The sequence below is a fragment of the Cupressus sempervirens genome, chromosome 1, assembly GCF_028749045.1.
Source record: "Cupressus sempervirens isolate cs-2001-9-10 chromosome 1, ASM2874904v1, whole genome shotgun sequence".
In the NCBI taxonomy this organism is placed as follows: Eukaryota; Viridiplantae; Streptophyta; class Pinopsida; order Cupressales; family Cupressaceae; genus Cupressus; species Cupressus sempervirens.
The window spans coordinates 58896016-58968104 of NC_143118.1; the positions used below are offsets into that span (position 1 = coordinate 58896016).

The 72089-nt window shown below is 35.2% G+C and overlaps 1 pseudogene; it reads left to right on the forward strand.

Annotated features, from left to right (window-relative positions):
- The first annotated feature begins 7615 nt into the window (after nt 1–7615).
- Nucleotides 7616–56684, forward strand: LOC149576146 (2-isopropylmalate synthase A-like; annotated as a pseudogene).
- Nucleotides 56685–72089: the final 15405 nt, after the last annotated feature.

Genomic DNA, 72089 nt, shown 5'->3' on the forward strand with positions numbered 1-72089 from the left:
TAGGCCCTCTTAGAGATTTGAGTAGTTACATTCATGATTATAGTCCAGAGAATTAATAGAGGCATAGCCAAAAATTAGGATTGTCTAAAATTCATCCATTATAATATACATGAGAGGAGAATTGCAAAAATGGCTACAATAGACAAAGGGATAAAGAGACACTTGTCAAAAATTAGATTGAAGAAGCATGATGAGAAGAAACTGTAATGCATGTGGATGTGTTAGTTCATCTTCTTGGGCATTATATTTTTAGCTTTATGTGCCTTCATGGCATCAAACACTATCTTCAACTCTTTAACACTTGGTATGTAGATGTTGTCAGCTCTAACTACCCAGTAGTCATGGTTTTTTGTTAATTTTTCTATTGTAACTACTTTGGATTGGAGCTTATCTTATGCTTGCTTCAATATGCCATCAATTGCAATGAGCTCTAGAATCTTCAAGTCTTGGAAATTTCTAGTATTGATTATTTCTTCAAAGAATTCTAAGTATTTTGAACTCATCTGCCCAATGTCCACCAACTACTTATTTGGAGCCACCTAGGATTCAGTGTGAAAATATTTTAGGTACACATATACCTTTTCAATCACCTTTGTCACTAATCCGCATATACTTTTCAGTTCTTGCTCTGAATTCTTCAAGCTCTCCTTCTTGAACTCCACTAACTTAGAATGCCATGACTAATGGAAGCATCAGTCTTCATATTGAGAACCTCTTGTAACAAGGCTAATTCTTGTGTTAAATTTTCAACTTCTACTTGCATTAAGACTTGGTGCATAGATATAGCCTCTCTCATCTTATTCACATCTAATACTAGGTTTCCAAGGTTCTCAATTAGAGGACCTTAGGGCCTGAACTCTTTAGTCCATGTGTGATCTATTTGACCAAAATGCTTCTCTTATTGTAGCTTCACTAATAGGTTCTTATTTTCCTCTGCAATAAGGTCAAAGGTGCTCAGTGTAGCACTATTTGTTGGTACAATGGCAAGGGGCCCAAGCATAACTCTCATATAATTAGTCAATTCCTTATTAGAGGCCTTTAAAGTTGTCTTTGTCTACATCAGCTCCTCCAATCTATCCTCAATCTTGACATTGGAGTACTTCAATACATTGAGCATGGTATCATGCATTGGAGGTCCCATATTGTGTGTCTTTACTTGTAAGTCTCTAGGGGCTAGATCCTTAACTCTTCCCTCCTTCTGATGTTCTGCTATCTCCATGATCATATGCCATGTATTGATATCAATAGAAAGAGTTGGTATTGTATTTTTCTTCTTAGCTTTCTGAGATGGGGATTGTGATTGCATAACCTGGGCTATGAGATTCTTTGGTGGGGTGTTGTCCTCCATCCTTCTCTTCTTCCTCTCAATAGTATCATCCAACTAAGAGTTGGTTGTGAGAACATTAAGCGTAGATTGTAGCACCCAGGGATCAAACAACTTCCTCACAACTGGAGGAGTCTCTTTCTTCCTACTAGAGAAAGGAAATGTTAAAACCTTAGTTACAAAGATTAGTAGGTAGATTACCTTGATCAGTTGCTCCTTTTTATTGTTGTTGTGAAGTCTCTTAAACTTTTCGATCTCCATCAAGACCACTGCCTAGCTAGTTCCTATCCCCATCAAGGTTGATCACTAGAATTTCAGAGTCCTTGGCTATATATATATTTTCTCCTTCTCTTTCACTACCTCTGTATCTCCAACATTTCTAATGTCAGGAAGAGAACCCCCTCCACATATAAGAGTGACTTGCATATTTTAATCATCTAGTGACTAGTCACCTCCTCCTCCCACTAATTGTAAAGGTCCCATAGATGCAAAAGTAGTCACTACAGTGGTGGAAGTAGGCATGAACATTATTTGTGCTCCTCCAAATACGCTTGCAAATTAACTCATAGCACCCATTCATTTTCTCCTAGCCCTCATCCACTCTACCCACTTTTCTATCATCTTTATTATTCCATCCATCAAAATCTCGATCCTATCAATTATTGGGCCCTCTAGTGGAGTAGAGAAATAGGGTTTATCTTTGATCTCCCTTTCATAGGTAGAGGATCATAAATTAGAACAATCATCATCAACATCACTAACATACATGTTGACCTTATATAACTTCACTTGCTCAATTGTGAGCCTCGGCCAGATCTTTTCTTGGGTTTGGAGTTCAATGTAGCAATCAACCTAGTAATCTTCAATATCAAGAATATGCTTTAACGTAGAACCCAACTGAAGACTATCCCTTACATAATTCACAGGATCAAACTAAGGCCTTATCATTTTTTAATCCTTCATCTTATATTTTCCCTCAAAAGCCATTAACCAATTCCTTGCATCAAATCTAGATGCAGATGAATATGCTACTATGACAATTGGGAAATTATGGATTCCCATTTTCTTAACTATTGAACACAAGGTATTAACTTTTAGCACTTGTCTACATAACTCAATTAATGTTATCTTATCTTAAGAGTACCTTAGTAACCTCCATGGGAATCCATAAAATCCACCAATTGTGATGTAGGAGAAAGTTGGAAATTGAATGAAACAACATTCTAATTGATTCACCACTAAAATAGCTTTAGGCAAATATCTTCTTTCTAGACACCCTTGAAGCTCTTTGTACAACCTCATGGTAAAGGCACCATTCACCTTTATGTGCTCCTCATAGCTCTTCTTTAGCTACAAATAGGGGTAAAAATCATAGACCTTTGTTGTCTCATCAAAATATTCAACACATGGCAAGCCAAACCACAAATGATGTGTTTCCAAGACATGTATGAGTTAGGAAGACATAAAATTTCTTAAATGGCTTGGCTAAGCCCATCCAACTAGTAAAATCATAAAAAATAATTTGAGCCCAATTGATGAATTAGCCATTCACACAAATTGATTGCACCTTGAAGAAATGGTGCTCCATGAAATTCATAAGTTCTTCATTGCCTTTTATTCTTAGAAGGTAGGCTAGGATATCTACAATTTCCCTCTCTAGACTAGTTTTGAATAGGGTCTTTAGAAGTTTACTCTTTTTTCTCTTTGGTGGTTGAAACCATGTCATCATAATATCTCCTTACCTCTGAGTCTTCTTTTCATTGAACATGGAGGCACTCAACTTGAAATCTATGTCATAGAATTCAGCCCTCTCTAGGATCCCAAATTTATTATTCATTAAACCTCTATTGAATGTGAGAAAGACAAAGTTATCAAACATCAAAATTTGCTTCATTGGTGGGTTATATCTAGTTATGCACTCCTTGATGAGCTTTGGTGTCTGGACGACCATTGGAAAACCAATAACCTCCACTAGATCACTCTCTTTAAGCTTTAGAGTGATAGGATGTACGGGTTGAGCATTGAGTCTTCTATGAAAATTTCTAAGATTGTAAAATTAGAAATACGTGTCTGTATAGCTCTTTAGCTCACTTTCAAGGCTTGGAAATCTATTAGTTCCACCAATTCTGCCTAGCATTTGCTTTAAAGCACAAAGAACAATAGAAATTTGCACTTAACATGAAATTGTGCACGTTGCAAGATGAAGAAGTGAACTTACCAACAATGTGACCTTAATAAATTTGAATTTGAATGTTGGGCATTAGATTTCTTGTGCCACATGAGTGGGAAAATGGCCCCTTAACTCAGACTTCTCTTTTAATGGTGCAATGATCAGATGTGGGTTAATGACTCCATTCCATATCAAATCCATAATTACTAGTGAGTTGTAAAATAGGTTTTATCCATGCTTTTGCATAACAAAAAATGAGCATTTCCAATTCTTTTTCTTTACATTGGGTTTCACAGCACTAGCTTATCATGAGGTAATCTAACTCTTAAGAAAATAAAGTATTTTGGCTTAGTCAGGAAAGAAGCCTCACCTTTGCTTTCCCACAACACACCCTTTTAGTTATTTCCATGGGGTAGCACTTTCACTTCTTCCCCTAAAAGCTTAAATACTTAAAATTTTACTTTTTTCAAGATCATGGCCTTCAAGCACGCTTTCAGCTATGGGAGACTTCATTTTCCACTTTTTTGAAAACCCACATATTCAACCATTTTACTCTCTCAAGAATCCTTCAGAGGCATAATAGTGGGATTTTTGCTTGAATATTCCATTTCCAGATTGGGACACTATCACAAATCACATTCTAACATGGCCCATCAGAGAAGTGGCTTATAAGGCACTCCTCTAATGGAGGAGTAGCTGAAACATGAAACTTCCAACATAGCTCAAACTTAACTAAAATTCATCCATTTGAATGAATTCAAGGCTTGATCTCCATACCTCATGGATTTGATCAAATGTGCTCTTTTGGAAAAAGAGGATCACAAGTACTCTAGTGCTCTAAAGATGACCAAACTCTGAAATTGTTATTCCCATCTCCGAGACACTCAAAAGATTTTTATTTTCTTGCTCAAGATACCTCTACATACCTATAGAAAGTTATGACTCTAGATTAATCCTTTATACACTTCATCAAATGCTTATTTTAGAAAATAAGATTTGTAGGTGCTCCAAGGGCCATGACGCACTAGAAACAACCAATTTTTGACATTGCCAATTTTGGCTCTAAGAAATTTGAAAAATGACTCATTTTTTCTTAGAATGTGTTTAAAAATTATTGGGATAAAAAATCCAACATCCATACTCCATAATACAAGCAAGATCTGCACTTTCAAAAAAGTACCTTTCGAGGTGCTTTACTGCTTGAAATTGCACTTACATGGGTGATTTCCCAATCAAGAAAGAGTTTGTAATTTTTATCTCTAGGGAACTTCCCCAATAGTTCTTCCTTGCTTGAAATTTCTGAAAACATCTTCAAAACATAGAAATTCACCTTCATACTTCATATAATGTGCTTTCAAAAAATGGGAGAGTTAACTTTGCTACACACCCAAAAGGGCTTATTTCCTACTTCACTTCTTCTCCATCTCGAGGAAGCCTTAGGAAATGGAATCCTCATTGAGAAACATAACATGGAGCACTTATACATATATTCTCCATGACCTTTCCATAAATTTTCTTACTCTCACTTTATCAGAAAATTGGTTCACAAACTACTCCTTGAGTGTGGGTGTAGTAACAAAGGTGCTTTTCTGACTTAGTGTTGCAACTAAGTCCTCTTTCATTTTTGGGAATGGTTAGGGAATTTTTTACTTCAAACTTGATACTTTCTATCATTTTAGATTTGGATTCCTTTGAGACCTTGCTTCTAGATGTAATCTATTTTTGTGTATTGAAAAACTCATTGTATGGATTTCGCTTTTGGTGAAGGAGAAAATGAACTGGTGAAATTTCGAAAGGAGAAATCGTCTAAAATTTTTGATGGTCTAGATAATATTTTAGCTTTCTTCTCATCATGGGAAGATTCTCAAAAACACTCCCACCCAATCCTCAATTACATAAGACCAACATGCACATGATTTTCATGAATCCCATAGCAAAGGGTCAGGGAAGAAGGAAGAGTGGTGAAATCCCAAAATCTCATAAGGTGAGGACTGTTGGTGTTTGAAACTACTAAAAAACAAAATATTCAATACCAGAGTGATACTACTCACATAATCTAAGGATTAGCTAATTCCTATTGACAATTACATGTGCTGATCACTTGGGCCCAACTTCAACAAAACCAAGGATGGTTTTCTTCTCTTTAGGTTCTGTTAAACCAAGGTGGGTTTACCTAGGGGATAATTCACCAAGATATTGCTATCTGAAACTTCATTTAGTTTCATTTTGATTCTCATCCTCTATCCCTATCACATATGTAATTTATCCATTTGTTGATATTCTCTTATTCATATGTATCCCTCTTAAGCAGATTTGGCCATTATTCTCCCTGAGTTTACAAATATCCCTAGTAATAGCAGCTACCTATAACTCAAAAATAATGTATAAATGAGTGCTGACCATCAATATAACCTTGACTAAAAATGATTTTGAATTTAAAATTGATTTGGCATGTAGAAGCAAGATATACTCTCAACCATCACTGATTTATGTGACCAGTGTCTTATCCATTGGGAAAAAATCTACTATTGGTGGGAGATCTAATTCAGACAACTTGTGAATGAATTTTATCAATAGCAATCACCCATTCCCATTCTTATAAAATATCCTCTTCATAAACTCATGAATTCTACTGATCTACTGAAGCATTTATATAATTCATTGAATTAAGAGCAATAATAAAACCAATACACAACCAATCCAGGTTGCATTCAATCACATGAAATTTATTCAAATGATCTCAAAATAAACAAGCTCACAAAATAGAGACAGGAAGTGATGACACAGAAAAATAGTGCAAATACCCCTTTGTATAATCCTTCTTAAATGGCTAATATAGTAACCAATAGAGTTTCAACAAAAACCCAGATAATTCAACTAGTTATGTAATATCTCTATATTAGAAAGTACACTTGAAAGTATCTTACTACTACATTAAATAGGACTGACTATACTATTTTTTGACAACTCCAAAAAATACATCAGGATTCAGACAATCACATTGCCCTGAAAACTCATTTATATAGGTATGAGTTGCAACAAGAAAAGGCCAAATGTGATTGGCAGGTGTCCTTTACAAAAAGATACTTACATACACTTAACACAAAAAGACAAAACTGTGAGTAACAAAAAGATTTATACACCAAACATTCTTTTGTGGGTCCCTTTCTATTGCATCATTTGGAAAGACAAGAGTACTATGATCTGATTCTTCAATTATTCTGATTCCTCAAAGTAAGTGGCTATCAAACTTGAAAGTGATGAGTCATCTCCGATTACCTATAAACTTACTTTAACGTGATGATTCTCCTTGTCTTCATCATCAACTGTAAGGGTGACAATTACCCCTGCATCTTCTTCTTCCTCGTCATCTTCTACCATCTGCTCTGTAGACATGAATTTATCTTTCCATTCATTATAGGCAGTGTCATCCAGCCAATCAAAATTCAGGACCTCCCTATGTACAGTTACTAAAGAATTTTCAATTGCTTTTATATCAATAAGATCTTTCCTGATAGTACTATAGAATAATTGTACCTTTACCAGCTCCTCATTGGTCATTGCCCATAACAAGTGACCAGTTTCATTAATGATTTTATTCATCCTTTCACAAAAAAAACTCATCCAACTCCCTCTTCCAGTCTTCCTTTTCCTTCACTTTATCAATAGTCTTTAAAGCACAAGGAAATAAATCAAACTTTTCAGCAATATACTTAGAAAAATAAAGTGTTAACCTCCTCTGAAAAGAATCTTGTTTGTCATCAAAACCTTGCAATTTATTTAACAAATCAAAAATCTTTTCAATTTGATGACAAGACAACTGGATGATAGATATAAACATTGTAGTGATATCATTATTCCTTTCTGTCCACTTCTACACAAGGGGTTTGAACTTAACTTCACCTCTCTTTAATTCACCCCCAATGGCTGCAATCTCTTCCAATAGGTCAAAAAATGATGGCCATTCAATTCTATCCACTAAATACATTACACCCTGCCTCAACTTTTCTTCATATTGATTATTTAATTCTACATGTAGTGCATACAACTTATTCTTATCCTCTTCAAAATCCTCTACAGTGTAGAACTGAGGCCCTTCTGGGCTGCCTAGTATCTCAATAATGGGAGTTGATTTGAAGGGTTCAACAGGTGGCCGTGTGAGGTATGCAATTCTTGGTCTACTAGATTCTCCTACTTTTCTTTTCCCAAGTACTTTCTCCATTTGAGTTACTTTGATTTCTAGTGATTGTATCTGCATACCCCTCTCCTCATATGCTTTCAAAACTTCTTCAAACTTAGCATTGAGTTGGGAAAACCTATCCTCTTCCTGACCAGATATTACACTGCCAAATTTCAGCATTTGTGAAGCCATTCCTATTATTTGCTTGCTGCCAACCTCACCAGCCCTGAATACTATTAGTGCACTAGTATGTTCTATAGTGGAAATTTCTTGCATTTTGGTCTTGTCCCTTTTCTCAATTGACCAAATAACTAGGGCCTAGTGGTCATCACTGAACTTGACTCCTCTATGAGCTTGCAGTACCTCTTCTTTGGTCTTATACTGTACATCTTTTTGCTTCCTTATTGAATCAAAAAGCATGGCATCGGTTATGTCCCACTCTAGCAAAATGAGGACCCTTGACTACTTAACTAATTTTCTCCTAGCCTTAGGTGTAAATTGGGCAAAATCACTCAAAAATTTGGATTTTACCTCCTCTTTGATTAGAGAGTCTGATTTATCAGGTTGCTTTGCCTTTATTTTCTTGCAAGTTTTTTTCAAAATTTCCTATATTTAGTCTCCACAAAAACTATGCAAAAGCTCTAGACTTCACAAAATTTTCATCATTAATAAACCTCTAAGAGGCTTGGGCAACTATAGGATCTATCTCCTTACCTTGGTAGTCAGCAATAGTGAGATCCAAGGAAGGTACAGGAGGTTCTTGTGGTTACCCAATCTCTAAATCTATGGAAGTAACAATTATATCCCCCCTCCACCAATTTTTCTGATCTGCTCCCTTAAAGATGCTTCATCATCTATTTGGATTGGGGACTGGCTTGGGGAGTATTTTTCTACATGAGAGGAGGACCCTTGCTCCAACATTTACCTCTTTGGGGCACTGGCTGCAGATGGACTTTCTGGCCTTGGTCTCTACTGAAGGGGAGCTTGTTGCACATTTTGCACCATTACATAACCTTCCTTTTTCTGCAAAGTGTACTGACCAGGGGCCACTATATTTCTACTGCTTATCCTCCTCTGTACCTCTACAGCCCTATCTGGATAGTTCTTAACATATGTTGCTTTTTTTCTCATTCATGGTTTGTATTATCACAACAAAATTATTCATCAATGCTTGCATCTTGGGTCCCCAATATTTTTTTATCTTTCAGTGGATCATAATTGGAGTCAAAAGCATTGAAGAATTCTAGAGCCTTAGTAAATACTATCCATTTTTCTTCTCTCAATTCCTACTCTTGCAAAGAAAAAACATTTCTAATAACATCCTCAAGAAAATATACCTATTGTACCATATAGACAGCTTTTGTCCTCTCCCTTAGGAGATTATAAAATCCTTCAGGGTCAATAAATTTGGCATGGGACTCTGCCATGTTATATCTATCTAGGAACAAATTGAGGTGCTTCCACCCTTTCCTCACAAAGACAAAATCATGCACCACAGTAATAACTGGAAAGAACATACCCTTCTTTGGCAAATCTCTCTCATCAATAGTGCCTATCTACCATAACAATTTTCCTATCCCTATCTTGAGAGGCACATGAAATGGTAGCACATGAGGCCTTCCCAAGAAGCCATATACTCTTATTACTGTTGAAACATTATAAGGGATTATATCCCCCCAATTATGACTAACTAGTAGCCCTTTTGCATGGTCCTTAGGTTTGACCAATTCTAGCAATTCTTGTAGAATCTTAGGGTTGTCTCCTCTCAAGAGCAATCTAAGCTTTGATGCAAAATATCTATCAAACCTTACATAACTAGCATATGTAGCTTCTAATGTCATATTCACACCTCATAACTGAACTAGATTCCTCTCTCCATCCCTGGTTATTTCCAGCTCCATACCCTTGGCGAAGAAAGTAAATCCCTTGTACAAGCATGCATACATGAGCAATGAATACCAACATAATGGTTTATCTACTTTTCCCCATGCTATCTCCACTAAACCACTGTGAATTTCTTGTGCAAGGAAAGTAGCAAAATCAAGAATAGTGCTCATCCCAAATTGAAGAGTCTGAGCCATAATAAGGATAATTGAGCCTAGGATTTGCTCTGCTTCATTCATTCCAAAAATCTTGCAAAGAGAGAAATATAATGCCTGAGCCCTAAAGTTAAAATGTCTTCTTAGTAATGGCTTTGGGGTGCTAGCAATAATCACAGACAAAGTACCAATTTTAGCAGCATGCTCCCGCAGTGGCCCTATCCTTAATTAGATCCTTTGTGCATAATACCTTGCTTGAAGGTCATCCATATCAATGATTTCATGCACAACATGGTTAGGGTTGAGGTTGAAAACCTCACTAATCAGTTCAGGGCAGACCCTAAAAAGATTCACTCCAGCATGGTTCTTTACCCACCTTGTAATTGGATCATACTTCTTGGCCAAATCCATCAATAAATCACTATCAAAGAAAATTGTGGGGACTATTAATTTCCCAATTTCAAACTCCCAGACATTGCTCATAGGGGTATCAAGTTTTAATTTTGAAAACCATTTCTTGAACAACTCCAAACCTCTAGTGGAAACCTGGGTATCTCTTACCCAATTAGCTTTATCATAGAAACCCTCTACTACAGCTACCTTAGGGTTCTTAGGAATTAGTTCCCTTGCCTTAGTTATTTCATGTACAGATAAAGGGAATTGTTCTAGAAAGTAATCATGCACAAAGCATTTTAGATAATCAGTCTATCCCATAAACTCTTTTTGTGGAGGCATTTTGAGAAAACCCTAGGAATTATATAGCAATAGATGCTTGATTTTGAGAAGTCACAGAGTACTTACCTGCTAAAATTTGCACTTCTTCTCTGTATAATTTTTTTTGCAACTCACTGAATCACTAGATAAAACTTTTGTGCCCTAGCTCCACAAATTCTCTATGCTCTGATATCCTTTTTGCGCTTTGGTGATTCAATAATGATAAAATTGTGAGTTTTATTCATGCAATGAGATCACAAGAATGAACTCTATGCAGAATTAATTTCCATTAGCTATTACTTACATGTTGCATCTAGATTTGAATATCATCAGTCGATTTCCTTAGATCAGACGGTCTTCATTCAAAAAAGCAGATTTGCTTTACACTTTAAAACTTTTGCCATGTGTTAGTCAGATGCTTCCCCACATTTCTTAAGTTTCTTGCATCTTGAAAATGTGGGGATGTGCTAGCCATTAATCTTTCTCTAGATCAACGGTCAAGAGAAACCATACCCTTTTACGGTAGCAAGTAAATAGTGAAATACAATTGGCTCTTTAAATTTTCCAACTTGGCACACAACATCCACTTTAATAATAGCTAGCCCCCTTGTGCAACACATCACATTAGTGCATGCCTGCATTGTTTATCTCTCATGCAACTAAAAAATGTGAGTAAGCACTCACCCTTGATCTTGATTGAATCAATGATCACTGATTATCTTTCTTGGACTATGCTGAGTAAGTTGTACTGACCAATAAAAAATTTCCATATGAGTGCCTTCTGAAAAATTTCCATGTAAGCGGGTCCCATATCATTTTTTTAGCAAGTGAATGCTTGACATCATCTTCACCATGTGTCAAGATGGTGCATCCTTGCTTTCCTTATCCAACATGCATCTTCATAAAGCGAGCTTGTGCTAGTCATTGATCTTGAAAAGATCAATGGTGACACGACTCAAATCTTCTAAAAATTTTGAGATGGGGTTAGTGACATCACCAAGGACACATTTCTGCATGGCACATACCTACTTTACTTAAACTTCCTTCAAGTTCTTAATGCAAGCATGCACCCTTCATCGATCCTATCAAGATTGACGATAGGTATAACTTTGTCTGTTATGGTCACATCATCTACTTGGACCAATGAAATAACTCCTCTTAATCTAGCTCATCTAACAAGTTTGACTGCAATATTAACTATTAATACCTCTACACCTATGACATCATCATTCCAACTTGGCATACACATCATATTTGACCAATGAGCGTGCTTGAATATTGTAGCTTTACAATGTGGCATGACTCAGCAAACTTTCCAAAACCTAGCCCCATTGTGACATGGGGCACTAAGGCACATACCCACATTTCTTAAATCTCAAGCAGTTTCTTAATGTAGGCATGCACGGGCCATTGATCCTACATAGATCAACGATCACAAAGCTTTTAACCCTTTCAACTAACAAATCCTTTCATCATCCCAAATGGCATTACACATCAACTTTTCCTTGTAGCCTAGCACAACATAGCACATGCTTTTCATTTTTGGTCCCACCTTCATATGTGTCATCATAACACTTTCCTGCATTATTTTAAAATTGAGCAACTTCATAATGCGAGCATGCGCTAACTGTGGATCTTGCATAGATCAATGATCATGAAATCATGCATGCTTATAACATCGAGTCAGCTGAAATAACCAATGAGATACTTCTTTTCAATCTGACTCACCTGAAAACTGTCATGAAAGACATAGCACTGTCACCTTCTAACAAGGTGGGTCCATGATGCTACATGTCTTATTTTCACTTCCCCAAATTGGTTATTTCTTGTGCATCTTGAAATTGTGGGAAAGTGCTCGCCTTTGATCTAAAATAGATAAATGGTGTATAAAAATGAAAATACAACAATACATTCATTTAAATGATCAACCAATGACATTGCAGGATTTTTTAGAACGTGCACTAATGGTACTGACAAGTCTACAAGAAAAGCCCTAACCCATTCTAAAAAATCACTATCTTTTGTAGTGCATTGATACTCTAACATAAGCAAAGGTTACGTGGCACAAAGGTGCTTTCCCATAATACTTAAAAATCTTGCACTTCCATGATGCAAGAAATTGCCCTCCTTCGATTAGATCAAGATTAACGGTGGGTCAAAAAGGTGTTGCAGTTAGGATTTTAAATAATATATTTGCACAAACTGCAATAAAAAAGCAAGGATATAAAAGGTCAAACAAAATTATGAAGTCATCCTTACGTAATTTTTGAAACTTAGGGTAAAATGTCTCGCCTAAAGTCAATTTTGACATATTATTATTGAAGTTTTTCAAAACTAGGGTAAAATAAGATAAGGCATTGAGGTTTCTTACACACTTAAGATTTTTCAATGATTTTGCAATGACAAACCTTGAGAATTTAATGGGATTCAAACAACACAGAGACTAGGACATGATTAGGGTAACACAAAACTTAAAAATTATAAGGAAAGAAACCCTAATCTGTAGGATACTGTGACTCAAATGATTTTTTACTAAACAAATTTTAAAACTTCTCTGCACTGTGAAAAATCAGACCAAGAAGGATAAAGATGAAACTAATGAGAAGAAAGCACCTAAGGGGGCAACCTAGACCTAGATATTTGACATATTTATGCATTATATTGACTCTAAGTGAGAAGCTTAAAAATGGGGAGACTGAAAGTCTAGCAACAACTAGGGACTTAGGCATGCAAGTACCTCAGAAAGGGACATAACATCTCTGGTTTCACAAAAGAAAGAACAGAAAACACATAGAAAGGAAACCTAAACTAATCGCACACAATAGAAAGTAAACTATGCTAACAAAGTATGGAAAGCAACTGAAACTAAAGCACACATCAGGAAAGGAAACACCTAACTAACTATGTAAAATGTAAGGGTTACCTTATTTCACTTGCATACTTGATAGGGATTTAGATACTGGCCATTTTAGGAAAATGACAAAACCTCTCTAGATGGATATCCTAATTTGAACACATTGTGTTGATTTTCCTGAACTACCTTGAAAGGGCCCTTCCATAGTGAGTCAAACTTTGAATGCATCCCATTTGACTCTTTTCTTTCATCCCATAACAACACTATATCTTCCCCCATGAACTTCCTCGGCCTTGAACTCTTATATAAAATATTATTCACTTGCATCTAATGTTGAGTGATGTGATCTACCAGTTGTTCATATTCTTTCTCCAAATTCATGAGATAAAGAATCCTCTTCTCCATATCATTTCAAAAAGATCCATCTTTGACTACTTGTTGCAGTCTGCACATCGATAACTCCCAAGGAAGTGGGAGACTTGCTTCCACTCCATTTACTAGCTCAAATGGTGAAATGGTGATGGATATTTTAGGTGTAACCCTATCTATCCATAGAGCTTCATGCAATGTTTTATGCTAGTTCCTTGATTGTCATAAATGAGCTTCTTCATAATGTTGATTGATCTTTTGCTACTCAATTTTTCCTGCCCATTCCCTTGTGGGAAATAGTTTGAAAAATGGCTCTGGTGAAAACTATTGTCATAGAAGAACTCCACAATTTATGCTGAAGAAAAGTATGTGGCATTATCCATCACTAGCTTTAATGACACTCCAAATCTAACTAAAAAATTTTTCTTCTAGAATTTGCAGACTACCTCAAAGGTGGTCTTCTTTGTTGGCTTTGCTTCCACCCACTTTGTGAAGTAATCTATTGCTGTGATGGTGTATGAATGAACAACAATGGAGGAAGGATTTATTGGACCAATAAAATCTAATCCCCACTACTAGAAGGGACCTTCTATCACCATGTTGGTACCCATTATGGACCCAATATTTAAATTTTCAACTTATGGTCTTGATTTCCTTTGAACAATGGTTCAAAGTGGTTCATCTTGCATGATTAGCATGAAATTCTAGTGATTCAAAGATCAAAGGTTCAAAGTTCAAATCTTGGGCTGCAGATTCAAAGTGTCAATTTTTAGATCAAGGTTTAACACAGGGTTGTGGTTCAAATTCAGTGATTCAGAATACAGATTTAATGGTCCAAATTTCAAGTTCAAGACAGCTACCCATGCTCATGATCACATTATTAATGTCAATTAAGTTGCAAGAAATAGAAATGTCAATCTATTTATAACATATAGCTCTATCAGTTTAGCAAGTAATTGTACAAATAGTTTGAATGTTGGCATCGGTGCCAAGATTATGCCTAGTACATTTTGCAACATAGGAAATTTGAAGCTCCATTTCTATCCATTAGTAAGGATGGAGATATAAAAATCAGAACTAATACAATGGTACTTGCTTCATGAGCATCCACATTCCTCGATCACTTTTCAGCATTAAAAAATGAAAATAAAAGGAATTTCTTGGAAAGGTCATTTTCAAATGTTAAATATGTGAACCCATGCTTTAATGGTTAGATAAAGAAGGTCTATGATAGATGTCACTAAGTTTTGAAATGATTTTCAAGATGTCATTGACATCACAAAGTAGGGATGGAGACACTACCATCATCAATCAACATGGGTAAAACCCAAAAATCCAAAGTGTTTCCATCCATAAATCTATGCATGGGACTCTCAAATCAATGGAGATGAATCTAAGGGTCATACATTGTACCTAAATTTGATTACACTATTTTAGTAATCCTATTTAGTTATCTAAAAAGGTAGTATTAATTAAATTTCTATTTAATTAATCCTTTGTCATCCCCTAGTTGATTAATTTAATTAATCATCTATAGTCCTAATTGATAAATCAAATAATCTATTATTTATCAATTAAATCCTATTCTTCTATCTAATTCCAAAAATCCCCATTTATTAAATAAATCTATTTGATAAATGAAATCCTCAAATTCAAAAACCCCTAACCTATTTCTAATCCTCCATTTAGCCTAATCCACCCCATCCACCCATACTAACCAAGCTTAGCCACTAACTCACCCACCCTCATTAATGCCATCCACTTGCACATCTCTAACATCCCTAATCTAATCCTAAACCCAAGCCTAATCCACCCCCTAATGTTGTCATATTCCTTAAACAAGTTTAAGACTTTCCTAATCCAAACCAAAGTCTCCCCTCAAAAAAACCCAACCACTAAGTCATGAGTGCTCTTACAAAACATAAAGACTCTTACAAGCCCACTCATGACTCTTACATCCATCTTACACACTACACTCTTCCCTCTTCCACACTCATTCCTCTTACATCCCTCTTACATACTCAACCCCACTCATCATGACTTTAACCAACCCTTAACCCTACCCTCTCACACTCATCCTCCTTGTGACAAGTGTCACCTTCCCATTGGTGCTAAACAAGCACAATCCATGTGCTCCCCTTTGAGTGCATCTTAGCCCTCCTTAAGCCTTCATCCATCCTTGCATCTAAGCCCTCCATCTCTCTACCCCTTAGCCTATAAATTGAATCCCATCCCAAGCCATTTCATCAAACAATCTTTGAGCTAAAGTTACCATGCTATTTTGAGAACCAAAGCCATCAACCATACCCTTATAATGCCAAATTGAGAGCTCACAAAGCTACCAATTTGCCATTACCCATCTCCATTGAAGCAGCTTTTGAGCATCTTGAGCATACATCCACAGCAAAAGGACACATCTACAGAATCAAGAAAGCATGGAGTGTTTTCTCTTGTGAGGTTTGCACTTCTTATTTTCTTTCTTAGTCTAAGCATATATGTGAATTTAGTTTTTGGTTTGTGAATGTTTACTTCATTTGTTAATGTTCTTTGCATACTGATTCTGGTTCTACAATGAGTAGGATGTTTAATACAATGCTCATAAAAATATTGGGATAATAGTGACGGGTGGAGTAAAAGAGATGTGGAAAGATCACTATTTGACATTTGTCAATCAATTCAATATATTTGTCCAAATCAGATGCAACCACATAAAGATATTGAAACAGTGGTTAATAAACCTTGGATATTTTCTCAAATATGAGGACATTATAAAGTTGAGGGGTCATTGAAATAATTTTCAAAGGTTATTGATAAACATAAACTTGCAATAAATTTTATCTCATAAAGGTAGACTGATGGGGGAAGAATGAGAAACTTCTCAAGAATGTGTAAAGACCCGACATTCAAGAGATAATTTTAGGAATCAGTTGTATAACCGGTAACCATCATCAAGAATATGCTGGAAAAAGGTGTAATTAAGGTTCTAGTTTTTTGATTTTTTTCCAGTTCTTTTGAGGGGAAAGAGATCAGACTATGGGCTGTGGAAGAGTAGAGCTCTTGTCATTTTTTGAATGGTGTGTTAGGAAAAGGTGGAAATTTTGATTTTTAGTGTAATGTAAGGGTGGAATTTCTATTTCTTCTAGGTAGTGATTTTGATGCACATGTGTAATAAGGTCTGTGTAATATTTTATACTTTAGAGAAGGGAGATTGGAAGATAATTGCACATCAAAACTTTGAGTTTGGGCAATTTTCTTTCCACTGATTGTGATCTTTATATCGCTTTCAGTTTTCTCTAAATGCATTTTAATGTCATTATTTTCTGATTACGCTATCATTTCAAGATATCTTTAAAGCTCTAATTCTTTAGTTTCTTAGGAAGATAGAAGACTTATTCCTTATTTTCATTCTTGCTATTCTGTAAAATATGAATAAATGGACTTTGTGTCATTTATTTTCTTTTAACCGCTTAGTCTTTCTGCATCTATCTCATGTTTATTGATAGATGTTTGTAAACCTTTTGTGCTTTCTAGTTAAAAGTATTTGTATTTGTATTTCCATGAATTCATTGTAAATCATGCATGGGGAGCTGTACCCAGATAAATTTAGAGGGTGCTTATGCTTTTCAATAGCAAAGTGACCTAACTGTTAGTGCATATTCAGTCTTCCTACTTGGGATTTTGGGGTTAATTTGTATTTATTTCTTTGAAGGACAATTTTTTCATGAACACACCACTAGTTTTAATGGCAAGGTAGCCAATTGTGTCTTTCTTGAAAACATTTTGCACTTTTCACACTGGACTTCCATTTGTATGCCTCCTTAAACATGCTCAGTCAATAGTAGCACTGCCTCATAATCTTTAAAGTTGTAACTAAGGAGGAGTAGTGCTCACCACAAGCTTCATTATAAAATTCTCTAAGAAAATTCTCCTGCTCAGGCTTATCTATGCATCTTAAGAATGTGCCATCTATTGGCATTTTGTATAATTGATCATCCCATATCACATACTTATCTAATTTGGTTTTTAGATCTCTCATTTACTTGTATGTTAGACCACTGGGGCATTCTCTATATGTTATAAAATAAGAAATATTAGAAAACCATGGACCTTGTAAGCTTACCATTAGCACAATCAAAGTTTCCTCTATCTCACTTACTTCTCGATTTTCTACAAGTGCCTTACATAGGCCATTGCCACATATTAACTTGGTAGGATTTATCTCAATGTCGTACTCGTACAGCTTAGCCACCAAAGTTCCTTGTGTTGAATCTTATTTATTTCTAGGTAAGGATACTTGTCATTGCTAAATATGGGACATAAACTACTAAATGTGATGTAGGGAGGTGTAAGTAACTAAGGCCAATTGGCACACTCAGCTACCCAAACCACCATGCAAGAGTTAACATAATGGAAGAAAACACAAAAGAGAACAACACCATAAAGAGAGAGAATAATATTCTTTATTGATTCATAAAAACATCATCATACATTCCCAACTATAATGCCTTCTAGGTTACAACCAGATACAAAATACATTCAAATCCAAGATCTAGCTTCAAGTTTGAATTTCTAGACACATGCTTTCAATTTCCTATCCTCCTTCTATCATTTATATTTCTCCAAGATGGATCAATGATAATTACAAAAGAATTCACCACAAATCCTACTTATACTAGTCTAAGATAGAAGTTGGCCCAGAATGCTAAGAACTGAATAAACCTAACATTAAATACTTGAAGAGCCACAAGTTGGCCTCCAACAAAAATTAAATGTCCAAAAACTAATACCCAAGCAAAATTGCAATATCTCCTAGCCCTGATTGAATTAGAGCTTGTTCTTAAAACTAAAGGTAGTACTTTAGGTTATCTACAAACCCTTAAGGTAAAAAAAGGCTGATTCATCAAGGATAAGTGTGCATCCATCCCAAAAGTTAAGCATAGAAACTAGTTGCACAAACTACCAGAAATTGATACTCCAAGACAATTGCCATATCTCCAAACTTATAATGAATTAGGACTTGTTCCTTTGAAAAAAGGAATTAATCTAGGCCCTCTTCAATACCTAAAATTTTCATCCTCTAACTCATTTTACAAAATTAGTTACATAGCCCACAACAGGCACCCAAAAACCAAAAAAACACAGCTCCAACAACAAGGTAAAAATGGCTCAAAACTTAACATGATAACTCCAATCTCTTTGCACACATAGGAAAAGGTTCCTCAGTGTATCTCTAATTCTTGACAACTATTTAAAGCTTAGAAATTCAAGACATTGCAACATGAAAAAACTAGGAACATTGAAAAAATGTACGATAGCAGTGCAACCTAGGATGCTCCTGCATCAGACAACCAGGTTTGGAAGAAATGATTCTCTTGAATCATTGAAATGTCTAACTTAGATTAAGAAATCCATGAAACATCTTCCATAGGTCTATTCTTCCACTTCACCAGATATTCATAATAATCTTTTCCCCTTGTGCTCTTACCAACTCTCTGATCCAATATCTATTCAACTTATTTAATCTACTTCTTAGGATAATCCTCTGATACAATAACTTCATCATATGACTCATGATACTTGTATAAACATTAAATATAGGGGATATATCCATGTCATTAGGCAAATCAACTTCATAAGCATTATTGTTGTTAAACTTTTTCAAAATCTTACAAGGTCCAAACTTCTTCATCTTCAACTTACTATATGTTCCAACAGGAAATCTTTCTTTCTTCAGATGAACCATCACCTCATCACCAACTTTAAAATCACTTATGTCTCCTAGACTGATCAACATTCTCTTTACACTTCTTATTACTTTTTTCTATCCTCAACTTCACTTCCTTATGTAAAGATTCCATAAAATCAGCAAATTCTACTCCTGTAGCACTTCTCTTTTCTTCACCAACAATATCTCTCAAATTTGATATACCTCTAGGCTTTATTCTAGTAATAGTCTCAAAAGGTGTCTTCCCTGTACTCCTATTCATAGAATTATTATATGCAAATTTAGCTTGTGCCAATACCATCTCCTAATTACTTGGCTTATTCCCAACTAAACATCTCAGCAAATTACCCAAGCTTCTATTCACAACCTCTATTTGTCCATCTATATGTGAATGGAATGTAGAACTAAACTTCAACTTAGTGCCCATCTTCTTCCACAAAGTCTTCCAAAAATAACCAACAAACTTACTGTCTCTATCAGAAATAGTACTTTTTGGTAGTCCATGCAATCTCACAATCTCTTTAAAGAAAAGTTCAAAAACTTGCTTAGTATCTAATGTCTTCTTACATGGTATGAAATGAACCATTTTAGAAAATTTATCCACTAAAAAAAATATAGAATCATACCCCTTTACCGTCTTACGTAATCCAAGAACAAAATTCACACTGATCTAACTCCAGGGTTTTTTAGGAAAAGTAATAGGTGTAGACAAACCAATATTTGGACTTACTCCTTTTGTAACTTGACAAACTCCACAACTCTTTACAAATTTATGAACATCCTACAACTCTTTACAAATTTATGAACATCCTTATATATTTTTAGCAAATAATACTTATCCTTTAGCAAACTCAATGTATTATCAATTCCAAAATGTCCAACCAATCCACCACTATATTTTTCCTTAATCAAATCCAACTTCATAGAACCTCTAGCAATACACAACCAAATACCTTTGAGCAACATACCTTCTTGAATGAAATACTCATCATACTTACTTATGTGATCTATTAAATTTGGTACTCTACACTCTCTCCATGCCTCAGAAAAATCAAGTTTAGTATCATACAACTCTTTCATTTCATCAAAACCAAGAACTTCAACCTTCATATTGGTCAATAAAGAACATCTTATGCTCAATGGATCAACAAATCTATTAGTAACTCCACTCTTATGCTTGATCACAAATGTAAAACTCTAAAAGTACTCAACCCACTTCATATGTCTCTGATTCAATTTATTTTGACTTCCCAAGCATTGTAAAGCTTTATGATCAATATACAACACAAAATCCTTAGGAATCAAATAATGTCTCCACTTTTTCAATGCTTGGACAATAGCATAAAATTATTGATCATACACAAAATACTTCCTTTTAGCATCATTCAACTTTTCACTAAAGAAAGCAATAGGTTTACCTTCTTGACTTAATACAATAGCTCCTATTACACTACCACTTGCATCACATTCAATTTGAAATACTTTGTTGAAATCAGCTAAAGCCAATATAGGTAACTCAACAACCTTTTGTTTCAATGTCTCAAAACTCTTATTACCTCCATGTGTCCACTTCAATTCCTTGTTATCTCCTCTCATTGTCTTAGTCATAACATTACAAATAGAACTGAAATTTCTTATGAACTTTCTGTAGAAACTAGCCAAACCATGAAATGATCTTACCTCAGCCACATTCTTAGGTGTAGGCCACTCCAAAATTTCTTTAACCTTCTCAAGATCCATCTTCAAACCATTAGGTATATCCTCTACAATAATATCTTTATACTCATTCAAAAAATTTACAATTTCTTCTAGTACTCGACTACCACTATCTATTGTTACTTGATCATTACCAGCTTCTATTGCTTGTTTCATTACTACCAACACTCAGTCCTCTAGGAACTATAGCAAAACAAACTTGATTCTTCTTTACTTCTTTTTCAAATTGTTTTCCATTGACCATGCAAACTTTTATTGTAGCACAACTAACCTCATCTAAACTTTCAATCAAAGGCAACAATATTTGCTTCTTCCCATTTACCCAAAGATTATATTGATTCATTCCTCCATCATGTACAACATATCTATCATATTACCAAGGTCTACCCAACAAAATATGACAACAATCCATAGGCATAATATCACACAACAGTTTATCAAAGTAATGTCCAATCTTGAACTTCACAATACATTGCTCACTTACCAATGTCTTATGCTCATCTTTGGTCCATGAAACATGATAAGGTTTGGGATGTTTTAGCCTCTACAACTGCAACTTTGTAGCTAGCTCTTTTAATGCCAAATTTATTGAACTTCCACTATCAATGATCACTTTACGGCATTTTCCATCCATCTTACATCTTGTCTAGAAAAGACTTCTTCTCAAAACAGGTTCCTCATCACTTCCCTTATTACATAAGGTTCTTCTCACCATTAGATTTTCTCTAGCCTCAGGTCCACTTAGTGAACTCTCAATGTCTCCTTGAATCACAACATTTCTATTATTATGCCCACTTTCAGAAGATCTACATTGAAAAGATCTATGCCCTTCTTTACCACATCTAAAACAATTACCACAAAAACCACCTCTAGAATATGAATTACCTCTTCGTCGGTAAGAACCAGTACCTCCTCAAAAAGAACTACCACCTTTTCATTTAGTCTTGTCTTTTTCATCATTCTTCCATTCAAATTTTCCTTTATCATGCACAAAATTGTTAGATCTACCACCTTCACCATAAGATCTTCCTCTGCCTCTCTGGAATCTACCACCTCTACCTCTTTATCTTTGTTCATGCTTCTTTGTCAAGATCTCCTCAACTTTCAAGGCATATTGATATGCTTCTTCCACACTTTCCAACTTCACAAAACTTATTTCATCTTGAATTCTAGATCTCAATCCATTTATGTACCTTGCAATTCTCTCAACATCATCATCCACATGTATAGTCTATAGAATTCCTTGGTATACTCTTTTACAGTCATGTCCTTTTGTCTCAAATTTTACATCTTTCTTAACAAGCTAACTTGGTAATTAGCAGGAAGGAATTTGTTCTTTACCTTGTTCACCATATTCAACCAAGTTCTAATATTTTCCTTTCCTCTCCTTTTTTTATCAGTTTGCAAATGCTCACACCATAGTGAAGCATGACCTCTCAACCTAGTAACTACAATCTTCACCTTCCTATTATCAGGAGTGTTCTCATACTCAAAGAACTTCTCCATATCCAGGATCTTATCTAACACAACACTGGTATCCAATTTTCCATCATAAGGAACTACTTCTACAATAGGCTTTGAATTTTCCTTAGACAACACTCTCAACAACCTTGCTTCATCTTGATCTTCTTTAGGTTATGGATTAAGGTTTGGTGCTATTGCTTCATCATCGCTTACATCATCAAGATGTGCTCCTCTTCTTTGGGTTATCTCCACAACATCTAATCTAGCTAAAATTTGTCTCAATGTATCTAATATTTCATTATTAGCATTTCCTCTACCATGAACCATCTTTATAGATCAGGTTCCTACAATATCATAACCCTCTACAAGTTATAGGTCAAATCCACAGATCTAAAACCCTACAACCAAATTTGAATCAAGGTTCTACACGATCCAAAGTCTTGGTACAAACTGCCTCATACTTTAGCAATCTTCTTGCACACTCAGGAACAACTGAGCTCTAATACCACCTGACATAGGGAGGTGTGAGTGACTAAGCCAATTGGCACACTCAACTACCCAAACCACCATGCAAGAGTTAACACAACAGAAGTAAACACAAAAGAGAATGACACCATAGAGAGAGAGAGAGAGAGAGAGAGAGAGAGAGAGAGAGAGAGAGAGAGAGAGAGAGAGAGAGAGAGAGAGAGTAGTATTCTTTATTGAGTCATGAAAATATCATCATAAATGTCCAAATGTAAGGCCTTCTAGGTTACAACTAGATACAAAATACATTCAAATCCAAGATCTAGCTTCAAGTTCAGATTTTTAGACACATGCTTTCAATTTCCTATCCTCCTTCTATCATCTCTATTTCTCCAAGATGGATCAATAATAATTACTAAAGACTTCACCACAACTCCTATTTATACCAATCTAAGACACAAATTGGCCTAGAATGCTAAGAACTAAATAAAACTAACATTAACTACTTGAAGAGCCACAAGTTAGCCTCCAACATAAATTAAATGTCAAAAAAAATGACACCTAAGAAAAATCGCGATATTTCCTAGCCTAGGCTCCCAGAAACCAAAAAAATACAGGTTCAATAGCAAGGTAAAAATGGTTCAAACCTTAACATGATAACTCCAATCTCTTTGCACACATAGGACAAGGTTCCTTGGTGTGTCTCCAATGCTCAACAACTACTGAAAGCTCAACAATGCAGGACATTGCAATACTAAAAGAATAGGAAAACTAAAAACATTTGAGATTAATTCAACTCATGATCATCGAGGATAATATTCATAAAAGAAATAGGTTCTTAGATGCTTTCTTCATTCTCTTGCATGAGTATGATAGACAAAGTATGCACTGTTTCATAGTAGTATATGATGAACTCCCTAGTATAGTCTGTGTGAACCACAACATGATATTTTGCAATTGCACTTTTGATATCTTCAAACTCCTTTTTTCCAGAGTCACTCCATTTGAAATTCTAACTCCCTTTCATCATATCAATAATCCATTTGATTATCTTAAATAAATCAAGAACCAACCTTCACAAGAAGTTCACTTGGCAAAAAAATAATTTGACACCAATTTTCCTTGATGGTAGGTTGAGTTGCTAGATAGCTCTAACTCTACCTAAATCAATTCTAATACCTTCCTGATACACAATATGGCCCAACAACTTGCCTTCTATCATAGAAGACATATATCTTGGGGTAAAGTGAGATTCCATGCTCTCTACACCTTTGCAACTCTTTCTCCAAACCTTTTATGTGATCTTCCTCTTCTTGGAGAATACTGTGACGTCATCCAAGTAGACAACTATGATCTTATCTTTCAAATCACCAAAAGAAAAATTCATGGCATGCTAAAAGGTTTTACCTGGATAAATTAACCTAAATGACATCCTATTATATGTAAATGTTCCCCAAGGAGTGGTGAACGTTGTCTTGTACTGGTCCTCTTCATCAACTTCTATCTAATTAAATCTAAAGAATCCATCTAGAATAAACATCATTTTTTTAATCTAGTAATCATTTACAAGAGATGGTCCATGTTAGGATGTGTGTAGTTTTCCTTGAGAGATGTATGGTTAAGGTTCCCGAAGTCTATACATATCCTTATCTCTCTTCTTTTCTTCCTAATAAGCATAATTTTCACAATCCATGTTGAGTGGTGAATTGGATAGATAATCATGGTCTTCAGCATCTTATCTATCTCTTTGAAGATAGCACCTTCAATCGTAGGATTAAAATTCCTTTATTTTTGCTAAAAGGGAACTACATAAGGCTTGAGGGGTGTTTTGTGCTTGAACTTCCCATCCATGAAGTTCTTTAAGTCTTCATAACCCTAGGAAAACACTTATTGATAGCTTATGAGTAATTTTTTCACTTCATCCCTTTCTTCATTGGTACAACACTTTCCTATGCTGATCATCTTTGGGCTCAATTTAGTTCCTATGTTTATCCCATCACACTTTCCTATAGCTCCTCCCTTCATATCCCTTTCTTTTCTCATATATGCATTATGTCTATTGAATAGTTTCTCAAGTGAAACCAAATGGAGAGCGATCATGTTACCTTTTAATTACACTATACCTACCTTGAGCTCCTTCTTATTGTCTGGTGATAGTTCTCGACATGGATTAGTGCTTGTTTCAAAGTATTATTTTGTGAAAGGTTCGAATCCTTCAAGGAAGTGTAGGATCTTCTTATCACCTTCAAAAAAAATTCCATGAATGCATTGTCAAGCACATTGAGTTTGATTAGGACTTAAACTTTATAAAGTTGGTGTTCAGAGTCTAGATTTGGAAGAAGTAATAATGTTGAGGCTGCTAAAGAATTAGCTCTAGTATTCAACTCTCTAGGAACTGCTATAATGGAAAAGGATTTAAAGCCTTCTATCTCATCCCACACCCTATTCCTTTAGTTATGCAATCTATGATTCTTCATTGTATATTGATTGTGAACCTGCATTACTATAAGATCTACATCACTTGGGCTTTATATTCATTCCTTTTTCCTTTATTGCACCTATCCCCAAGAGAAGGGATTCATATTCAAACATTTTATTGGTGTTCTTAAATTCTAACTTGTAAGAAAGGTGTGTCAATTTTCCACTAGGTAACACCAATACCACACTAGCTCCCAATCTTATGAATGTAAAACTTCTATTGAATTCAAGTGTCCACACTTTCTCACCATTAGGTGGCTTTTCTTCTTCTTGCATATCATACATATCTATGAATAACATGTGATTGCCTAATTCTCTTTCTTGATATGAGATTTGGGCTATAGGATCATCAGATTTCATCACTTTGAATTTGGCTTTCTCCTCTGGCCCAAGCTTGACTTTCTTGCTCCCTGTCGGAATGATGTCATGAGACTAATCAAGTTTGATCTCACCTCCCATGTCTTTTTTGAAGCTACAACTTAGGAGTGTGCCATAACTGGTTGGGATGTTTATTAACAAGATAGTTAGCTTCAATCTCTTTACTAGGTAAGCTACTAAGACTAGTTGGGAATCCTTAATTTGTCCTACAAGCGGGACTTTCTTAGAATCCATGCAATAAAAATACCCAAAAATATTAGTGAATGGTATACCTAAGGCTCTATCAATAGTAGTAGGCATGACATATCTAAGGATCCTAAATCTATGATGTAATTACTCAATGTGTAGTTGTTAATGAACAAGAAGACATAAAAGGGGCTAGGCTTCTAACTAGGGGACGTAGCTAGGATAGTATATTCCTCTTCTTGGAATAGTTTAGGTAACATGTGCTCTTCTTTAGAAAGGGAAGTCACACTATCACTAACATTAGCATTTAAGTTCTCCCTATTAACCTGATCTATGTTATCCCCTTTACAATATTCAACAAGCTTTTGCAATTGGGAAGGATTAGACTTGAGATAATCAAGTGGAGATATTTGAATCCTAGAATCTTTGCAATATTGGACTATATAAATTGATTCTTAGGACTTTCTAGTTTTCTCCCTTTCAGAAGTCGATGGCATAGGGTCACTAGCTTTGATTGGCATAGTCGTAGAGGCATTATTTCAAACTAGAATGGATGAGGCAGCTAAAGCCTTGTTCTTCTACCTTTTGGTCATCACCATCATGTGTGATCTATTCAAGGTGGTGAATTAATTAACTCCTCTTTCCAAATCTGACTCATACTCTGGATAAAAGTTTCTAGAGTCACCATTGGGAGTAGAGTAATTTTCACTTTCAGGAAATTCTATGGATAACTCCTTGTCTATGCTCATTTGCATGTATCTATTCATCTTAAGACAAGAGTCACCATAGTTATTTGTGGTCAAATGGAAGACACGCATGTTCCCCTTGTTAGGGGGGCTTCTATAGCTAGCATTTATTAAGAAGGTGGTAATTCCAATACCTTCTCTTCATTGTTCTTCCTTGGTATGTCCTGCTTTGGTTGTTGAAATGAAAGACCAGGCTTTGCAATATGTCTCTTCAAAGAAATCATCTCATTTTCTAGTTTTTGTAACATAACATTTGTATTGGTGGCATTTCTAGAACTATTTCTAGTGGATGCTCCAAATTGAGTTTCACGTTTCCACGTACTAGCAGCTATGAGATCATCTTCAAGTTCAATTGCCATGTTTTATGTTGCTTGAAAATTAGCTACATGCACCCTTCTAATGTTGAATATTATATTAGGCAACATGGAATTTATGAAAAATGTCTATTGATTGCATGTAGTTTGCCTACTAGCTATAGGGATGTGATTAACCATCTTCTTGACTCTAGCAATGAATTCTCTCATTAAAACACTCAGATCCTTCTTGATTTGGGTAAGATGAGATATCAGAGTGTATTCATCCTCCATTCTCTTGAATCGTGCTTCAAATCTTGTTCTTGTGTCATCCCATGTGGTGTTGCATCCAACTAGAAGGTGTTGGAACCAATTAGTCATGCCTTCAACTAAAGTTTCCACAAACATGCAGACAATAACATCTTTGTGTTGTGGGGCCACAATACTATATGTCATAAAGAATGAGGCAATATATTCTTCGGCTAACACTATCCCATCTCCATTGAACTTTGGAAAGCTCTTGGTAATTCATCATTTGCTACTAGAGAAAGAGGGCCGATAGCATTGCCCCAAGGTACTACCATGGCTATTGATAGAGTGATAGGAATGGATTTGAAATTTACACTTGATGGTGTGACAACTCCATGTAATGTTAAAGCATTGCACACTGACAGAGGTTGTGTTCAAAAAACTAGAGGAGATGAGGACATGATTCATCTCTGCCAAGTAGGATTGATAGGTGGGACTAGGGTTCTTCTGATATCCACCGACACAAGATCTCTAGAATGACTCCTTCCACTTCTAAAAGGGTCCTCCAAGATAGGAAAGTTAGCTTTCCTTATCTCTTCATATACTAGATCAACTTGACCATGTCCTTTCACACTCTTAGTGAACTAGTGATCTAGGATGAATCATTTTTTACTCAAGTAGTTGCTTCCAGGATTGCCTCAATCTTTGTTGTTGAAGCAACCTTTCCCAATTATCAACTTTGGCTTCTTCTCATTCTAATACAAAGATTACTCTTATGTATTTGTTCAATGATATTCTATTCTTCCAACCAAGTGTGTTTAAGTGATTTACAAAGTCTTTTTGTTCGTCTTGGAAACCAAGGTTGGGCTGCAAAATGGGGACTAGGCCTTTATGGGATAACACCATCTTTCCTCATGTCCCATGACTTGTGACTCAAAGAAATATAAGGGTGCCAAAACTATTGTGTTCCTTAGGTCACAAAAACTCATGCAAAATTTGTAAACTAGGTAACCTAGATGATTTATACTTTAATAACAATGCCTCTTTTTATATTACTTCCCTATTAGAGTCACCAAAAAATATTGTTGAATAGTTTGTACTTCCTATAGTTGGTTTATACCTTGACTCTTTATGTGCCCAATGTGGTGGAAAAATAAGCTATAATCAATATATGGGTTGGTGTATGGTTAATATCGCAACCCTCTGAATTTTAAGGGTACAACTCCCCTTTACGAATGTTTGCAATGAATTTGATCCTACTTCTAACTTGGGCTATGCTCTTAACCTGACAAAAAGAAAGGAAATTACTAAGTCATCTAAAAGCCTTAAGAAACTAAGATATATTGATGAATATTATAGCCCACGACACCCACAACTATAAATGCATGTAAATTTCTTTTCAATTCTCATACTCTAACTCCTTAGATGCAATCTATTCTATCTTCTATATGCTCAACTACACTAACTAATGTAGACTATAGGGGAGATAGAATTACAAACAATGATAAGACAAAACTTAGATTGCCCAAGTTACTAAACTTATTGCAATACTCAGATTGATTTTGAAACTTAAAAACTTCACATTAACCATATCCCAACTCCTTATACAAGAATGAACATGCAAATTAATCCAACTTCTACCAGAATAGGGAAAATGACAAATAATTGAAAAGGACAACAATGTTCAGATTACCAACTGTTAGGTAGATAACAATACATAGATTATTTTTATTTAATATATTCATCAACAATTGAATTCCATTCCCATGCCCATCTAAACTAACATGAATAGAAAAATCTTAGAGTAAACACAGAGTCTCACTCAGTAGTCACAGCTATAGGAGTTTGTTCACACCAAATTTTTTTGATCTTTTATTCATCAATCAAAATTATATTTATAGACCCTCTTAGAGATTTGGTTAGTTACATTCATGATTATAGTCCAAAGAATTCACAAAGGCATAGCCCAAAATTAGGATTGACTGACAGTCATCAATTACAATATACATGCGAGGAGAATTACCAAAAATGGCTACAATAGTTAGAAAGAGACAAAAAGACACTTGTCAAAAATTAGACTGAAGAAGCATCATGAGAAGAAACTATAACTATTATGGATTTGTTAGTTCTTCTTCTTGGGTGTTATAGTTTTAGCTTTGTGTATTTTTATGGCATACAAAACTATCTTTGGCTCTTTGATACCTAGTATGCAGATGTTATTAGCTCTGACTACCTAGTAGTCATGGTCTTCTATTAATTCCTCTATTATGGCGACCTTATATTGGAGCTTGTCTGATGCTTGCTTCAAAATGCAATCAATTACAGTGAGCTCTAGAATCTTAGAGTCTTAGAAATTGGCAGCATTGATTGTTCTTCAATGAAGTCTAAGTATTTTGAATTCATCTACCCAATGTCCACCAACTTATTATTTGGATCCACTTGGGATTTTGTGCAAATAATGCAGTGCAAGGCAGGAGAATCCCCAAAGGGGATGTTCTAGCCCCAAGAAAATAACCACACAATGGAAACAATACAATAATGCAAGATCTGATACCAATTACAACACTTTATTCATAAAATAACTTTTTACATGCAATGTGCCCAGTTGTAAGGCCTTTCGGGTTTTGGCCAAATACAATAGCGATTACAAAAATAGTTTTGCAAGATCCCTCAAGATCCACCCCAAACCCTAGCTATTCTAGATCCACACTCTGGTAAAAACCTCTAAGGAAGATCTAAACTTGTGCTTGCAAGCCCACCAAGCAATCTTCTTGTTTCCCAAGCCTTGGCTACTAGCTCTTCTCAAACTTTACCCAAGATCTAGGTGTAAAGTTCCTCACATTTGACTCTCTGTCCACACACTTAGAAGAACTTCACTCACTTAGCTACTCCATCTTCTCTATGCTGGATCCCACACTGAATAATGACTCAATACTCCACAAGACATCCCTACTCATACCCAACTAAGCCACAATTTGACCTAGAAAGATTTAAAAAAAAATAAAACCTTACATTAAATACATATTTAAGCTACAAGCCAACTTACAAATAAATAAATAAATAAATATATATATATATATATATATATATATATATATATATATATATATATATATATATATATATATATATATATATATATATATATATATATATATATATATATATATATATATATATATATATATATATATATATATATATATATATATATATATATATATATATATATATATATATATATATATTCAACCAAATTGAGTGCTAAGGTTGGCTCACACTAGAAACTGAACACAAATAACTTGAGCAAAGCCAAAACCAAGAAATGTTTGAGCATCAAAAAACCACTTTTGAGTATCAACAACTATCAGGTTCACTCGACACATAAAGGAACACTTGGTTAGCACTAGAACTTGGTTAACACATGAACTCGGTTAATAATACAAACTTGGTTAACATTGAACTCTGTTAACAATGTTGATTAACACTGAAGTCAATTAACACTGCTAGTTAACACTAACTTAGTTAACACAGTTGGTTAACACTAACTTAGTTAACACTAACTTGGTTAAAATTTCCAGAATGAATGAAATGAGTAGGATTGCAAGGAAACCCAAGATTCTCCTCCATTAGACTCTTGAGGTACAAAGAGCAATGTGTCCCACACTTTGTTCCTTCATGAGAACCAAACTTCTACTTCATCTTCACCCAAGTCTTGCCAATCCATACAAACAAAAGAAAAAATTTGCAAATCACCTACACCTGCAACATCCATCTAAACACCCAAATCATTTGTATTGCCACTAACCAATCCATATGCAACTTATGACCATAATCCATCTCAATGATAAGAGCATCAAAATCCACATCTGCAACACCAATAGGTAGACATAAAACCAAATCCAAATCAAGAGCATTATGAAAGCCCTTTCTAACACATGCCAAACTTTCAACACCAACAATCTCATTGTTCACAACAAGATGCTCTGCAACATGTAAATCATCACCCACAACTTGATTATCTACAACCAAGTGCTCTAAAAATTCCATGTCAAATCCATCCAACTGATCATAAAAATAAATCTCCATCCCAACATCAGCAAGGTTAGGAACCTCTTTGGCAACAACCACAAGTTTCTCTACAGGTTTCACATCAAACTCTACAAACTGATCAACAAAAGCAACCTCTTTGTTGACCTTGCCATGTTGTCTTTGTTCTTGAACAAGTCTTCTCAATGACTATAAAACTCTCTTCTAGATTGGTAGACTCCAACTCCATGTTAGGATAAACCACAAACATAAATAACAATTACATGCAACTATAAACAATATCAACAAATAATAAATCACACAGAAGAGAACACAACATACCAAGATTTAACATGGTTCACCCAATCCCTAGGTTACATCCACCAAACAACAAGAACAATATTATGATGATCCAGTGATTACAACCTAATTATAATCTGTAATCCCTTATAGCTCAATACTACTGCAAGAAGTAATTTTTGAATCACACCTTAATGAAAATCCCTAATCCTAAGCCCTTTTATACAAGTATTTTTGTTGCTTTAGGGTTAAAATTAGTTACAACATGTTGGCCATAAAATGTTGATAAAATAGCCCCCCCAAAAAATCTCAAGGGTTACGCCCTCAAACCCCATTGAGGAATTATGGACTATATACAGTACTTCCCTGATCAATCACCACAGACTAAGCTTCAGTAGCATACAACTTCCTTCTTTTGTTTCTCAACTCTTTTAGAAAAAGCAACATTCACAACAACGTCCACTTGAATAATCATCTCATTAATCCTTAGCACACGAAGGAACACTCAATTAACATTTTTGGTTAACATTAGAACTCGGTTAATGCTGCTAGTTAACACTAAACTCGGTTAACACTGCTAGTTAACATTATTGGTTAACACTAACTCATTTAACACTGCACTTCATTCACACTAATTTGGTTAACTTTGCACTTGATTAACATTGTTAGTTAACACTAACTTGATTAATACTACCAGAATAAATAAAAATGAGAAGGATTACAAGGCAACCCAGGATGCTCCTGCATCAACAAATCTTTTAGGTACACATATACCTTTTCAATCACCTTTGTCATTGAACTACATACACTTTCCAGTTCTTGCTCTGATTTCTCCAAGCTCTCCTTCTTGAGCTCCACTTATTTTTTCTAGTACTACAATGGCTCTTTTCCTATCCTTAGAATGACATGACTAATGGAAACATCAAACTTCATATCAATCACAACCTGTAACAGGGCCAATCCCTATGTTAAATTCTTAGCTTTTGCTTGCACTAAGACTTGGTGATTAGATATAGCCCCTCTTAGCTTATCCACATCTAACACTAGATTTTTGAGGTTCTAAATTAGAGGAGGACCTCAAGCCTTCAAGTCTTCAATCCATGTGCAACCTATTTGACCAAAATATGTCTCCTATTGTAGCTTTACCAATAGGTTCTTATTTCCCCCTGTAGTAGGGTTAAAGGTTCTTGGTGTAGCACTTTCTACTAGTAAAATGACAAGGGGCTTGAGCATGGCTATGATATAATTAGTCAATTCCCTATTGGAGGACTTCAATGTTTCCTTTTTCTACATCAGCTCCTCTAATCTATCTGCAATCTTGGCATTGGAGTACTTTCATACATTGAGTATGGTATCCTGCATTGGAGGTCTCGTATCATGTGTCTTGACTGGGAAGTCTCTAGGGGATAGCTCCTCCATTCTTCCCTCCTAAGGTTCTATTATCTCCATGATCATATGCCCTGTATTGACATCAGTAGCAAGAGTTGCTAATGTCTTTTTCTTCTTAGCCTTTTGGGATAGGGGTTGTAATTGCATAGCCTGGGCAATGAGGTTCTTAGGTGGGGCACTATCCTCCATCCTTATATTCTTCCTCTCAATAGTATCCTCTAACCAAGAGTCAGTTGTGAGGAAATTGAGAGTAGATTGTAGCCTCGAGGGATCAAACAACTTCCTCACAACTTGAGGGGTCTCTTTCTTCCTCCTAGAGAAAGGAAATGTTCTAGTCTTAGTTACAGAATGAGTAGGTAGATTACCTTGATAAGTTACTCTTTCTTGTTGTTTTTACCGTGGAGTCTCTTGAACTTATTGTTCTGCATCAAGACCAACACCTAGTTGGTTGCTATCCCCATAAAGGTTGATCATTGGAATTGTAGAGGAGTACTTGGTTGTTGATTATCCCTTTTCTTTCTCCTTCTCTTTGTCTACCTCTATATCTCCAACATTTCCAATGTCATGCAGAGATCGCCCTCCACATATAGGAATGAATTGCACATTTTTATCATCTAGTGGTTGGTCACCTTCTCCTATTGATTTTGAAGGTCCCATAGATGCAAAAGTAGTCACTGTAGTGGTGGAAGTAGGTGCGAAAGTTATTTTTGCTCCTCCAAACACACCTATAGATGAACTTGTAGCACTTATTCATTTTCTCCTAGCCCTTGTCCACTCTACCCACTTATCTTCCATGTTTATAAATTCTATCTATTAGAATCTCCATCTTATCAATTACTAGGCCCTCTGGTGCAGTAGACAAAATAGGGTTGTCTTTGATCTCCCTTTCATATGTAGAGGATCGTAAATGAGAAATATCATCATCAACATTACTAATGTCAATGTTGACCTTATAACTTCAGTTGCTCAAATGTGAGCCTTGACCATAACTTTTTCCAAGTTTGGACTTCAGTGTAACAATCAACCTAGTAATCTTCAATATTAGACACATGTTTGAAATTGGAACCAAGCTAAAGATTGTCACTTACATAATTCACATTATCAAATATAGGCCTTATCACTTCATAATATTTCATATTATATTTTCCCTCAAGGCCTTTAACAAATTCCTTGCATCAAATCTAGATGCATATGACTATGCTCCTATGAGAATTGGAAAAGGGATTCTGCTTTCTTAACTGCTAAACATGAGGTATTAACCTCTAGCACTTGTCTACATAACTCAATTAATATTATCTTATCTTTGGGGTACCTTTGTAACTATTGACACAAAAGTATGCATCGTTGCTTGAGGTATGATCCTCAAGTGACCTTGTGTAACATGGAAACAACCTCCAAGTGTGGGACTTATGTTCTGGGGCTGAATAGCCAAAGAAGGTCAGCTTCCTTACAATCAAGATGCACCTAAACTATTTCTTTTGAGGAAAAGGGAGAGGGAGATGTTGAAAACAAATTGCTAAAAGGGAAAGGTGATGCACTAGATTGAAATTCTAGTTACTACCTCTAACTACAACTACACTTAACATCAATGAAACACCCAAATACACTAATCTTAACTCTATTCTATTTCCCAAGGAATCACATGTAGGTTTGGAATTGATTGAAGTGCTAAAAAGAAAATTAATTTTACTATGAAACAACTACTAGTAGATTTAACACAACATAAGAATAAAGAAAAATAGAAAAAAATAAAATTCACTACAAGGCACATGCATGAACTAGACAATAGAATGACAAGAAAAAGGCAAGAAATAAGATATTTTATTAATGAAAGGCAAAGGAATAAAATTGCATAGCATAAGGCTACTACAAAAGCACAACAAAGAAGAACCTAGAAAACATGTACAAAGCTGCCTTTTAAAGAGATTGAGCATAACTCAGTTACAACAATGAAGTTCAAACTCCAACTACATTGGAGTTAAGTTACAAAGTGCAAATCAAGAAAGAATTAGAAAAAAATCTATTTCTACACACAAATGTAGTCATGAAGTGACATAAAATTGGCCAATAAGTTCTCCTCAAATCAAGAAAAATATGCCCATACCCTCTGCAAGTGTTAAAGAAGGAAGGAAAACCAATTAAGTCATTTTTAGAGCCAAAAAATGTAGTTCAACCATAAATATTGAGCTCTTGGGTCACATCACAATAAATAGGAAAAACTAATGTAGGTACAAAAACACTCAACAATTTTGGCCTACGCACAATCGTAGCATAAAATTTGTTCTACATAAAAGACTTGTGATATCATGTAGAGCACAAAAATGCACCAAAGTGCAATATCGTAGCATGAAAACAGACTACAATGCACAACACTCATGTAGTTGAATGAGAAAACAAGTGTTCCTTTGATAAGCCAACTGATTAGATGAAGCTCCTACAATGGCCGAAAATGCACTATAGTGCAAGACCACATCCTAAAAGCTCCTCTCTTCAAGTTGACTTTTGATCATGCATGGGTATGAAAATGAATTGTGGTTTTGGCCTACAAATGTCAAATTAGTAGAAAAGTATTCATTTGATAAGCTAACTCATTTGACATAGCTCTTATGATGCCTGAAAACTACAACATTTTTTGTGCACCCGAGAATGTCTAAAAAAGAACAACTTTTCTTGGCCAAAAACTATAGAACTTATCCCATTAAAGATGTCTCTAAATTGTTATTTGTAATGGGATAAATGGTGATAAAAATGTCTACATTTCTAGCAACTCAAGGGGGATTCTTGCTTGCTAAGAATATGATCAGTGGCCTTGAAGCAATAAATTGGGTGTTGAGTCATAAGCATCAAAACATGATAGACATCTTTTTCACACATAAAATCAGCAACTCTACAACTGACGAAACATAAAAAATTATTGTCTCCAAAAGGGAAATAGTTGTGCTTGTGCACTTCTTGTAAAGTTGGAATCTAACCTAGTATGCACAAGAATTTACAAAAAATGAAATTAAACAAAGTCATTCATTGGTTTGTTGAAGTAGCTACCCTTTCTTACAAGCTAATTTTTCTTTCATACATGTGGGTAGTTGAAAATATTAGCAAGTATGACAAGCATAGTCTTACACTTTGGGAATCCTTCCAAATACTAAGAAAAATTAATCTCTAGAGCATTGGGACATTATTACTTTGAGCAAGACAAACCTGCTTCGTCTCTTGAAATTCACCCTCGTGCTTTGAAGTAAGCATGACTGGGAGCAACAAGTTGATTTGTTACAAAGCTAGATGCCTTATGGGGAATCCTCTTGATGTCTTTGGGTCTAGGAAATTATCCTTGACCATGATGTTTTGCTCTGCAATGTTGGTACCTTGTTGGTTTGGAAGTGGCTCCTCTTCTTGTGAAGGAATGATCTCCACCTTGTCATCATGTTGCTCATGAGACATCTCCTTGGGAGCTACTAGTATGGTGTGGATTTCCATTTTTTGCTACTACAACTCATGATCTTCTAATGAGGGAGAAGGTTTCTTGATATTCGTGGATGAACAAAATAGGTCTAGCTCATCCCAGAAGTTCTCTTCATCAGACTCTTCTAGCTTTGCTGCAATAATATGCCTAGGTCGAAGAACAACCTCATGCATATCAGGATGTTCCTCCTTAAGGACAAAGCCATCCTTGTGGCTCTCTTCATCATCCTCTATATCATGTAAGGAAACTTAAGTGCGGAAACAACTTCCTACACTAATCTCATAAGGAAAGTATGATGCAAAACCTATTAAAATCTTCTACACTTACAGATTCAATATCATGTAAACAACAATATTGCAGCCAACCATGCATACAGAAAATAGACAGAGAAAGGAACACATAACACAAGGATTTGCCAGTGGGGAAAAATCTTTTGGTAAAACAACTCCACCCCTTTAGAACCTGCACAATGTATTATCTTTAACATGAGGTTACAATACACTTGCAATGCAAGTTCAACATCAACAACAGAAGACTCCAGTAGCTACTCGCAGTACCAACAATACACCTTTTTCGCATCGCATCTCTTCGCAACCCTAAAAATGCTTATAACATGCGCTTCACTTTAGGGTTACTCCCAAAAGGTAAACCATATTAGGGTTTTACCATTCTCTGAGAAAATAGGAACCCTAATATTGGGGTAGAGTGTACAGTACTCAAATATCTTAGTTGCCACATGTCTTCACCTGTCATTGAATCTTCCTAACATAGCTCTTACGTGTCATAGGAATCCGTCATAGCCATTTTAGTCATGATCTCCTTACACACAATTCAAGATGTCGACACATTAACATTATTTGCAAGAAATACATTTTACAAAACAAATAATAAGAATAGGAATTATACAAGGTTGAGACACCTTATTCCTAACATATCATGGAGGACTACATGTTGTAAAAAATGATCTTCTTATTCTTTCTCTTGAAACAAATCTTCATTTTCTTTTAAAGGCTCAAAAGCTAGTATTTGTTCCTCAAGAATAGGAACAACCTTTCTCTCTTCTTCTTCCTCAACAAAAGAGGGAATCTCTTCAAATAAGATGATTGGGTCCTCTTCCATATGTTCAACATCCACCTCTTTGTCCTCTTCAAGCCCAGATGAAGGCTCACAAACAATAGGTTGTAACTCCTCCCATGGAAGCTTTAGCTTTTATTTTCTCTCCCAAACTCACATTAGGACCTTCAGGGGTCCACACAATCGGTCCACCCTCAAAGAGTGAAACAATGATAGGTATAAAAGGTTGATAGGGCCATCTCTTTTGCATAAGGAGTCGAGAAGTTATAGTAGAAGCCTCTTGTGGTGGAGGAGGCTTCTTGAAGCTAGGAATGACATATTTTGGAGAAGGGGTTGCCTCTACTTATTTGGTTTGAAAATAAGCTAATTGGAGCCTCATTCTCCCCTCTTTTATTATAGAAACTTGCCTAGCAAGTTTTTCCTCAAAATGCCTTTATTTTTTCTCCCTCTTTTTGTTCATGTTGGAGATAGGCCTGATATGTTATCTCCTCCTATTGTTGATGATGCCTCTAAATCTCATCAAGTTGTTTGTCATAGGTCAACAACTACTCATTTTTTTCATGAAACCACATATCCATTCACCTTTTTTTTTGTGAAACCTCATTTCGATACTCTCATTTTGTTCACAAAACTTGTAGTCAATCTTTTTTTGGAAATCCAACACCATATCTTCAATATTTTATAAGGGGATGTTGGGACTAGTGGAGTAGGGATAGGAGGATAGTAAGAATTTTGAGGATATTGTCTATAAACAATTTGAGGCTAACATTGGTATTGACAATATGAGGGTTGGGGAATAATATTTTCATGATATGGGGAAAAATGGTAATCATTCCTATGAAATGGGTTCATGATTAGGAATTCAAATAAATAATCTCATATAAATATTGAAAATTACATAAGATTAGAAATTATCTTAAACACACTAGCACTTGGTCTGTATGAAACCAATGGATTTTAACTTAAAGTCACCACAATTTTTTATTGTATACTTCTATAGGTTGATGTAATTGAGAAAACACCCAAATTGTCAATGAATAGATCTAAACTAGCTAACCAACATACTTATGAAGCTAAAATATGTCCCACTGGGTGTGCCAAAAACTATTGACACAAAAATCTACACCCTTTCTTGAGGTATGACCCTCAAGAGACCTTGTGTAATAAGAAACAACCTCCAAGTGTGAGACTTGTACTCTGAGGTTGAAACTCCATAGAAGGATGGCTTCCTTACAATCAAGATGCACCTTATAAACTACTGCTTTTGAGGAAAAGGGAGAGGGAGATGCTAAAATGAATTGTTGAAAGGAAAGGCGATGCACCTTATTGAAATAGTGGTTACTACCTTTGCCTATAGCTGCACTTAACATCAATGAAACACCCAAATACACTTATCTTGACTCTATTCTATTTTCCAAGGAAGCACATGCAGGTTTGGAATTGATTGAAGTGCTAAAAGGAAAAGGAATTTTACTATGTAGCAACTACTAGCAAATTTAGCACAACATAAGAATCAAGAAAAGTAGAAAAGAAACATTCACTACAAGGTGCATACATGCACTAGACAACAAAATGGCAAGAAAAGGAAAGAAATAAGATATTTTATTAATGGAAGGCAAAGGAGTACGATTCCAGAGCATAAGGCTACTGCAAAAATACAACGAAGAAGAACTTAGAAAATATGAACAAAGCTACCTTTTAAAGAGATCAGGCATAACTCATTTACAGTAACGAAGTTCAAACTATAACTACACTAGAGTTAAGTTATAGAACGCAAAATAAAGAAATAATAATAAAAAAATCTGATTTTGCAAACAAATTTGCTCATGAAGTGACAAAAAATGGGCCAATAAATGCTCCCCAATCCACGAAAAACATTCCCATACCATTTGCAAGTGGAAAAAAAGGAAGGATAACCACTTACATCACTTGTAGAATGGAAAAAATGTAGTTTGACCATAAATATTGAGCTTTCAGGTATTATCACAGTCAACAAGAAAAATTAATGCAAGCATGAAAACATACAACAATTTTGACCTATGCACAATTGCAACATGAAATTCCTTTTGCACAAAAGAATCATGATGTCGCGTAGAGCACAAAAATGAATCACATCACAACATTGCAACACGAAAAACACTACAACACACAACACATGATGTCACATAGTGCAAGATCGCAAGATCACAATATCAAATGAGCAAAAAAGTGTTTCTTCGATAAGCCAACTCGTTCGATGAAGCTCCTATTGCACCTAAAAATGTACTATAGTGCAAGATTACAACTTAAAAGCTCCTCTCTTTAATTTAACCAATGATCATATGCAGACACGAAAATGCACCACAGTTTTGGCCTGCAAATGTTGAATGAGCGAAAAAAGTGTACATTTGATAAGCTAACTCATTCCACACATATCCTATAATACTTGAAGCTACACAATGTTTTTGTGCACCCATGAATGCCCAAAAATGCACAATTTTTCTTGGCCAAAACTACATAATTTATACCGTGAAAGATGTCTCCGATCAATTATCTATAATGGGATAAATGGTGACAAAAATGTCAACAATAACCTCCATGGGAATCCATCAAATTCACCAATTCTGATGTAGGATAAAGTTAAAAATTCAATGAAACAACATCTGAATTGAGTCACCGCTAAAATGGCTTCAGGAAAAAATCTTATTTCTAGACAACCTTGAAGCTCTTTACACAACCTCATGGTAAAGACATCGTTCACCTTTAAGTGCTCCTCATAGCTCTTCTCTAGCTATAAGTAGGGGTAAAAATTGTAGACCTTTGTTGTCTCATCAAAATCTTCAACACATGGCAAGCCAGGCCATAGATGATGTGTTCCCAAGACATATATGTAGGAAGACATATAAAACTACTTAAATGCCTTGGTTGGGCCCATCTAGCTAGTAAACTCATCATAAATAATCTAAGCCTACCCAATGAATTGGCCATTCACATAGACTTCTTACACCAGGAAGAAATGGTCCTCCATGAATTCAAATCTTCTTCATAACCTTTCAGTCCTAGAAGCAAGGCTGAGATATCTACAATTTCCCTCTTGAGACTGGTTCTGAATAAGGTCCTTGGAAGTTTACTCTTTTTTTCCTTTAGTGGCTAGAACCATGTCGTTAGATTATCTCCTTGCCTTAGAGTCTTCTTTTAATTGAACATGGAGGCACTCGATCCAAAATCTATGTCATAGAATTCAACACTCTTTGGGATCCCGAATGCATTTTGCATTAAACCTTGGTCAAATGTGAGCAAGACAGAGTCATCATGCATCATAATTTGTTTCATTATTGGGTCATATCTGGCTATGCACTCCTTGACAAGTTGTAGTGCCTAGACAACCATTGGAAAACCAACAACCTCTACTATACCACTCTCTTTAAACTTTAGAGTGATAGGATGAATGGGTTGAGCATTGAGACTTCTATACAAATCTATGAGATTATAAAATCTGAAAGACATGTTTGTATAGCTCTTTAGCTCACTTTCAAGGCCTGACAATCTATCAGTATCACCAATTCTCTCTACCACTCACTTTATAACACACAGAACAAGATAAATTTGCACTTAACATGAAATTGTGCTCATTGCAAGATGAAGAAGTGAACTTACCAACAATGTGATCTTATTGAATTCAAATTTGAATGTTGAGCATTGGATTTTCCTACGTCACATGAGTGGAAAAATGACCCCTTAACTCAAATTTCTCTTTATTGGTGTAATGATTAAATTTGCATTTAATTTAGTGGGTTAATGACTCCATTCCATATCAAATCCATTATTAATGGGGAGTCGTACAATAGGTTTTAGCCTTTAAACTTTGGTGCAATGAAAGATGAGTGTTTCTAATTATTTTTCTTTACACTATGTTTCAAAGGACTAGCTTATCATAAGGGAATCCTATTCTTAGGAAAATAATGTCTTTTTTCTTAGTCAAGAAAGAAGCCTCACCTTTGCTTTTCCACAACACACCATTTTAGATATTTCAGAGGGGTAGCACTTTCAATGCTTTCCCAAAAAGCTTAAATACTTAAACATTTTACATTTTGTGGAGATCATGGCCTTCGGACATGCTTCTTGCTATAGAGAACTTCATTTTCTACTTTTTTGAAAACCCATGTATTCAACCATTTTACTCTCTTAGGAATATTTAGGAGGGATAATAGTGACATCTCTGCCTTAATATTCCATTGCAAGGCTAGGATACTATCACAAATCACATTCTGACATGACTTATCAAAGAAGTGGCTTATAAGGTGCTCCTTTAGTGGAGGAGTAGCTAAAATGTGAAACATCTGACATGGCTCAGACTTAGTTGAAACTCACCCATCTAAATGCATTCCTGGCTCAATCTAGCTCTAAGAATCTTCAAAGGAAGAAATCACCATATCTATACGTCATGTAGTTGATCAAATGTGCTCTTTTTCAAAAAGGTCATAGGTACTCTGGCGCATTCGAGATGACCAAACTCCAAAATTGCTAGCCCTATCTTTGAGACATTCCAAATATTATTTTTCCTCACTCAAGATGCCTCTACATACCTCCAAGAAGTGATGACTCTAGATTCATCCTTTATACACTTCATCAAATTCTTATTTTAGAAAATGAGGTTCGTAGGTGCTCCAAAGGGCCACAATGCACTAGAAACAAACAATTTCTAAGATTGTTAATTATGGCTCTGAGACATTCCAAAAATGACTCATTTTTTGCTTAGAATATCTTAAAACATTATTGGGATGCAAAATCCAACATCCATACTCCTTAATACAAGTAAGATCTACACTTTCAAAAAAGTGCCTTCCAAGGTGCCTGACTGATTGGAATCACACTTGCAGGGATGATTTCCTAACGAAGAAAGAGTTTGTCATTTTTAGCTCTAGGGAATTTTTCCAATAGTTATTCATTTCTTGAAATCAATCCAAACATCTTCATAATGTGGAAATTCACCTTCATACTTCATAGAATGTGCTTTTAGAAAATGGGAGAGTTAACTTTGTTGCACACCTGAAAGGTATTGTTTTTTACTTCACTTCTTCTCCATCTTGAGGAAGCCTCAGGATATTTAATTCTCTTTGAGAAACATAAAATAGAGTCCTTATGATAGGGAGAGTAGGGATTAACCAATCATATGTTCATGCTTCTTGTCTACCTCGAAGACTTAAGGTGTCTTGCTAGATCACCACATGGACTTATAGGATCCTTTTCAAGAAAAGATTCCCCAATCCTAAACCTTATTCCACTATCTTGATCAAACTTTATTTCTTGCTATCTGTCGGGCTTCCATACTAGCTGAAGAGTATTCAAGGTCTTCCAACTAAGCTAGGTCTTTTTGACCATTCTTCACAACCAACTTGTAGGATCATGGAGGAGGAGTCACCAAGCCTTGCAATGCACTAGTTTGGTATGCCAAAACAACTCTTTTTGGTTATTCTTCCTACTAATTTCACCCTTTTCCTTCAAAACAGGGCTACAAGGAAGAGCCCCAATTAGCCCTATTTCTCCTACAAAATAGGGAATTTCTCCAATTTCTTCCACTAAACATTCCAAGGTGTCTCCACAGACCTTTGTTCATTTCAAGAGTACTTACAAATTTTCTAGGTTTCAGACCCTAGAATTGTAACACAGTGCATTTGTTGATTTTGAGGGTTTTTAAAGGTTTTCAAGGTCACAATGTTGTTTGGTCTTGTTAGGTGTCAAATTGGATTGGCCACACCTTCTCCTTATACCCAAGGGATCTCCTCTCATTACATTTCAACCTCCATGTTCACTCTATAAGAAATCTTCCACAAGCATACAAGAAATAAGCTCTATTATCTAATTCTTCCCTAGCCAGGCATGCTCTGGCTCACCTAGGGAAAGAGCTTAAAAATGCCTCCCATGCTTTTGAGGGCCCTTGATTTTTCCATGATGAAAAAAACTATGTAAACTCACTATCCTCAAGAGGCCATACAATTCCTACAGTGGGATAATGAGTTACATCATTGCCAATGCAAAGTGCTTGGAAGAGGACAACATACTAGCTAAAAAGGAAAGATTTTTAAAACTATGAAGCAAGGCACAAAAAACACAAAATTTTCAAAGAAAAAAAAGTCCTAATTAACCCTATCTATGAAGCCAACTAGTACAGTCCACAAAACAAGATTCAAAAACCTTCAAAAACTCAGATTTACAATCTTTTTGCACTCAAAAATCATGTTATAGAATGTTGTTTGTACAAATGATATTAACTTCTGCCAACTTTAGGATTTGGAAGGTATTTAAATGTCCTCTTAGGTCTTTCCCCTTAATTTTAGGGCTTGCATCAGACTTCTTCATGTTTTAAAATAAAAATCAACATTTTCTTGCAAAAATTGCAAAATTGCAATATAGCAACTTTTGCATTTTTTTTGCTTACAAATTTTAACAATTCCTACTTGCTAATTAGGTTATCCCTTAGCATTTCCAAGCTAAGGACCCTTCCCTAAGATAGTAGCCTATACCTTAGGTTTCATATTTCCCTATGGCAAGGAATGCCTTAATTTTAGGGTTCTTTAATGACTATTCTAAGGACATTTCGTGACTTCCTACACCCTAACTAACACACCCAAGTCCACTGACCCTTCTTCTACTTAGAAAGGATCTCTTCGAGCACAACACAAAAAAATTAAAAAGGTGAGGGCTTTATGGTTCAAGGTGCCCCTGCACCACCTTATACACATATTCTCCATTACCTTTTCCATAAATGTGTTTAATCTCACTCTATTGGAAAACTGGTTCGCAAACTACTCTTTGAGCAGGGGCATAGTAACAAAGGTGCTTTTCCAACTTAGTGTTTAAACTAAGTCCTCTTTCATTTCTGAGAACTATTAAGGACTCGTTTACTTCAAACCTTCCACTCTCTACCATTTTGGCTCCGAATTCCTTTTAGATCTCACTTCTAGATGCAATCTATATTCATGTATCAGAAACTCACTATATGGGCTTCACTTCTGGTGGAGGAGTAGATGAATTGGTGAAACTCTGAAAGGAGAAATCTTCTACAACTTTTGATGGTCTAGTTGAGATTATAGCTTTCTTCTCATCATGGGAATATTCTCAACAACATGCCCACCCAATACTAAGTCACCTAAGACCAACATGTACTTGATTTTCATGAATCCTGCGGTGAAGAGTTGGGGAAGAAGGAAGAGTAGTGAAATCCCAAAATCCCACAAGGTGAGGACAAAGATGAAACTAATGAGAAGAAAGCACCTAAGGGGGCAACCTAGACATGGACATTTAACATATTTTCATTATATTGACTCCAAGCTAGAAGTTTGAAAAGGGGGAGACTAAAAGTCTGGCAACAAACAATTTGTGAATAAATTGATTTTTGAGGCCAATATAGTTGAATTTATGAATTACTTAAAATGCATAAATGATAAATATTGATGAGATGGTGTATTTAATGCATGAATTTTGTTTGTTAAGTGATCTATGGTGAGGATGTAAAGAGAAGTTTAAAGAAGTTTCAAGAAAGGAGAAGAAGTACAAAATACTAGACATATTCAATGAATCTGATCAAACCTTAAGATCTACGGTGATGTTTAAGAAGAAAAATATCAAAGCTACCTATTTAAACAGGCACAAGAGATGTTTTGTGTTGGTTTTTGGTTATTTAAATTTTTGAATGGTGAATTTGTGAAGGACAGTGAAGAAAAGAGAAACAAAGAAAAAGTGAGAAGATTGGTGCATGTGATTGATTTCAAAGGGTTGCAAAGAAAATAAGAGATAGAGAATATAATGAAGTCCAGTGAATGAACAAAGAATGAGCTGGATGGAGATCTGAACAAGAAAAGTGAGTTGTATTTTATCAGATCAAACCTATCTATTACTTTCTAACCATTGTGGTAGTAAATCCTTTAATCAAGGTTGACCTAATAGTCATATTGTAAATCCTTTAATCAAGGTGACATTCTAATGGAGTGATCTAAAGACTTCTAACAAGGCCACTCCTAATAGGGTGTTTAAATTTTTTAACAAGGTCACACCTAATAGTGTGTTTTGTAACCTTTAATAGGGTTGACTCTTAATTGAGCTCACTTCAGAAGAGTGAAAAAGTGGTAGCATGTTATTTGTTGGTTTTACCCAAATTGGATTTCCACATTAAATCCTGGTGCCATATATGTGTGAATGTTATTTTCATGATGCATGTTATCTATTGTGGTTTATTTTTGTTATTCAACATATACTGAACAAAGAGCTAGTAATGTGATGAATAAGTTAAGTTATTGATGACTTGCTATATTGGTCAAGTGGATTTAAGAGTTTGAATAAGTTATTTAAAGTTGTTAAAAGTTGAATTGCTATATTTGGACTTGAGGACAACTGATCCTCCCCTTTTAGTTATTCTATCATTCTAAAAATTGGTATTAGAGCATTGGCGCTTGTAAGAAAAGTTTGAGGGACTTAATCTAAATATCAAGATGTACAAGAGAGAGGTACCTAAGATGAACAAAGAAATCATGGCAACAAATGACGATAGTGAATCTATCTAGAGTTGGAGATTTTGCACTATACTACTTGGACAATGAATAAATTGAAGTGCCTAGATCTAGAATCTTCCCTGAGTTATGTTGAGTTTGATGATGTGAAGGATTGCACTACTACAAAGAAAATGTGGGATAAATTGGCACAAATCCATGGAGGAGAAAAAATGTGTTAAGAGCTAAAGAAACAAAGTTTGAGAGGCAAGTTTGATGACATGAGAATGAAAGAAGGAGAAATTGTTTCATGGTATTGTGGCAAACTCAAAGAGGTCATGATTGCAATTAGAGGAGTTGGAGTAGACATATTTGATGATACTATGACAAGCAAGGTGTTGAGAACTTTACTTCCTATCTATGCAATTTGAATATCTACAATTCAAGAACTAAGATGTACACTTGGTAATGATCTGACCTTGGATAGTCTAATTGGTAGACTTACTACATTTGATTTGTCAAATTTTGATAACTATACACCTTCTAGTGTTGAATGTGCTTTCAAGTCTCAACTAACCCTTGATGGATCTAAAAGAAAGAAAAAGAGTAATCCTATGTACAGTGACAGTGAATCAAATGATGATCTAGAGGCAGTATTGGCAAGAAGGCTACCAAGAGGAAAAGGCAAATACAGAGCTAAACTTCCTATAATCTGCTTTACATGTAAAAAAATTGGTCATATTGTTGCAAGATGTCTTGATAGAGATGGGGAGGAAAGAAAAGACAACAAATATCGAGGAAGGAGAGATAATAGAGACAACCAAGGTAACAAAGTCTATAAAGAAAAAGGTAAGAAATCTTGTAACATTGCTGAAGAAGATGGTTCTAATAGTGATTGTGATGAACATGATGAAGAAGTTGTTTATGTTGCAATGAAAGTTGAATCTAATGAAGATGAAAAACTTGAGAAAACTCTACTAATCTCATATGTGAGGAAGAATAATAAATGGATAATTGATAGTGGTTGCTCACATCCTATGACTGGTGATACAAGTAAGTTTGAAAAGCTAGGACATTATAATGGTAGTTGTGTTAAGTTTGGAAATGATGCACCATGTTATGTGAAAGGTAAATGATCAATTATATTGAATGACAAAATCAGATGTGACAATGCATATTGGGTGGATGGATTGAAATATAACCTATTGAGTGTGGCACATTTGACCAGTTTAGGCTACTGAGTTGAATTCCAAAACAAGAAGGCAAAGATCTATGATGCTACTGGTTAACTAATTGGAAGTGGAGAGAAAACAAGAGGTAACTTGTTCTATCTAGACCTATCTAAAGATACATGTCTTTTTGCACAATTTGAAGATGTTTGGTTATGTCATAAGAGGTTATGTCATGTGAACTTTGATAATTTGGTAATGTTAAATTGTCAAGAATTGCTACAAATGTACTAAGCACTCCCATGATTATTTGGTATGTGTTTTCCAAATGAAAGCAACCTCTCTATATATAAAGAGAATAATCGACGAAAAGACATGTCCCTTCATGGGACATTTCTATTCATTAATTAGATAATTAATATAATATAAACTTCAATCATAGTTACACACACACACACACACACACATAGACATACATACATACATACATACATACATACATACATACATACATATATATATATATATGTATATGTATATGTATACATATATGTATATGTATATATATATACATGTATATATATATGTATATAGATATATATACATGTATATATATATACATATATGTGTATACATGTATATATATATACATATATGTGTATACATGTATATATATATACATATATGTGTATACATGTATATATATATATATATACATACATACATATATATATATGTATATATATATGTGTGTGTGTATATATATATATGTATGTATATATATATATAAATATATATATATATCTACACATATATACATATATATATACATAACGTATACAAATATGTATATATGTATACACACATAACATATAAAAATATGTATATATGTACACACACACACACACATGTATGTATATATGTGTAGATATACATATGTGTGTGTGTGTAACAATAAACTTATATATATGTATATATATATCTACACATATATACATACATGTGTGTGTGTGTGTGTGTGTGACAATAAATTTATATCTCATATATGATGAACACACATATATAAAGACATCTAAATTGATTAAAAAATTTAACAAGTAAGCATTAGTAAAATGAAAAGAGTAAGTGGATTACCAAGATTGCTAAACCTGATAAAGTGATGTGCAAACAATGTCAGATGAGAAAAATGAAAAGGTCTAGTTTCAAGAGAAAGATATGTTCTTCTAATGATATTTTGGAGTTGGTTCATACTAATTTATGTAGTCGTATTGGAGTGCAAAGATACTATGGTGACAAATACTTAATTCAATTTTTTGATGATATCTCTAGAATGATGACTATGATGTTTCTAAAAGAAAAAATGATGCTTTTCAAAATTTTAAGTGGTATTTGGATATAGTTAAAAAGGAAACAAGGAGGAGTCTAAAGTGCTTGAAATTATATAGAGGATGTGAGTTTATATATGAGGGATTCAATACATTCTACAATGACAAAGGAATCAAGAGACAAATGAGTGCACCAAGGACTCCACCATAGAATGTGATAGATGAAAGAAGAAATAGATCAATCATGGACTATGAAAGAACATTGATGATGAGAAATAATGTTTCACAAAAGTATTTGAGAGAAGTTGTCAATACTATTATTTATACATTGAACTGAGTTCAAGTCAAGAAAGGTACAAATAAAACCCCTTTTGAACTATGGTATGGTTATGCACCTAATGTAATATATTTCAAAGTATTTTGAAGCAAGTTTTACATATTGAAAGATACAAGAAAAGGAAAACTTGATGCAAAATGTGATGAAGGTATATTATTAAGATATTTCACTTAAAGAAAGGCATACAAGTGTTTGAACTCTAACACTAACAAAATCATGGAAAGTGCAAATGTTAGAGCTGACAAATTTGTAGAAAATAATAAAGAGGAATCCAAAAAGGAACCTAAAGATTACAAAAGCTTTGTGTACATCTATGAAGGAGAACCTAGTACCGTACTTGAACCTAAGAAGGAGATTGTCAAGTGTCAATAGACTGACACTACCGAGCATAAATAGACAAGCTCTATCAAGTCTCAACAAGGTATTGAACATCAAGTTGTTGGAGTCGAGTCACACAGGGAGGAGATAAAACACCAAACAAAGGAAGTTGAGTTACAAAAAGAGATACATGCAGAAGCTAAGCAAGCTGGATCAAGTAAATTACCACAAGAACAAAGAAGATCTAAACATGTCTCAGCAAAATATGTGACAAGACACCATACACCATACCAAATCATTAGAGACAAATATTCATGAGTCATGACAAGAAATAATTTGAAGAATGATACATGTTTACTCAGTGAGTTTGAACCAAGAATAGTTATAGATGCTTTGGAAAATAAAGATTAGATTAGAGAAATGAATGAAGAAATTGATCAAATAAAGAAGAAAAATACATGGACACTAGTACCAAGGCCAAAGGGAAAGAATGTGATTGTAAGAAAGTAGGTATTGAGAAACAAATTGAATGAGGAAGATGAAGTCACAAGCAACAAAGCAAGACTAGTTTGTAAGGGATGTGCACAAGAGGAAGGAATCAACTATGGAGAGACATTTTCCCCATTTGCAAGGTTGGAAGGAGTAAGAACATTACTTGCATATGCTGCTTACAAAGGTTTCAAGGTATATCAAATGGATGTCAAATCTGCATATTTAAATGGAATATTGGAAGAAGAAGTCTACATTGAACAACCTCAAGGATTTGTTGACCCTAGCAAGAGGAACATGGCATGTAAGTTGCACAAAGCATTGAATGGTTTGAAACAAGCCCCTAGATCATGGTATGAAAGGTTACATACTTATTTGGTGAAAATTAGTTTTACAAGAACTAATGATAATAACAATATGTAGTTGAAAAGTGAAAATGAGAGTAAGATATTGCTAGCTGAAATTTTTGTTGATGATATCATATTTGGAGGACATGATTTATTGTGTAAATAATTTGATAATGAGATGAAGAAAGAATTTGAGATGTCTATGTTTGGAGAGATTAAATTTGTTGTTTGGAGAGATTAAATTCGTTATTGGTTTGCAAGTTTATCAAATGAAAGGAGGTATTTCTGTTACACAATCAAAATACATCAAGGAGATATTTAAGACCTTTCAAATGGAAGATTCAAGACTAGTTAGAACACATATGGTGACTAGACATAAACTTTCAAAGAATGATGATTCTACCAAAGTGAATCAGACATTGTATAGGTCAATGATTGGAAAATTGTAATATGTTGTACATAATAGACCTAATATTGCATTATTAGTTGGTATTGTTGCAAGATTTTTTGCTAATCTTACGAAGAATCACATGATGACTGTGAAAAGGATACTAAGATATTTGAAAGTTACAGAAGACTATGGTTTATGGTATAAAAAGAATGACAAGTTTGACCTGAGAGTTTACACAGATGCTGATTGGGTTGGAAACATTGATGAAATAAAGGGTACAAGTGGGGGTCCTTTATTTATTGAAAAGAAGCTAATTTCATGGATAAGTAAGAAGAAAATTGTATTTCTCAATCCACAATAGAGGCTAAGTATGTTGCTGCAACATTTAATTATTCAAAAATTGTATGGATCAAGAAATTATTGGAAGGAATGAAGGAAGAGATTACTAAACCTGTAGTGATATATTATGACAAGACAAGTGCTATTAACATATCTATGAATCCTGTGATGCATACAAAGACTAGGCATATTTCCTTTAAGTATCATTACTTGAGGGCATTAGTTCAAGACAAAGAAGTGAGATTGGAATATGTGAGCACAAAGGAGCAGATAGATGATATATTTGTAAGAATTTTCTTTAGGGAAAAATCCACCCAAGATCAAGGAACTCAAGCACAAGCACAAGAATAGACCAGAGTATGATCAGAATAACAATATGATATTCAATTCAATGTCATGTACAAGTACACTAGGAGTGCCTAAATATAAAGGCCTCTAGAATGCTTCTAGAATGTCTAGGAGTCAGCACATTGATAAGTCTTACAACAAGACACATGTCCACTAGGAGTGGATTATCCTCCATTTAGCACAAGAGTAAGTGTGATGATGAGAGAATAAGCCTACAAAGGTGTAGCATGAAAAATAGTGTTCTAGACACCATGTGCTTAATTAAGAGTGCTAATAACTATGTTGTCAATATGACAACTCAATTAATTATGAAAACTCCAGTGTTGTAGACACCACGTGCTGAATTAGAGTTGCTTACTTATATATTGTCAACATGACAACTCATAAAAGTACGCAAACTCCTAAGTGTCAACCTAATAAATAATAAAATAATGCATTGACCTAAGTAAACTTAAGTAAAGTGTAATAAGTAAATACTTATTTACAACAACACCCCCTTAAGTGCAACTTAGGGGAATGCACTTAAGCTTACGAAAGCTAGGATGAAAATGCATGATGTGTCTTAGCTACTAGGCCATGTTAGGTACCCATGTACAAAAGCAATGAAATCTCTCATAAAGTAGATAAGGAGGGAAAACCTCATGGGAAAAACCTTCCCCCAAAAAGAGAGATGAAAAAACTAGATGCATGGATGGATGGAGTAATCAAGACCCCCCCATTACGACGTACATCAAGTATATACAATAGAGAAGTATGAGAAGAACACAATCCCAAAAGAGGGAAAGGTCCCCTACATAAGAGAGAAGAAGAAAGGAGACAAGGTAGTCCTCCCCCCCCCCCCCCCCCCCCAAAAATGTGGAGTGTCAATCAATGATAGTTGCTCTAATGTAGAAGCTAATTCAATTTCGCTGAATAATGTTCCTCCCCTTTGAAAGAAACAATGATAGAGGTACATGAGAGATGCTTCCCCTATGTGTAGAAAGAATCTTGATGATGAATGGTGTCTTTGAAACCTATTCAACTATCCCTATGTTGATACTAATTGTCACCCCTTCTAATGCTATTGAAATGAACAATGTTGGATCTAGCAAGGATGTATGTAGAACATGTCCCAAAGAACCAACTGTCTCCTCAAATGAAAAAGAGACCTCCGACAACTACTATACATAAGGATCCACAATCATATCAACCTATGAAAATTAATCGTGTAGAGAAAGGAGACGAGGGTCAAAGTGAGCCCTCGTGACAATTGAAGAAGATTTTGCTTCATCAAAGAGAAGATGTAGATCATCAAAGATGTCTCCCAAATTTGCTATGTGTGACTCCACGAACAAACCTGAAATATTTGTCAAGAAGTCATCCATAGATGTTGGAACTAAAAGACAAGGTGTACCTTGTTGTGTTGTACCTATCATTGTGGCAATGGATGAAGTATTCACCTCAACAAAGAGAAGATGAATATCATTGATGATGTCTCCCACATATTCAATGTGAGACTCCACAAACAACCTTGCAATGTCTAGAAGGAAGTTGTCACATGAAGCTAAAGTACGAAGACATGATAAATCTAGCTACACTAAATCAAAAGCATTTATTGCTAGAACTGGATTAGTAGTAGCAATAGGAGCATCAGGAGGTGTGATATCATCTAGAGAGGATGCAACTACAACTGGAGGTAAAAGATCTTTTGGGAATGAAGGAATGTGTGGATCTCTATACATCTCCCAAAGATAGATCCAAATATCATAAAAATTAGTTGACTTCATGTCATCAAGTGAATCCATAACCTCCATATCCATATGTAGAAAGAGTGCACAACAAATGATTGAAACAATGTCACCATTGTATGAAAGTCCTTTAACATATGGCAATGCATTATGCTCACTAAGATAAGTGAGAACCAATTCACTCCATTTCTTATAGTTTTGTGTTGTCAAGGTAATTAAATCTTCCTCATCCATGATGTACTAGTAAATGTTACCCCCAAAATGTAAAAAATCAATCAACCCCCCCCCATTGTATGATTTGGTGCTTTATATGTAGTGCGTGTACAATAGGCCACTTGTCAAAATATACAAAGTGGACTTCTAATTTTTCTATTTACAACTTCCTTTTGAGACTCAAATCTATCACTAAGAATTGTAGCTTAGATGTACAACAATTTTGATAAATAATCAAAGCAATGCAATGCTGAAAGTGATATTTGTGTCCACATAATCCTATAATCTCGTTGCAAATTTGGAAAGTAGATGAAAAATTAAGCACTTTCAAAAAAATGTAACCTGATTTTGAGTCCAGATGAGCCCATACAGAGTGTTTCAAGTTCCAAAATGCAGGATTAGATAGGTACAGTCGCCAAAAAATGTAATTTCTGACAAATCTATGTACCAAAACTATAAAAGAATAGCACCACTGAAAAGTTCAAGAAATTCTACCCAAAATAAAAAAGAAATCACACCTAATTTGGAGTCCAAATGACTGAGCTATGGCTTCCCAAAGTCAGACTGTCAAATCAAAACTGCATCTGAAGAGGGGTCTGGGCAGAAAACTGCAAGGTTAAATTTGACAATGAAATGACCATTGCAATAGTTCAAATTTGCCTAAAAATGACAGTCAGACGACCATCAAATTTAACATAGTGATTTGTTGATGTCAACAAAAATGGGTCCCCTGGATAACATCACTATTGATGTCAACAGCATGGTCTTTCCACGTGATAGTGTATGGACATATAAAAACTTGCATATGTGGCCTGTATGGAAGGTCTACATGTCCAATGACTTGACATTATGAAGCTAAGGTGTCCAAGGGTGAGGTAGAGGTCATGGTACAAGTAGGGAGGATGTGGCAGTGTTTGACTCAACACTAATTCATTGAGCGGACTGAGTGTGTGGTTGTAGAGGTAGCAAGAGGGTCCTCACTGTCATGCTTGTGTGGACTTTGGCTGAGGGTTAACGCTAGAGTAGCAAAGTACGACTAGGTTTCTTAATTGTTGGTGTCAGAGAATATTGATCCACAGTGCTAGACTATTCAAACACAATGTCAAAAAGATTCACCAAGAGTTGGAGGAATGGTAACAGTGGGAGCTGAAAGTCTATGCGATCATTGGCAGTAGTCTTTCGCGGGGGCCATGAAAAGTAACAACAGTGGCCAGGGATCTTCGATAGTGCCAGTAAATGATCGAAAATAGTGTGCAATGTCCAAAGTTCACTGATGGCCAGAAATTATTTGAACAATGTTAGATTTAAAAACACAATCCATCGAGAGTCTTTGTTGGGTCATCGCGATCGTCAAACTAGTAAAACATGATGCCAAAAGTTGTAAAGGCCACTAGGGATGCTGTGGGTTTATCCCATATGCATTCTAAAATAGGATAAAGGCCTTTTTAAAAGTGTTGGCATCAAACAATAGACCAACAAAGAAGTGGCCAGATGGTATTGCCATCAGGTAGCTTGTGTAGTCACCAGTTGTATTAGTGTTGCCCCATTTTTTGTCCTGTAGCCATGCTGTCAAAGTGGAAGATTTTAAAGATTTTGATGTTTCAATCAGTTCTAGTCTTGTTTGAGTCTAGGTCTAAGTCTTCCCTAGGATAGGCTATGTTTGTCAGGTTTCCCTGCCACTGCCTTCTTGCTCTAAGTTGGGTTGGTTGTTTTTAAAAGTCTCTTCAGATTGGGCAGGTTATAGATCCTAACCCAACAAAGATAATGTGTTCCTATTGATGATCTTTTTCAGCAAAAGGATGATTTGAAATTATAGTTACCAGGCATTCATAAGAAATCAAAGAAGATTCTTCATATAGATGATGCAGTGACAGAGATGTTTTGAGGAGTTATTATTGAAATCTGTCAATGGCATTAGATCTAAGTATGGTGATTGATAGGTTGAGAAAAATGAGCTATGAAACATGGAAGTCATTTTACTTTGTTGAACAGTTTACTACTAATGTAATGCTTATGATGATCAAAAAATAGTAACAATTTAATGCCGAATTGTATTAAAATTGAGGGACTGTGTTTAACAGTGAGCATGAAGATGTCTTTTAAAGCAGTGACATGGGCAATGTGATATAATTGCATGATTACAATAGTGGGTTGAGAAAGAAATCAGAAAAAGTAATTAAAAGTAACAAATATGCATTTGAAGAAGCTTTATTTCAAGTTCAGGCATGCCTTTCATATGTAACAGAGTCGAACTCATGCTCATCTAATACATTTTTACAATTAATTAAAGATTATGTTTTGCATGATTTGAAGCCATAGGTCGATTCTCTGATCTTCCATAATCCCAATGGAAAAAATGACACTTAATTTAGAGTTGAAACAAAAAAGTTATGGCGCGGTGTGATTTTTCATTCTAGCTACTCCATGGTGGAATTCGCACTTGGTGAGTGTGAAATCTGAAAGCTTTGAAAAAGCGTTGGCACCAAGTTTTGTTTTAAAGGAAATGTTTGTTATTATTATTTTTTTAAACAGCATGTGCTTAAAGTTAAAAGTACCTGTGTACTCAAGATTGACGGGTGGAAAACAGGAAACTTGCTACTCCACTATCGTGGGTTTCACACCTATTGTATGTGTTTTCCACAAAGAGCATTAGACTGTTACACAGTCTGCCACATGTGAGATTGAAAGATGATTTTTTTGAAGGATGATCAATTTCTTATTGGGATTGATTGTATGCATTTTTGATATTGAAAACAATCTTATTGTTATAAATGAGATTGAAGCAGTAAAGGAAAGCAAATCTAAAACTGTTCATTACATATTGTAAGAACTTTTGTGCATACAAAACTGAATTAGTTATTTGGACTATTGCAGGGAATGAATAAGATAGCTTCCATGACTTCAAGAAGGTGAGGAATATCCATTACATCAACCATTACGAAGAAATAAATGACTATCACCAGAGGTCTGATCATGAATTCCTTTACCAAATACTAGAAGAAGTGATCAAGGCAGGAGCAAGTACCTTAAATATTCCAGATACTTTGGGGTACACTCCACCAATTGAATTTGGAAAATTGATTACAAAAATCAAAGCCAATACTCGTGGTATCAAGAATGTTGTCATTTCAACACACTACCAGAATGACCTTGGTCATGCAACAGCTAACACCTTAGCAGGTGCATATGTAGGTACCAGATAGGTTGAAGTCATTGTTAATGGAATTGGGGAAAGATTGGGAAATGCTTCATTGAAGGAGGTGGTGATGGTCATAAGATATCGTGGTAGAGAATAGCTAGACGGCCTTTACATTGGAATCAATACAAAACATATCACTATGGAAAGCAAAATGGTATCAGAGTTTACCAGAATGTCTGTACAACTCCATAAAGCTATTGTTGGAGCAAATGCTTTTGCACATGAAAGTGGCATCCATCAGGATGGTATGCTTAAATTCAAAGGTACTTATGAAATTATCTCTCTAGAAGATATTGGATTAGCATGGGCAGATGAATCAGGGATTGTCCTTGGAAAGCTTAATGGAGAAATGACCTTGGAAGTCATGTCTTTATTTTTGGATTTGCTATATTACATTCTGAGGAAAAGAAACTAATGAAGATTACTTGTTTGGAGTTGATATTATTCAACCACCTAGTTGAAGTATTTGTATTGATAGAAGACCATATATGAGGAAACTTTCGATATCAACTCTTTTTCTATTCTTAACATTTAGACATTCAATGTATGCTATATAATAAAAGAGAGGGTTTTCTTGGATGGATGTCGTTGTTGACATAGATAGAAGAGGTGAGCAAAGGAATAAATGCTAGCATGGATCTAATTTTCCCAAATAAAGAAAGTTTAGAGGCAACATCATGTAGAAGTTAAAGAGTTTTTCTTTTTAATAGAAAAGGAATATAGAAAGATTCAGTTTTATGAAACTGAAAGGCCGCAGTTACAAAACTCTAAAGTCATGGTCTTTCCATATGATTTGAAATCGTCATTTGGGGAAGAACCCAAGGTTAAAGAATCTTAACAATAAGGTAGTTTCAATTGAAAAGTCAAAAACTGAAGAGTCACATGGAGGGAAACCAAACAGTGGTTGAAGGAGATTATTTATTGCAAATCTTTTCCTAAAAAGGGGGTTCTGCTTTTTTTGCATAGAGTCAGAGAGCTAGAGTAGAGGAGAGGGCATTTTTAATTTTTTCATTTTCATTCATGCATCAGAGATTGGTATTCATTTTTTGTAATAGATTTGGCTGTAGATTGCAAGCAAAAATAATCAGAATATTGTGTTTATTGTGTTTAAAACAAGGAAAGTTTTGTTATGAATCGAAGTATTTGGGCATCACTTTTCTGATTACTTTCAATCAGAGTATTGTTATGGTTAGTTTTGAGCACTTTCTTGCATTCTTAGTCAAGTGGTGATTGGGTGGTAGATTAGAGTACTGTCATCTGATCCTGTTGCAAAGATTTGGATGTTTAATCTTCATTTTAATCTCATATCATTGCATTTGCATAACTAATAGCATTCTTGCAATACCAATGTCGAGAAATCATAGGACATGAGTTCTCAAAATTGGCTAGGTTTAGGATCTAAAATCTGCCTAAGTTAGTCATGTATAGGATTAGCTTGGTTTTCCTCTGCTATTCTCTAGTTAAGAACATACCCTGCAGTAGGAATTAGGAACTAAAACAAAATTCATTGAATATTATTCACATAGGAAGTTGTACCTTTATACAGAGGGAAACTAGATATTCTCATAAATAGTTTCCCAATTGTTGAGTGCAATTTTTCTTCATAACCAATTGGGAAAATTAAAGGAGAATCAGAAGAAGAACAAATCTATTTACCAACAGATTTTTGGTGACTCCTTGGGGAGACAGAAAAGAAGATTAGTGCTAGAGATTATTTTCTTAGTCTTATTATTATTATCTCTACTAGAGATTGGTGACTCTGTGTTTTAAAGAACTCTATTGCATATTAGAGTTTGAAGAATTTAAAAAGTTCTTATCATTCAGTTACCCAGCTTGTGTTTACACAATAGACTTTTGTGACTAAGAGGAAGAACTCATTGATTTTTCAAGCTTCATTATTTATTGTCATTACTTCTTGAGAAATTGGTGACTCCATTCTCAAAGAACCCCATTTACAAGTCAAGAAACAATTGCGTTATAAGGTTTTCTAATTGTAGAGCCTTGGTAATAATTGAAATTTCAGAATACTAATGCTCACAATTAGTCACTTTACCTGTCATGAGGGAAAATGGTGCAACCTCATGAGGATACAATTCTAATTATAGAAGAGCTAGTGAAGTTTTGAAAGAGAAGAACTAGTTAGAAAGTTGGCTGCTATGGTACAAAGACAAATACAGAATTAGAGGCTAACTCAAGCACCAATTTAAAACACTCAGTGACCACAAGATTGAGGTAACATCATTCTCTTTCTCATTAATTTGATGAAATTCTTTGCAGATTTTTGTTAGTCTGTTGTACAAATAGTCTGAGAGAATGTATTGAGGTTAGAATTTTCTGAGAAATAAATTAGGATATGGTTGCACCTTGGGCAGTTGCTACTGGGCCACTTAACTTTGTAGCCTACCATCCTCTTCCTTTCGGTTCTAGAAAGAATATACCTAAATTCATAGGAGATGGGAAGGTTACTACAGATGAACACATAAAGGCATTTTTCATAGCTATAAACATCTTGGGAGTTAATCATGAAGATGTTGCAGTCTGGTTATTTGTCAAAACTCTTATTGAAGTGGCTATAGACTGGTTCTATCACTTGGCTGATGGATCTATTACAAATTGGAATACCATGAGAGCAGCTTTTGATTATCATTTTAAAATTGTTGAAGATGAATATGCTTTGTTGGCTCAACTAACGTCAGTGAAGAAACTACCTTCTATGAGCATGAGAGACTTTGTTGCTAGTTTTAATAAGATCACAAATAGAATTCGAGTAGCAAATAGACCTATAGCAGGCAACCTGAAAACATTTTTCATCAGTGCTATACCTCCTGACATAGGCTTTGAATTAAGAAGGTTTAGACCTGCAGATTTGGAGGTAGCTCAAAGCACTATTGTAGAATTAGAGGATGATATGATTGATGCAGGAAGATGGAGACATGAAATTCATAATAGAGTCAGTATTAGTAAAACTGCTTCACTGGAAGAGATGATTCAGAAGTTGTCCAATGAGCTGATTACCTTGAAAAGACAGCTCCCAAACTTCAACAATTGATATCAAAGAGGTTTTTCAGAGCAGGCTGGTGAATGTAGTAATAAACCTTTGTAGTTGCTTGGACCACAGCAAAGATTAGCAATTGAAGCTCCACATGAAAGGGTGAATGGTAGTGAGACTACATCATATTCCAATGGCAAATTTGGAAATTTATTTTTAGAATATGAATTAGACTCAGAGAAACAAGATGCAAAGGTAGTTGTTAATTCAAAAGCTCCTCCAGTAAGACAAAGACAACCAGCATCTAAAATGCACAACATTGATGTAAGTTCTAAAAAAGATGCTTTGTTTTTTCCTATCTTCCCTGCTTTAAGAGAACCTGAATTTTCTTCATCCTCAGTATTACCATGGATGAGCCATCATCATGAAGAAAGTGATCAGCATGAAAAGCATTTCTAGCCTGAACCACCACAAGAAGAAGAAAAGGTTGTTTTTATTCCTTGTTACTCAACAATATTTCCTTTGGAATCATTAATTGCACCTTTAGATTCTTCATTTGAGGTTGAAAAGAAGACTTTCTTTCCTAAGGATGAACATAATGGGAAGATTTTGGAAAACGCTCTACCTATGTCTAAAATTAAATATCAAGAACACACTACAAATAGTTCAGATGTAATTAAAAAAGATGTTCATAGACCATCTTGTTCTGATAAAGTTTACAAAGTCAATCAAGAGGAGGTAGTTCCTGTGGTAGGCTGTGATTTGAGTGCTTCCAAAGAACCTATGAGTATGAATCTAGAACCACCCTCAATATTGCAAATAGAAGAATCAGTTCTAGTTCAACATGCTGAAATTATTGAAGTTGAAGAGATTGCTTTGACTGCTACAGAGAGTAAGGAGTTGATCATTGAAGTACAGGACAACATTGATCATAGAAAAAATGAGCAGTCACTTCTCTTAGTTGAATCACTTGAGGCTACAGAAAGTTTTCCTAAGGTATGTGATGTTGATATCACTAGTCAAGTTATCTCAGAAAATAATGTGTCTCAAAAGAACATTAAACAAACAATAGACATACACATTAGTGATAGCATTCATTATACTGAAGATATAGGCCAAATTTTTTTTCTAACTACTAATAAATTAGTCAAAGATAAGGAGGATGGAATTAGTGAGCATAATGATGATGACTTTTAAATGGATAGTTTGGTGTTGAATGACAATCAAGTTCAGAATTTTCAGTAAGGTCTCAGTCCTAAATAGAGTATGTGTTATAAAGATAACCCAAAATTCAATTGGTCTCTATTGCAACAAAAGCATGTAGGTACAAAAATTTATCATGAGGAAGTTTATGATGAAGGATGGTCATTTGGAAAATTACCATTGTTTGGAAGGTTGCTAAATTGGCCCTATTCTCATAAAAGTAAGGGGTTGTTGATAAACTCAAAGGATTCATACATATGCAGACCTATGTCTCACAAGGGGTCATATTTCTCTCAGCCTATGAATGGCTTTGTTTGATTCATGTGGGATTCTTCTCATATAAGGTTTGTTTAGTTTTTCCCACCTTATATGAGGTCTTTTTGTTGTGTTTAGTTAGTCCTGTATAGGATTAGCTTGGTTTTCCTTTGTTGTTCTCTGGTTCAGAACATACCCTGCAGTAGGAATTAGGAACTAAAACAAAATTCATTGAATATTATTCATATAGGAAGCTGTACCTTTATACAGAGGGAAACTAGATATCTCAGAAATAGTTTCCCAATTGTTGAGTGCAATTGTTCTTCGTAACCAATTGGGAAAATTAAAGGAGAATCAGAAGAAGAACAAATATGTTTACCAACAATTAGCCAAAATATTAAGCCCGTCGTGTGATGAGATTATCCTGTTGGTGAATGGGGAAACTACCACTTGAATTTGTGAAGGAATAATTTGTAATGATAGGGAATATTCCCTATGGGGGCTAGGGTTTTGCTGCCCAATTCTTGCAAAAGAATTCTCTACAGGCTGAATAGGCCAATTTTTTTTTGAAAAATACTATTTAAAAATTGCAAAGAAAAAATAAAATAACAATCTAAAACAAATTAAATTGCAGATTTAATAGATCATACCGTACTTGCAAATTGGGCCTTCGGGTGCCAGTTTGCAATTTTTTTTCCTCAAATTTGACTATGGCCTGGGTAGGCAAATTTATAGTTAATTTTCACCAAATTGACATTTCAGATGCAATGGCAAGGTCTGTTTTGGCTCTAAATATTCCCAATGACTATGATACTCTGGATCTGGGTTGAGGTGTCCTTAGAGAGGTGAAGCAAGATTGGTCTCCAATGGCTATGTGAAGAGAATTTCCCTCAGCTCTAATACCATGTAAGAATTTTCCTTAGGGAAAAATCCACCCAAGATCAAGGAACTCAAGCACAAGCATAAGAATAGACCAGAGTATGATCAAAATAACAATATGATATTCAATTCAATGTCATGTACAAGTACACTAGGAGTGCCTGAATATAAAGGCCTCTAGAATGCTTCTAGAATGTCTAGGAGTCAGCACACTAATAAGTCTTACAACAAGGCACATGTCCACTAGGAGTGGATTATCCTCCATTAAGCACAAGAGTAAGTGTGATGATGAGAGGATAAGCCTAAAAAGGTGTAGCACAAAAAATAATGTTGTAGACACCATGTGCTTAATTAAGAGTGTTAATAACTATGTTGTCAACATGAGAACTTAGTTAATTATGCAAACTCTAGTATTGTAGACACCATGTGCTGAATTAGAGTTGCTTACTTCTGTGTTGTCAACATGACAACTCATAAAAGTATGCAAACTCCTAAGTGTCAACCTAATAAATAATAAAATAATGCATTGACCTAAGTAAACTTAAGTAAAGTGTAATAAGTAAATACTTATTTACACCAACAATATTCACTAAGGAAAACCTAAGGATGCATTTTTTTATCTAAGAAGAATGTTGAAAAATGACTGCTCTGATGAAAAAGCTAATCCAAGACTATAGAATGGTGTTCCTCCCCTTAGGAAGAAACAATGCCAAGGGTACAAATGAGATGCTTCCAATGTGTGTGGAAAGAATCCCATGGATGAGTGATGTCTCTAAAACCTACTCAACTAGCTAAAGAACATGTCCCAAAGAACTGTCTGTCTTTGCAACTAATGAAGAACCCTACTGCAACTAATGATCATAAGTATCCATAATCACTTCAACCTATGATGATTGATCATGTAGAGAATGAACAAGAGAGTCCAATGGAACGCTTGTGACAATTGAAGAAGGAAATTTTGCATCAAGAAAAAGAGGCAGATCATCAATACTGTCCCCCAAATTTTTCATTGAACCTGTATCTGGAAGACTAGATGTACCCTGTTGTTCTGGACCTATCAATGTGGCAATGTATGCATGCATACTAAACTGATAAAGTGACCTCTCACTACAACTGTCAAAAGAACTCCACGTGTCTGAATCTGTTGAAGCACTATCGCTAAAATCACTATCAGTTTCCACATTGTATGATGTGTGAAGAGGAGTAGAAGACAAGCTTGGTGAACTTTCCTCAAAATAAACATCCTTCTCCACAAATATCTGATGTGTCTCTAGATCTAGAAGTCTATATGCCTTCACACCGTCTTCATAACCAATGAAAGTACAAGGCTGAGATGACTGTGCCTTGCATCCCTTGGAAGATCTCTTTGCCCATGCAGGACAATCGAGGACTCTGAAGTGTGTCATAATAGGTTTTTTGCCGCACCATGCCTCAAAATGAGTTTTTCCATCTAAGGCTGGATGAGGAGAACGATTAAGAATGTGAGTGGCACTAGAGATTGCTTCAACTTCTAATGATGGATCTAGAGACTTGGCATGAATCATGCAACTTTCCATAGACTTAAGAGTTCGAATCCTCAAAGCTATAATATCTGTCTCATTTGGACTAAATGATGTCAGAGTTTGAAGATCGTTTCCCTCATGTCTGCAAAAGTCTTTAAGTTTCTATTCACATCCATGTTTCCATTATCCATTCGGAGTACTTTGATGGCCTTTCTAGATTTTTGTTCTACATGAGCCTTGAAGTCTAGAAAAGTGTCCAACACTTCATTCTTACTATGCAGAAAGTAGACCCAAGTGAACCTTAAAAAGTCATCAACAAAGGTCAGTATGTAGCAACCCTGGCTGAATGCAAAAGGACCTGCTAATACCATGTGAACCATCTGTAGAACACCTGTTGCTCTAGAAGACTTCCCTCTTTGTAACTTCCCCTCTGGATGCATATCCACTAAATCTGTTGAACATTCACCCTTAGAAAAGTTGATTTGAGGTAGACCTTTCACCATGTGGTATGTGCAAAGTTGTTGATGATAGTTGTAGTCAAGATGACCATACCGCTCATGCCATAATTGCATGTTTGAATTGGATTGAGATAACAAGGCCTTTGAAGGAGACTTGGGTACAAAATGTGAGAAAGAGTACAACCTCTTGTGATCATTCACTTTCCCCACTGCAACCAAGGAATTTTCTTGAAGACTGTACACTTTTACTGAGTCTCAAAGGAACTCAACTCTATGTCCATCTCCGAGGTGAGTGATTTGGTAGATTGATAGGAGATTTGAACTTAGGTTTGGAACATACAAAACCTCTTGAAACTCTCCATTTTCCATGTCCACATTTCCTTTCCCTTCAAATTCCATTTTGCTATCATTCACCACGAAGATGTGCGGTACTTTTGAGTGATTCAATGAAGAAAAATTCTCCTTTGAAGAACCCATGTGATATGAGGCACCTAAGTCAAATATCCATTCCTTTGAAGAGTTTGCATTTTCCATGAATGCTTGCCCTTTGCCCTTTGTATCTGAAGATGATTCTTTGTCCTTGTAAGCATTAGGCAATGCAACATTATGTTTCTTCATGATGTGAGTCAACTCATCAATATTTTTGAGATAACACTCATGCTCTTCATGACCCAATTTCTTGCAATAAGCGCACTTCTTATTCTCCTTATTGTTGTCCCCTTTCTTGTTGGAATTTGAGGACTTACCTTGTTGATTGGATTGTGGTGTTGTCTTTTCTGCATCCTCAGATTTTTCCTTCTTCCACTTCTTCTTACCCTTTCCTTTATTTGAAGACTGTCTAGCTGAATGTTGAGAACCCTCATTGGCCACCAATGCTTTGGACTGAGGTGATTTGAGAATCCCCACTGATTTTAACTTCTTTTCTTCATCATCCAATAGTTTTGCATATTCATCAAAAGTGACTTTCTTGTAGGTAGACCCTAAGGTAGTCTTTGAGGTGTTAAAAGAAGATACAAATGTGGAATACTCCAATGGAAGCTTGTTATGGATGAGATAGATTAGTATGTCATCTTTGATAGAACTCCCACAATTAGTAAGCTTTGTCCTTAATTCATTCACCTTGATGATGAAATCCTAGATGGAGTCATATGACTTAGGATCTAAGGAAATAAGCTCATCTTCAATTTTGAAAACATCCTCTTCAGACACTTTACCATAAAGGCTTTCAAGGGTATCCCAAGCTTCTTTGGATGTAGTACATTTCTTGATTTGATACATGATCTTATCATCTGCCCCCAAACATATATCACCTAGGGCTTTCCTATCCATAGCTACCCAATTTGAAATTTTACTTGTTGATACATTATCACCTGTTGGTTTAGGAAGAGTACCATCTACATATTGTGAAACTCCATTGTGCATTAAGTGATACAACATTTTGATTGACCACAAAGCATAGTTATGAGGAGTTAATTTAGGAAACTTAAAGTTTCCCATAATGCAAAAAATGAAAGAAAAGTGCAGAAAAGAAAGAACACAACACCAAGAACACCCCCCCTTTTCACTAAATCAAGAAACCCCCCCAAAATAGATGCTTTGGGCACTTTATTAGTAGTGTGATTACAATGGGCCACTTGCCAATTTTGGGCTTCATGGACTTCTAATTTTGATTGTTACAACCTCTTGATGGAGTATAAATCTAAAACTTTACAATGTGCTAAAATTCTAAAGCATTACAAAGAAAAGAAAGGCCCTATTGCTGAAAGTGACAATTTTGTCCATAGAACTATATAATCTGATGCCAAATCTAGAAAGTAGACAAAAAAATACACACTTTCAAAAAAATAGAACCTGTTTTTGACTCTAGATGTGCCCGTACGGAGTGTTTGAAGTTGAAAAATGCAAGATTATGCAGGTACAATTGCCAAAAAATGCAATTTCTGAACAATTTGTGAACCAAAACCAAAAAATAGCTACACCACTGGAAAATTTAGAAAATTCTACCCAATTTGAAAAAGAATTGCACCTGATTTGGAGTCTAGATGTGCGAGTTATGGCCTCTTGAAGTCGAACTGCAAAAACCAAAATCAATTTGGAGAGGGGTTGCATCAGCGAATCATGAGGTTAAATCTGACGATCATACGGTCGTTGTAGCAGTTCTAATTTGACCTGGAATGACATCTTGATGAGCGTCAAATTTAAGGTTGTGAAAATGATGACGTCAGTAGACTCCAAGCTTGTGATGACATCATCGATGATGTGAGTAGCTTATGCATTGTACGGATCATACAAAAATTCCACATGTCCACTGACTATATGTTGACTTGGCAGATGACAATGCACCATGTGGCAGGAAGGATCGGCTCTACGTGGCTCACTGTGCATCTACGTGTTAGACAGTTGTACGCTGCCTTGGCAAACAGAAGATTGTCGCGTGTCGCAGACTTGAGCTTTGCAGGGCTTTGTCGAGCTTGCTACTAGAACCTTTTCCAGGCGCCAAGTTTTAATTGAAGGTCACTGGAGATGTTCAAATGTTTGTCGGGATGTGGTGGAAAATGTCGTCGAGTATTTGGGTATAGTCCCACATGCGCGGGATAGGCAGTTTATGCACTTTATAAATTAAAGCTTCCGCAGACAATTAAGCAAAGTGGTCGCCGGAGGAAGATTTGGCCGCCAGGATGCTGGGTGCTGACGGTGAAGGTAGAGTACCCTACGAGTGATGTTAGTTGCCAAATTTTTAATGGATAGTATGACTTACATTCGCATTACGACCAATGATTTGTAAAGGACAAAAATGATATAATATGCCCGCCAATTAAATAATAAAACCCTGCAAGATAAAAGAATTCCACCAAATACAGTGCCGAGCTAGGGTGTCACTGCCCGCTTCGGCAAATTTTTTTCCTCTAACTGGGAAATTAATAAATCCGAAAATAATAATTTGAAAAATACCGAGAAATGACAAAGATAAATAATTCAATAGATCCAAAAATGATCATAACCAATTGCAAATCAGGGCCTGTAAATTTTTTTTTGCCTCATGATCAACTTTCACCCAATATAGGCAAATTTATAATTGATCTTCACCGAATTGATGCTTTGGACGCAACAGTGAGGTCAAATCTAGCTCTAGACACTCCCAATTTCTATAGATCCTCTGGATTCATGTCGAGGTGCTAAAGCATGAATGGTCTCACGGCTATGTGATGAGAATCCCCCTCAGCTCTGATACCATATAAGAATTTGGCTTAAGCCACAATTCGCCCAAGAACTAAAGAACTCAACACAAGCACACAGTAGACCAAAATAGATAGAGTATGATTAGAATGACGATATTCATTCAATAACTGGTTGAGAGTACACTAGGAGTGCCTGAATATAAAGGCCTCAGGAGAGCTTCTAGAATGCATAGAAGTTAGCATCATGATATGTCATACAACCAGGCACATTTCCACCAGATATGGGTTATTCTCCATTAAGCACGGAATTAAGTGCGATGATGTGAGGATAAGCCTACAATGGTGTAGCACACAAATCAGTGGTGTAGACAACATGTGCTAAATGAGGAGTGTGGATAACTGTGTTGTCATCATGATAACTCAGTGAATGATGCATACTCCTATGTTGTAGACACCATGTGCATAATTAGAGTTGCGTAACTCAATGAGAGTACACAAACTCCTAAGTGTCTCACCTAAAATAATAATAAAATAATGCAAAATAATTAAATAATGCATTAACCTAAGTAAAACTTAAGTAAGTGTAAGAAGTAAACACTTATTTACACCAACAATAAGGCTCGATGAGATGACATAATTAATACACTAATTAAGTTTGTTAAGCGATCTATGGTGAGGATTTAAAGAGAAGTTTCAAGAAAGGAGAAGAAGGACAAAATGCTAGACAGATTCAATAAATTTGATCAAACCCTAAGATCTATAGTGATGTTTAAGTGACAAAATATCTGAGCTACCTATTTAAGGAGGCACAGGAGATTTTTTATGGTTATTGATTGGTGAATTTGTGGAGAACCTATGAAGAATAGAGTAACAGAGGAAAAATGAGGAAGTTGGTGAAGAGTGATTGCTTGAAGGGTTGAAAAGTAGACCAGTGATGGAGTATATGATGAAGTCCAATCAATGAACCTAGAATAAGTTGAATGGAGATCTAAATTTACAAAGTGAGTTGTATTTTATCAGATCAAACCTAGTTGTTACTTTCTAACCATTGTGGTAGTAAAATCCTTTAATCAAGGTTGACCTAATAGTAATATTGTAAATCCTTTAATCAAGGTGATGGAACTCTCACAAGGCCACTACTAACAAGGTGATTTAAATCCTTTAACAGGGTCATACCTAATAGTGTGTTTTGTAACCTTTAACAAAGTTGGCTCTTAACTGAGCTCACTTTAGAAAAGTGAAAAAGCGGTAGCATGTTACGTGATATTTTTTACCAAATTGGGTTTCCATGTTAAATCCTAGTGTCATATATGTGTGAATATTGTTTTTGTGATGCATGTTATTTACCATTGTTTATTTTTATTTTTTGACATTTACTAAACATAGAGCTAGTGATGAAATGAATAAGTTAAGTTATTAATGAGTTGCTATATTGGCCGAGTAGATTTGAGATTTTGAAAATGTTGTTTGAAGTTGTTAAAAGTTGAATTTGTACATCTGGATCTAAGGATAACTAATCACCCCCCTCTTAGGTATTCTATCATTCTAACAGATAAAATGTCAATGGAGTTCATGAAACTTACTGCTATTGCTTTGATGAGCACCAATGGTTGCATGTAGATAAGTGTGTTGTGTGAGGAGGTGCATTGGTATGCACCAAAAATCAAATGGGTAAAAGTGATTTTTGATGAAGTCATTAGTGGAAATCTTGGTCCTAGTGGTATTGAATGTATTGTGAGAGATGACAACCACAATACTATTTCAAAACACTCAAAATTTATTAGAATCACAACATGGTGGAATTTAGGACTATGTTGCAAGGGTTGGATGTTGGAAGGGAATATTAGGAACTGAAATACACTTAAAAGGAGACTTAATGACAATAACTAGTGCTATTAGGGAACATTCTATGATAAAATAGAGATTGGATAAATGGATCACATAAATGAGAAAAATCATTGAGGAGATATATGATGTTGAGGTTAAACACATCTTTCATGAAGAAAACTTTATTCTAGATAAGTTGGCAAGTAAAGGTTGTTACAATATATAGTCCACCAATATAACTGAGAGGGAGGAGGGGGGGTGAATCAGTTATCCAACTATTATCATAATTATCAACCTTAAACAAACTTGACCATATGAGCAATGTAATCAGAAACCACAACAAGATACTCATACACAATAACACCAGATATGTTAACTAAGGAAACCCTTGATTAGAGGCAAAATCTCGATGGGGATGGTACCCACAAGATGATGTACTACTATAAATATTTCTTCCTAGAGGATGGACCCTGTCAGGAGTCTATGAATACATTCAGTACATATGAGTCCTTGTTAGGAGACTTTGAATCCCTGTTAGGATATTCCAACCCTATTAGGAGTTGTGGAAGATAGTTGGACCCACTGCCCAATCAACTTCAAGTATAAGGCTGATGAACCCACTATCCAAATGATCTCTATATTATTCTTTGTAGAAGAATATAATTGAAATGTACTTCCTTCCTCTTCCTCTATCCTGTCAACCAGACCTCTACTCCTTGTAACCATATCACAAATCTCACATCCAATAATCCCTTGGATTGCTTACTCACATTAACCAAACACTCTGCTCCTTTTTGCACTTTGCACTTCATACAATGATCACAACACTTCACACATTATAAACAAGGAAAACATGTTTCCTTTATATCATATCTTCAAAAAAATTCTTGAAGTCAACCTTGAGGCTTTCCCAATTAATTATAATAAGATAATTAATTAATTACAATTACAATAGCATTATTAGTTTATAGTCTATACAAAAATTCACACGTCTGATACTAGGGCTATCCTTTGTCATTGCTTGACTGCGCATCTTCTCATTGCATCTCAGATGAAAGATACCAAACATCCATCAGGAATTGCTTTCCTAATGCTCTGTCTCTATAAATCAGGTACAACTTCCATACATCTTTGACTTAGATTCTGCCCACTAAACCATATCATCAAGACATATTGTAGAACATGTCCATAGTTGTGCATCACCAGACGATCAAATCATTGTCTATAAGACTAAGATCTATGTCTGCTACTCAGCCAGTCTTTACAAAAACCATACTATGTTGACATCAATGACAAACATTGTCATAAATGCAACATGTCAATACTTTCCAATGCTTAGAATACTCCCCCAAAGTAGTATCATCAACATTCATGCTAACAATCTCCCCCTTTGGCATTGATCGCAACATAGAAAACATCTAGTTCCTAGAATACCAAATAGTACTCTTTTATTGTTGTTGTTGTTGAGATCATCTTCTCAAATCCTCTTCATTAACCAAGTCTAAAATCCTTTGGATTCTAGGATTAGCATCAGTTGTTCACATGCTAAACAATCCTCAATACATCAGGTGCATATCTCCCATTTCCTCACATGAATATTTCTAAATCTCCCTAAAGAGATATCTCTCCCCCATCCATACTTAGGATTTCTTCTCCCCTATTACTTAGGAGATGGTTTTTCATGCATATTCTCCCCCATTAACATCAATGTCAAAGGCCTCAATATTACAAAATACCAATTGTTAATACACTATTCTAATTCTTCAAACAACTTGAGTGTCAAAAGACACTATTCAAAACTAAATACCAAGAGTCCTCAATGACTTAGCTCATCACAGATACACCCCCATATGGGAAGCATCAACATTTAGTCCAGTCTAACAATAGTGCTCTATACCACTAGCTTGATGCACTTACTACATCATCTACTCAAAACTAGGTAGGGGCATAACCCCAAGCATACCTCTCAAGTACTCAAATGTATCTTTAGGCAAATGCTTCGTGAAGATATCTACAATCTGATCTTTAGTATTCACATACTCCAATTTGATCTCCTTTTCTATTTCTTTCTCTCTTAGCACATAATACTTAATAGATATATGCTTAGTCTTAGAATGCAATATAGGATTCTTAGAAATACTCACTATACTAGTGTTATCATAGTAAATGATAACAGGTTCTGCAAACTCAATTTTGATATCCTTCAATATTTGCTTCATCCACATAACCTAATTACAGTTATTTGTTGCTGTAACATACTTTGCCTTAGTTGTACTCTGCAAAAGACAATTTTGTTTCTTTCTTAGCCAAGAAACCAATCTTCCTCCAAGAAAAAATGCTCCACCATTGGTGCTCTTTCTCTCATCCATATTGCCTGCCCAATCCATATCTGTATATGCACATAGATTGGAATCACTCAATCTATCATACCAAATTCCAAAGTTAGATGTTCCTTTCAAATATCTGAATATCCTCTTTATTGTGCATAATGATACTCCTTAGGATCAACTTGAAATCTAGCTACAATCCCAACTACATTTTCTATATCTTCTCTGGTGTGAGTCAGATATTGCAAACCTCCAATCATGGATCTATACTTCTTTTGCTCTACTACAAGTATCTCGTCCTTCTTGGATAACTTATGACCAATTATCATAGGTGTACCAACAAGTTTACAACTTTCAAATCCAAACCTTTTCAACAAGTCTTTCAAGTAATTAGCTCGTGAAATAAAAATACCATCACTGTTTTGCACAATCTGCAATCCTAAGAAAACCTTAATTTCTCCTATCATGCTCATTTCAAACTCATTCTTCATTTCTTCAGCAAACTTATCACTTACTTCATCATTACGTCCAAATGTGATGTCATCAACAAATATTACCATTATCAGCAAACCATTCTCAATTTCTTTCAAATACAAGTTATTATCTATCATACCTTTAGTGAATCTAAGCTTTCCCAAATAGTTGTCCAACCTTGCATACCAAGTTCTAGATGCTTGCTTCATATCATATAGAGCTTTCTTTAGTCTGCATATCATGTCTTTGTCTTTTGACAAAGGAAAACCTTTAGGTTTTTCAATATATACCTCTTCTTCAAGTTCTCCATTGAGGAAGGTTGATTTAACATCCATCTAATATACCTTGAACTTTTTATTTACTGCATAAGATTGGAACATTCTCACTGCTTCCATTCTGGCTACAAGTGCATATGTTTACTAATAGTCTATTCCTTCTTGTTGTGAATATCCCTTGCATACAAGTATAGCCTTGTTCCTCACAACTTTGCCTTGCTCATTCATCTTGTTTCTGAATACCCATTTGGTTCCTATCACATTCTTATCTTTAGGTCTAGGAACTAACTCCCATATTTCATTCTTTACAATATGATCAAATTCTTCCTTCATTGCTAGAATCCAATGATCATCTTTACATGCTTCATCTGCACTCTTAGGTTCAACTTGAGAAATCAAACATATCTCTTCATTAACTCTATTTCTTGTCATCACACCTTTGTCTTTGCTTC